Genomic DNA, 72,089 nt, shown 5'->3' on the forward strand with positions numbered 1-72,089 from the left:
TCAAAGTGCCAAACGGCTTCTCAGATTTTGCGAACTTGAATATAGAGTATATGTCTCATACTACACAACGTCTGGGAAAAGAGGCTTTGAAAAGCGAGTAAAAAATTGACTTTTAAACGCAATCTCGTGTATTGTGGTTTAATTTGTTGTATGAAAACAAGCATTTGCCGCCTTTCGGAGTTCGTACATGTAGTTTAACTTGGAGGTTCACCTTTTAAAGCATCAAGCGATCCTGAAATAAAAAGTGGAAGAGGATGAAAATTTAATTGTCATTCTCCTGGTGGGGAGGTGGCCTCTAGGAAGAGTAACTGCAAACGAAACCTGAAAGCGTTGGAAGGTAGGAGTGTCTTGTGCGAAGAGACACAGCTGCGAACAGCAGCCTAGCTTAATGCGGGGCTTTGATTAGAATGAATACGTACTCCAAAATCAGCTCTCCTTGGACATCTGTTTTTGGAAGCGACCAGCAGATCCCATAGGCACTCGCTTGTTGTCACATTGTTCTTGAGTAGCACAAAATTATGAATGAATACTCTCTTGTAACCACTCATCTATGCTCTCAAGTTAGCTCTATGGACATGCATAACAGTAGGATGAGAGACTAAAGCAAGGGGACTAGTCCTTTCCCTCACTGATGTAATGCATAATGCTGGAATGACTTATTAATGATTTGCTGTGAAATAATTTAAACTTCAAAAAACGTATCTTATAGGACTGAGCTTTTTGTTTGTACCTTTTTTTGGGATAACATCTTCACCCCTCCGTCCGAAGTTTAAGCCGGAATTTAGTAGCTTCAATATTGACATAACTCGGCAATGACGGTTAATAAAATCGAAGAAAATACGAAATATGATGAAATGTTTGCACCTCTCAACATTTATTACTGACAAAAGGAGTACTTCAACTTACAAGAAGCAGTGTATACGATACTGCTTCGTCATTACCGGCCAAAAAGTTCAAATTCCTAGTTTGGCGGAAATGTCTTTGCATGGGCTTAAGACAATCTATTTTTATTGAGAAGCGCAAAAAACAAAATGGATGTCACCGAACGTTGGTTGAGGTAGTTTTCGGACAACAGTGTCTTTGCATTAATCTGGGATCATGGTTCAAAAGAGCGCAACTCAAGGAGGAGATCTGAAGAATTGAGGCCTACCTACAGTCAACTCTCGCCTTGCGGACACCCCGCTATTACGGACACTCGCTATTACGGCCAAAATCCAGATCTCCGGCGAAAGCTATGGGGGTTTGACTGAAACTGATTCCTGCTATTACGGACTCGCGCTATCACGGACTTACGGACACTTTCGTGGTACAAACATAACACTTTTATTGTTTGACTCTTGATAAAGCAGACACCATGAACTTCGCATATAACATGAATTGCAGTCTGATGTTCGTCATTTGTCAAAACACACTTCAAAAAATTTTCGGTCCGAGCAATTTTTTTTCTCCCACTTCAAGATGACGGATGTTATAAATCACACACTAAGCTGCTTTTTTCTAGTTTTTAAAGATAGAAAAACAGATGACTCAAAGAAGACACAAACCTGGCTCGTCGGATTTCCAAGCGAGAACCTTACCACTAGACTAGCGACGAAAGGCTTCCAGAGTTTACAATTTTTTTTTCTCGATATCCTAACTTCAAATGAAAATGCTAACCGCAAGCTACCGAAGCTAAATTAGGCTAACTGTTAAGGACTTTTTTACCTCGTTCAGCCAAACTTTTTCGTTTTCTTAGAGGTTCGCTGCAGTGATTAACGGCAGTGAAAAGCAAAATGGTTGGTTGAATCTTGAACTTCATTTTGTGTTGAGTGTAAGGCGTCATATTCCTCTCGATGCAACTAGATCCAGCTCTTTATGTGGTTCCCGGCCATTTTTGGAATCGAGAAATGGCAGCAAAGCGAACCCAAACTTCACGTTTAAAATAACTGGCCTTTCCGTTAGAATTTCTGTGTAAAATTTGACGTGGTAAGTATATTTATCACATCTACTTTTAAAAGCTGATGAGAAAAGTGGAAGCAAAATTTTGATCATAGTTTCACTGTCAGACTCCGCATGTTATTGAAAGGCGCAGCAAAATCGAGACTTGTAGAAACATTGTTTTCAGGATTTTCCCGGAAAAATACGAGAACACAACGTGGCAATCCAGTTTGAAAATGTTGTGCAGGTTTCTTTTCACATCCGTCAGGTCTTGAAAGATTGTTAGTAGTAGTAAAAAAGGGTAGTATAGCGTGTAACCAATGATACTGCAAGGATGATACGACGTGATCAAAACAAACCAATCAGGATAAAGCAGATTACGTCTTCGTGACGTCACAGTTGTTATTTTTAGATATGACGTATTGACTTCATTGCTAATTATGCAAACGAGGTAGATTGTACTTTACCACGAGATCAAAACAAACCAATCAGGATTAAGCGGATTGCTAATCGTATAAAGGTAAGAGCTTTTATTTTTTTTGCTAACAAAACGTCTTTATTTTAGTAATAAATGTTTTTACCCTTATTTATAGCGGCCACTAAAAATTTAACACACATAGTGAGGCGTTGGCCTTAATTGCCATTTATTTACTGATCCTTCTTTTGTAAGCTCTGATTCCAACGATATATCAATATCGAATCCTTTCTATTGTTCTAGGTTACGTAGCTTGGTTGACAGGTGACGCGCACGCTTCTCTCACTTCGCACGCACGGCCCGATTCCCCTCTTGCCTTCCCCTTAATTTCTTACGCCTGTCACGCAAGGATACTACGGTTCTTGGTTGTTGTTTATTGACAGTGATAAAAATTACCTCGCAGACCCTTAAGTTTATGATTTCGGGGTGAGGAGCTGTGCGACTACAACAACAATAACTTTATTTCACATTTCCTTGCTAAAAATTTTCGAATTGTGATATGTCACAAACTTTACATATATAATATACAATTACTTTTTACACTAAATATATGTTATATGTGAGGAAATACCTAGGAGCTAGATAATCGCAAGGTTTTGGAGCTAGCCATGATCTAGTTACTTGCAAGTAGTTTTGGAAGTGCAGGACATCACAATGACTAGATACACGACAAAAGCAAATGAAACATACAGGGAACATACAGCATATCCACACTCCTTAAAAAGAGCAAACAAACACACACGAAAAGAAAAAAAAATCAAAAAACAGAAATCAGAAGAGAAATCAGACTGCTTTAAAGACATTTTGTCTCCGCTTAAGTTCGGTGAATCTTCGACGTTTTAAATAACAGGTTGTATTTATATGTGAAAAACAAGCCTCTAAGCGTGTTTGTATTCCAATAAAACTAAGTGATGTTCCTTTCGGGCCTTGTGCTAATTTCTAATAAGCGGCCACTTCTCATTTACCCGGGGATTGTGATTAATACGGGTTTGATTGTATTTTGATAAAGATGTGCTACGCCCTCGGGTGCGGCATGAGGTGAATATATCGCATATCTCGGAGGGGAAGGTAAATAACAAGGTTATTTTTTAAGGTGTTGAGGTTTTGTAAAGAAAACGACGTAGTAGTTGTGGCGGACATCGATCGGTAAACATGTTGTCCCGTCTGTTGCAAATTTGCATTTTTACACTTCGCTCCTTGTGATTCGTGGGAAGTCTAAGAGGCGAAAAATGTATAAAATATAGTTCGTGGTCTTCTTGTGGCTCAACGCAAAGAATGGAGTAGATAGCAGTGATTTTTAAAGAGAAACGGAAAACGACTTCAGGTTCAAAAGAGAAGAGAGAAGTAAAATGTTGTTAGACACATGGAATTTATGAAATCGAAAATTGAAAGTATGCCAGAATTCTATGGCATATTTAAAGTTTTGTCTCTTTTTGGTCATAGCCAAGTTAGTTCTACAGTATCGACGGTTAAATTTGTCTTATTTCCGTTAAGTATTTAAATAAAATGAAACAATAAGCATCGACTGGCCGCTTGCCATTATCAGGGGTCGGTGTTGGGTACTGGGGCGACGGAAATCTCTGATGTTGGGCGAATTTATTCCATCGTTTTGCTATTGTTATCAGCTATTGTTTCAGCCTCTCTCTGCATTGTTACAATCAAGGCCCCACCAGCTTTTCTGATTGTCAATATTGGTTTTTTTTTTGTTCATCAAAATAGAACAGAGAGGACCGTCGGAGCCAACTAAAAATAAGAGAATGATAAAGTGTATGTAACTAGTAAGCGTAAAGCACGTTAAAAATATTACAAAAATTGTCAAAAAGAAGAATATATTAAAATGGGATTAAAATATGATTAAGATATTCTAATTAACCAACCGTGAGTTTCGAGCTGATCAAGTCAGATTGTTTGTCGAGTCTCGACCTTATATATACTCTGGCATTGTCTCAAGTCTTTTCCTCTTATTTTCTGCCGATTTTTCAAGTAATTTGAAATCGTCGATCCCCTGTGATGGAAACTACCAGAAGGAGTGGCATGAGAGATGTTCGTAATAACACAAGAAATAGTCATCAGTATTTTAAACCCGACTATGTTTGATATGCCTGTCTCCTCCCTCCTCTTCCCAAACTCCCTCTGCCCCCAAGCCACCGCAAAAAAAAAAAAAAAAGCATATCGAAAACACGACCGGACAAAGCTTTTTCGTATTCGAGGTCACAGTTTCCCAGCTAAAACAATATCATTTATGCCTAACATTTATATAAAATGGAAGCAATATAGATTTCACCGTTCAGGCACCAAATCAAGCTGCGTTCCGTACTTCACCAGGGGGGAAAGGACTCTCCATGATTTCAGTCCCCACCCCTCCCCCTTTCTTGACTTACTCCACGCAACACAGTCTACCGAGACCTTGACTGTCTCGTAAGTTATCCGGATGTAAGTATCATAAACAAATAACCTTTTATCTCGAATTTTCGCGTTCATCAGTCAAATAAACCAAAGAGCGCTGAACTACACGTTGAATATTACCAGTTGACTTCTGAGGAGAGAGGATCAAAAATGTTTCGCTTGTTCTTCGTGTTGGCGTTAGGCGTTTTCTTGGCCGGTTCTTTCGGAACAACGCAGAAAAAGTCTGCAAATCAGGTAACGTCTGAGAAATGAGTTGCACATATGTAGTTAACAATTTCGGAAGTCCCGATGAAGTCGTTTCTCGTACCTTTTTGTATTGCTTTCGAAAACGGCTTTCATCGTGAATCGCTCACCGCCTCTAAATTTTGGCGCTGTCACACTTTAAACTAAAAGCGAAACTATTTCTAGAGAAATATATTCAATTCGAAAAAGTAAAACTTGGGAAAGAACCGATTAATCCAGAATTTAGGACGCCGAATTATAGCATGCTCTTAGCTTTCCAGTCTCCTGGGTAGGGTAGCACTTTGCGCCCTTCTCCTCACCACCTCCCCACAAAATGCGCTGCCCAGTCTTCCCTCATTGTAGAAACGCCTGGCGAAGAACTTGTACTGCGAAGAACGTTTGCTTATGAGGAATCCAAATATAATTCCAGCGGTTTTTAGCGACGATTAGGGGCTGCGTGGTCAAAGGGTGTTGGCTTATAATTCTACTCCAGAGCGGAATTTCTTGGGGCAAGTTAGGACTATACAGGACAATAACAATTTTTGTCTAAACCAGTGAGGAATTGATTATTTTTGCCCTAGTCGATTTGAAATTTCGTTATTTTTTAAGTGAGAGAATATTGCATTGCCTTACAATGCAACCAACTTCTTGAATTGCTAAACAAAGAAACTTAAGTTTAAAAGTAAGCTAATCATACATGTATATGACAGAATCTTATCCATCATTTGGGTGACATACGTGGCTACATGTAGTCTTTGAGAACTGTAATATTAATGAGAATGATGTATTATTAATGTTCTCATAAGTTATCACTTAATGTCAATGAGTATATAGTACTTATGGCATTTAATAAACTAAATAATTATTCACATAATCATACATAAAGTCATGTATATTTAATTATGTTTCTGAAATTATAGACTAATGTACCCACAAGCAAGTCAAAAAGCTGTGAAGCTGTTTCCCAAGCCTGTGGCTGCAAAGATGGTCAGTAAATTGAAAATCTTTATATTTTTATTGTGCTCAGTGTCACATCAATCCCCCCCCCCCCCCCCCGACACCCGGGACATAGTGGGGAGTTAAAAGCCCCGCATTCTCTTCATGATTGTCCATTTGATGCAAAAGTTGTGCCCCCAGTTTCCCTTGTCTTTTCATGTTAATTAGTCTTTCAAAAGTCATGTGGAACTCTTATTAATAATTAATTACATGTATGAGGCTAGCATGCACTCAACAAAAATGCCAAAAAAAAAAAAAAAGACGGAAAGAATGTTGAAACAATTACAGTCTAAACATACACGTACCTTTGTGGGAATTCTCCCTGTGGTTTGGTTGAAGACATTTGTTCATGATAGATTTTAAGAAATTATGTGGGGGTTTTATATCCTGTGAACTGTCTTTGAAACCATAATTCTCTCTTCTCTCTTTTCCTCACATATCATTTACAAATGACAAATTGTACATGTACTTGATATTTAACACTTTCTGAGACAGCTGAGGACTAGAGTTATGTTTTGGTCTTACTCTTGTAAAAGAAATCTATACATTGAGATGACTTTGTGAAAAAATCAATATTTGTGTTATCCACAAAATATGACTAAAGTTTTCTAAGAACTGGATTTTTAGACAGACTAATTTCACCCCCTCCGCCCTTCCTTTAGACTTTTCACATCCTTTATACCTGGGTTTTCACTGCTGATCTTGTTCCCTTTCCCCTTCCCAACTATTATGAGCCAATGCTGTTAATTAATTTTTCTTCCGTATTTTTTTTTGTCAAAAAGGTACATACTGTGTAGTTGATTGCTGCATGTTAGCAAGAATAGAAATTTTTATTTGGTAAAATAAATTATCTCGTGATGTCCATTATCACCTCTCGACCATGATCATGAATTGTCGCAAACATGCAGTTGGATGAACTGTGTCTGACTGGATTAAAATTGTAAGAACCATAAACTAGTACATCCCAAGTCTCGTAAGCTTTAATGCCCTTTGATATGACAGTGTTCTGTAGTTTTCACCTGTTGCATACTACATGAATAATGTTTCCTTTAATTTTTTTGTAGGGAAGGATGGAAAAGATGGGCAAAATGGTAATTGTGTTCACTTAAAAAAAAGTGTTGAACATAAATGCGATGATGTAGGCTACATTTACATCTGTATGTAACCTGTATGTAATTTTTCAGGAATCTTTTTGTTTAGTATAAGATTATATGGTACACACTGTCAGATGACTATTAAATAAATGGAAGCTTAAATTTCACAGTGGCAGTGTTTTAGGTTAAAATGTCATCCAGGTCAAAATGATTTCAACCTAGGTTGATTTGTATTTTCCTTTGTTTCAGATGTAAATTACCCAACCTTAACAAAGGAAAATACAAATCAACCTAAGTTGAAACCTACAACAGCAGTACGTTTTGCAATTTTCCTGACTTAAAATATTACAGCATCTTTTAAATTTGGTTGTATTTTTACTATAATAGTATCTGTGATGTTCACATTGTCACGCTAGGTACTATCATGGGAATTCATGCATCTCTGTGTAATTACTGTCATGGCCGTCCATTGCATGTCAGGTTATTTGCAAAACAAAAAAGTACATGACCTTATAAACTTGTTTTGATGAAAGCCATCCTGTCTAATGCTTTGGCATTGAAATCTCACAGTATCTTACCATTAGGCTTATTTATATTTTTGAGTTTTTATATGTTACTTAATATATGCTGAGTATGTAATTTTACTAATTCTTAACAAGTATATGTTTTTTATCTTGAGTAATTCACTCCAGGCTTTGGACTGCAAATATTGTAGCTTTTCAACATCAATACTTTATCAGCAACTATTAAAACAATGACCAGTGGTTGTCAATAAAATTTTGATTTTGTTTTACTTTCACAGGGAAAGATGGACGTGATGGAGTGAATGGTGATGTACTCAATTTTTTTCAAAAATTCAATAGATTTTTTCTCTTCAAGTACTTAATTAATTAATAATTTGTCATGGCCTAAATTTTCATTAATGTGTAGAATTTGTATGAATTCATATTTCGATTGTTGGGTGGCAGGGGCCCAGGGAGGATACCCAAGTATAAACGTGACGGGGTGGTCCGACGTATTTTTTTGGGTCTAAAATTTTTAACTCCTGTATTTTTTTGGGTTGAAGATTTACCCATGTATTTTTCTGCATGGGTCTGAAAAATCTGTGTGTATTTTTTTAGGTTCGAATTTCTGCCAGGCTAATAGTTCTTACGCAATTCAAGCCAAAGTTCCCGCAAGATCCGAAAGGCAGCAAGGCAGAACTTTAGGCACTATGTATACTGTTCTTAAGATTGCATTTTTAGGATATAAAAGTCATGTATATTTTTGGGTCTAAAATTTCCAGTCTTGTATTTTTTTGGGTGCAGAATATAAGGCCCATGTATTTTTTGGGGTGTAAAATATTAGACTCCGTCAGCCCCCCCTCCCCCCCCCCCCCCCGTGACGTTTATACTCGAGAAACCCACCAGGGGGCAGGGGCAGTATTACCTTACTATCCTTTGCACAAACTCTGTATATCCTTCCATCTTACCTTGTTTGTGTTACAAACATTCAGGTTTGTTAGATGTTCAGCAGTACCTCTAACTACAATTTAGTTTAAAATATTAATTTCCAAACAAATTATTTCATTAAATATTATTTATTAAATGGATGTGGTAATCATAAAATACGCTTTCATGCAGGATTGGCCCAAGCTATAATCCCAGGGGACAATTTTACAGTTAGTTACTTATATGTATTTAGCCACTTTTTAGTGTTGGTATACAAGATTGTCCTTGTAATTAAATCATTTTCATAAACACTGAGCCATTGTGATCCAATTTCCAGTAAATGCAAGTGTAAAAAAAGATACTTTCATTCAGCTCAGAGCAGACCAAAAGTTAAGTTAAACGCAGATTGTACTAAACTTTATAGTTCACACTAAGATAGCCTGAGTATCAGGCCTTCCTAAGGGGAGGGGGAAGGGGAGGGGGAGGGGGAGGGGAAGGGGGAGAAGAGGAAAGGAAGGCCTGACACAAAACCTTTCAGAAGTTTGTGTCGAACGTCCGAATTTTGGACATTGGCGCTGATTGGACGAAACACATCGCATCGCTGTCGCATGTTTTGTATTTTGATATCAAAGGTCATTTCTGTCATTTCTGGGTTACGAGTGCTGCGTTTATCGCCTGTTGAGCAACCGTATTTGTCTTTTGATTAGTTACGGCTGCGTTTTTGTCAAATCACTTCTTGCCATCCTAAACTGTGAGATTTGTATTTTCCTCCTGTAATGAAGCTGTATTTAGTCGCGAATTCTGCTCAGTGGTGCTCAACAGAAATTTATATTTTGTTTGGAGAGACTTTTGCAATGGAGCTGTCTGTGTAACTTCAATTCATATCTCTCACAGCGGTCATCACTGACATGACAGTTGCATGACCAGAAGTTATTTGGATTGGCTACTATTTACGGCGAAGCGTCATGCTCATCGAGGGGGCGGAATACTCATCTCAATGCTTTAGTGTCAGGCTTTTCTTCCCTTTTCCCCTTCCTCTCTTCCCCCTCTCCCCCCCCCCCCCCCCTCCCCGAAAAGCCTGATACTCAGGCTAACACTAAGATAACTCGTGGAAATGTAACAGAAAGGTGCAATGGGTGCTTCAAATGGCAACAATAATCAATTAATACTTACTGTGAATGCTTAAATATTCTTGACCTTGGAGTCTTAAACTTACAATTTATTATACAAATAACTCTTGTCTCAAGGTGTACTAATGTTGAAGCATTGAAGCAACAATTATCTTGATTTCAGCAAACTGTACCAGTCCCAAATTGTGCTTCTCTTGCTATTTTCAAGAATGTTTTTTTTTTCAACAAATTAAATAATAAATAAGACAATTAGTATAAGTAACTGTTGTTCTTAATTTCAGTATAATTAATATAAGAAGTGCATTTGAATTTATTGATAATTTGCTATTGACAAAATGTGATCATTAGTGTCATTATCATTATTATCAATACATGTAACTATAATATTCTAATTTTTTGTTATTAATTCCCCAACTCAGCTCCAACAAAATTAATAGAAAAGTAATTAAGCTAACAACATGATTATTCGTTTTTGGCAGATCGAAGTTTATTAAGAATTGCACACTACATGACTTGTTAAAAAAAAAACACTGACCATGACCAATTGTCTGAGAAACTTCTCTTCTAGCAACTTGAAAGACAATTCCCCAGAGTGGGTGCATGATTAGTGAGTAACTTGAACCTGCTCAGTACTCTAAGAATCTCATGGCAACCAGAAATGAAACACTTTAAACTTGCCTGGATAACTTGATACATACTATACCAAAGGACATATAAGTTGTGTAGTTATAAATCCCTTTGAGCTGTTACGTGCTTGCCCGAAGAAGGTAAAAACAAAGTTAGCATATATATGAAATCAATATGTAGTTTTCTGTGAAGTTAGTACATTAACATTATAAAACATATTAGAATCTGTTGTTCATCATCCGTAATATTATAGATAAAAGCAAAAACAAACAAAAAACTGGGCAAAATTCAGCCTGGCAGTCTTTGCATTGCTATGCCATCCTCACTGCAGTTGGCAACATCCTTTTGCTGACAGTAGTATAAAAAACATCTGTTAGAGATGAGCTGAGTTGCTAGTAAAAGTGTCTTGGAGCCAAAATGTTACTTAATATAATATTTAATGACTTGTGTGTTCATTTGACAAAATTAATTTTGAGACAAATTATTTGGGAAACCGAAAGACAAACAGTCATGACATTACATGTATGTGTGTGTACCTTTTAAGACAGGAACATTCAGCTCATACTTGTGTTTACATACTGATTGTTGATCCTAATTAATTATTTGTAACACAGGAAAAGATGGCCGTGATGGACAGGATGGCAGAGTTGGAGCAAAGGTTAATTTTTTTCTTCTTGCTTTTGCTGAAAATAATATTGGAATTTAATTCCCTTTTTTTCTCACTTGTCAGGGAGACAAAGGTGAAGTAGGGATGCGGGGACTGGATGGTAATTCCGGTGTTAAGGTATCCTTGTTTTCCATTTTATTACGTGTAATTATTTAGATGACTATTGTGAAATAGCGATCATATATCCTTGAAGCCTGTGCAATATAAATGCATAAATTATTATTATTATTATTATTATTATTATTATTATTATTATTAACTCATTGATATCCTGGATTGAGTGAAGTAAACACTTTAAACACAAGTCGTCATTTAAATATTTTAGGTTCTCAGATAATTTGAGTTAGTACTGTTCCACTTGTACATAATGGAACTCAGAAAAGATCAATATTAACAGAATGTTCTCAAAATCTTAACACAGTCATTCCCTTAATGCAGGTGCTGTTTGGGCTAGCCATGCAATCTCATAGAGGGGGGAGGGGGTTGCATGACAAACCCAAAGAGCATCTGTGTATTACACAGCTGAAAGATCTTTTATTAGTGTTATTACATGTAGTTATTCTAGTAAGTACTTAACTATGTCTAAATGGAGATGATTAATTAAAATAAATTAAATGACAACATTGTTTCTTAGTAAATATTTTTCTTTCCATTTTCCAGGGAGAGAAAGGTGAAGTGGGGATGCAAGGAAAGGATGGGAATGCTTCCATGAAGGTATTTTAAGGTTGCATTTCATTTTATAAGAAACATTTTTACTTTGATGAATCTTTATGTCTGTCTATAAAAAAATTTAGTATGAATTAAAGCATTCTCAGTTGGGTTTTGTATTTTCCCCTTATGGACAAGATAGATGTTATTAATGGGAAATTAAAAGAAATAAGCTGGGGTCAAAATGGAATATGTTTTCTAATAGACTTCAACTGACCTGCATTCATCTTTCACTAGGGGCATAAGGTAATCATAGCTAATGATTCATAATTTTATTACACCCATTTTGAAATCAATGGTTCACGATCCTTGCAACCTGATTGGCTCTCAACAGTGTGATTTATTCATGAATTGCACCATTTTTTGTTCTAAATTGCATCCTTTTTCAGCCCTTTAAAATGAATATGAAACTAACCAATCAAATATCATGGCTTACCAGCACTAGCCAATCATGAAAATTTTAGAGCAAAAAATGGGTGTAATAAACCTATTGAATACAATACATGTAGTACAGTTAAGTACACTAATGTTTTTAAATAATAAAAAGGATTTTAGCTCCTAAAACTGTATTAAAACAGTCAAGCAGTCTGGCACCTCTTGCAAAAAGAAATAACAAGATTTTAACAGTCTGGTTTTTATAACACTTACATGTAGGCCTTGTAAGTCGACCATACATGTAAGTCAGAAGAACCAGCCTTGCATTACTATGAGGTCATAATTATGGTTTTAAAGTTTCTTGAGGTACTTAAAAAAGATATTGTTAGACCGTTCTTGTAAACTGTGAATAGGCTTGAGTTGAAGAAGAGTTATTTTGAACACCAAGGAAGTAGAATTTTAGGTGATAAACGCTGTGCAAGTAATATTCGGTATTTTCTACGTATATTTCACATGTGAAAAAAGTGGTATGTCCAGTCAGCTTCTCGAATAGCTTTTCTCACACGTGCAAAATATAACCAATCAGTGTCTAGAGTACAGCCAATCAGAGCATAGCGATCAAATGGCTTCAGAGATGGTTGAGAAAACAGAGCCCACCAATCCAGTAACATAAGTCTGTGAGTTGAAAACATGGCTCTATATTATACTAGTTTACAAATTAAAAAGTAAGTAAGTAAGTAAAACCTTTATTTAGACACGATTAGTATTTAAGCTTAGGTATGCAACTTGTGGGGTAGTGTAAATAATATAAAAGATACATAAACAATAACTGTAATAAAATTGTAAAGTAAAATAAGACTTATGCCTTCTTATATGTATAAACATAACACTGAAATTTACTATTTACGATAAAAAAACTGGCTGTCAAAGAAGGTCTTGTCTAGTATGCAGTAAATCATAAAGTAACTGAAGGGGTTTTGATATCATGTGAACTTTTATGCCTTGAAATGAAAACTACGAGAACTTATAAAGCTTTTTTACTTTTTTTAAAATGAAAGAGACCTACACAAAAGAACTACAGAACGTTTAAGGATTTTAATCTCTTGTTTACTCGACGACGCTAATTTCTTGTTTATTTACTCAAGCATTGTGCTCAGAAGGGGGTTAAGCAAATATTGGGGTACTAAGTGCTTTATACAAATTTTTCTTACCACGATGTTCCTCTGCTTCATTTTGCTCTCTGTGGTTTATTTGTTATAAAGCTGTGCAGCAATATAATTTTTTATTTATTTTATTTATTTATTTATTTATTTAATTTTTTTTTTGCTGTTTACAAACTCCACTCCTCCAAAATATAAATGGTTGATGTTTAAGAAGTTCATTAAGTGCTAACCACAAAACTGGTTTATCCAGTTTAATGACTACCTCCTGATTTATAGCACTGGACTGAATAGTGCCATTGAACAACAAAGTAAACACTTAACCAAAGTAACCACTCTTGGAAGTCTTTTAAATGTAGAACTGAGCCTTTAAGCGAAGCTTTTTCCCTAGTACCATCCTAATGGCAAATGTAACATCTTTGAAAAGTTGATTGTTATTGTTAGTTTACGATTTGTTCTTAGGTTTAGTTTCATCTTACAGCCTTTTTGATCCATATTCTTGTAATTTTACAAGGGTTTACTATTTCTAATTATTCTGGATGTAATAGAATTCAGCCACTATTCTATTACATCCAACAGGGAAAATGAAAAAATCCTTTGGTGATAGATCTTTTAGTGTAGCTGCGCCTACACTGTGGAACGCGCTCCCAGCAAACCTGCGCAGTGTTGGTTCTATTTTAACTTTTAAGTCTTGTAACTTTTAGCCTTTGGCGCTTAAATTACCTTTTTATCGTCGCACCAAATGTGACCTAAGTGTCGTTTCGGATTTGAACACCTAGTTGTTCTAGGCAGCGGCGAAGAGGCTCCGATACTCCCTGTACGTAGGGTAAAACGGCGGTGGATTTAAACTCTGCCACGTGCTCTTTCCTGGGGGCTGTTCTTGCCTTGGTGATCCTCTGCACAAAGGAGGAGGGATATCCGTTAGAGACCAGTACAGATGACGGATGCTTCTTCTCCTCAGAGATGACTGATGGTTTGGTCACGAGACGTTTCGCCCTGTCGTACAGACACTTCACAATACCGCGTTTTACTAATTGTTAGTGGTGTGAATCATATTCTAAGTATTGATCAGTGTGACGCTGGTGGTAAGGCGGCCGTCTGGTTCTCTTGAGACTGACGTGTCGAGAAAGGCGATCTTGCTGTCGTTCTCAGTTTCCATGGTCGATTGTTGACTGTTGAGGTGTTGTCGAAAGCTGTCAACTCTGTCAAGTGGATTCTGTTTGATTTCTGATTGGTTAACAAAACGGCGCATTTTTTAGCCAATCTCATATCACAGTAAAGCACAGTAAAACTAAAGCAAGCGTCAAATTATACTTTTGACCAAGAAGTGGAAATACTATAAATTGTATCTAATTTCATTGATAATTATTTTTTCTGTTCACTGAGGGCGAGAAAGGATCTCCTGGAGACAAAGGATCACAAGGAGAAAAAGGACTACCAGGACAGAAAGGAATGCCGGGAACATGTGATGCAAAGGTGGTGAAATGTTTATTCTTCTTTGTTCATTCAGCGTTAACAAGTGTAAGGAAAATTTGGTTGGCCTTTACTGTAAATATCCAATCTTGAAATTGTTTTCTTGCTTTGCATATACTACTGTTCAATTAATTGAGTCTTTGCTATTTCATGCTGTTGATGATATGTACATGTAGTATAACAAGCTATTTTTCCTCCTTTGTGCATCTCAGGGTTCATCTTCCAGTAAATCAGCTTGCTGTTCAGCTGGTAAGAACATTTCTCTCTTACATTACATTTACAATCCTATTATAACTTTGAAAACGTTGGTGGCTCTCTCAGAACGTTTTACGCAGTTTTATTGTTCTTAAACATATCAAACAGTTGTGTTCACTTTGTTTTGTTTCTTGAAATATTCTAGAACTTCCCATGTTGAAGCTTTATTCTAGATTTACATGTAATCAACGCTTCTTTATGATATTTTGAGATTAGAGTTCAGGTCAATTCCATTTCCCACTTCAGATTTCTTTTAGTTAGCTTTGATTTATAAATTTGGGAAACTGATTCCTGCTGCGAGAACTCAGGTTTCTCTGTTCCGGGACTGCCTCTGACGGTCACTGACTCAATAATACGATATCCGCTGGGTTCGCATAGGTCACAAAAAACCTGGAAAGTTATGGTTTTTAATTGTTAGCCATGGAAAGTCATTATGGACAACAATAATTATTAAACAAAAAGGAAACAGGAAACAGATTTTTACTCAGTATATACATGTAGTTTTATTGGCCACAATCCTATAATGCCACTTTTTACAGCAAACTTCTGTACTCATTTTTTCTTACATTGTTACGCTGAACAAAGGAAATCTTCTCTGAATACATGTTCCTGAAACCAACAGAGGGAAGACAGGCGGCTTAATAAAGTGATGCAATTATTGCAATATAATGTAAAATCCCGGTTTTCACTAAAACTTAATGACACCAACTTTTCTTTCCTTTAAAGAATGCGCCGGCGGTTTCCACTTCTTTGAGAAAATTCAAGACCTACCAACCCAAGGAGCGGCAGATGTGGAACATTTCACCATTGATGGAAGTCTGTTTCTTGCTTTTTCCAACTACCATGGCGACATTAGAAAGCACAAGACAAGCTCCATGATCTACAAGATGGACAAATCAACTGAAAAATTTATTTTGTACCAGAGCCTGCAAACTAGAGGCGCGTATGGTCTTGAGTACTTTTCAATCGCTGGTAAACATTTCCTCGCTGTGGCCAATCATTACGATGGAACCCACCTACTGGACTCGGTTATTTACCAGTGGAATGGAAAGCTGTTTGTCGTCTTTCAAGGCATATCTACGAAAGGAGCAAGCCACTTCGCTTTTTTCAAGATAAATGGTGAAAAGTATCTCGCAGTAGCAAACTACTATGATGGAAGAACCTATTCCACAAAATCAGTCATCTACAAATGGAGCAGCGGCAAGTTTAACAAGTTTCAGGAAATACCAACTGAAGGTGCCTTGGAATGTACGGCGTTTGTAATAAACAATGACACTACTTTCATCGCTTTTGCAAACCATTGGAATTCCCAGCAGAAGTATTCTGTTCAGTCCACTGTGTTCAAGTGGTCAGGCGGACACTTTGTTAAACAGCAGTCTCTTCAAACGTATGGAGGGCGTGATGTGAAGTCCTTTAACATCAATGGGCACACATTCCTCGCCTTTGCGAATTATTACTCTGGAAGCAGCCACAACACCAACTCGTTCATTTACAAGTGGAATGGTAACAAGTTCGTTCTGTTTCAGTCCATTTCTACTCGTGGAGCCATCGCTTGGCATCCATTTGTGATCAGCGGTCAAACGTACCTGGGTGTGGCCAATCACTACGATTCCAGTCGGAAACACAACACACAGTCAGTTGTGTACCAGGCCTCTGGAGCGCAGTTCATTAAGTACCAAGAGATTCCAACACACGGAGCACATTATATGACGTCATTTGAGTACAAAGGCCATACTTACTTGGCAGTGGCAAATTATTACAGCAAGAAACACAACATAAACAGCGCCCTGTACAAGTGGGCTTAGAACCAAGAACGAAATATCTGGATCCAAGCCTAAAATAACTTATGATTAGCAGTGGAATGAAAACGTTTTGTTTGTTGACCTAAAATACACAACAGGGAACGATTTGTTAATTTTGCAGAGATTGAGTTTAAACTTGATTTACTGAATCGGTTTCAGAAATAGTTGTAAATGGAACTATAAAGTTAATACATAGCATTCTTAATAGACAATCGCATAAAGACCAAGGAATAGTGGAGACATAAAATCGGATTCAGTTCTGTGCTCGGCTAATTTTGATGCAGAATTTTTTTCTAGAATTAACAATAAATCTGTGCTTGGATCATAAAACACTTGTCTGCTGTTTATCACCTGAATTTTGCGCGGAAACTCTGTTCAAGAGTATGAGTCAAACGAAAACAAAAAAAACAACCTTAAGTAAAAACACTACCCTGACTTGCTTCCGGTGAGACGATACGAAACTTTGACCGGAAACCGGTAGTAGCTAGGGTAAAGAAACACAAGAAGGTGTCAAATATTTCATCGTTGTGCTTACGATTTGCTTCAGTGTTTGATTGGACTCTGTCATCGTTATGGGCCGTGTGTTGCCGAAAAAATAGCCTCGCTCGAGGACGAAATAAGGAGGGTTGCGGAAAAGGAGCACGGTTAGCGGAAAAATAGCGCAACTTTACGAATAATATGGCTGATGACGGGAAAAATATTCATAACACAGCTCCCCATTTCCAAAGCATGATGTCGTAAAACGTAAATGACTGTTTCTTGGTTTGCTGCGTAGATTAACGTTGCAGAGAATGTCCCACACTTTTGAAATTACACAGTGGTAAAGGGAACGAAAAAGGGAGAAACCGATATATAGTCTCAGAACAAAATTGGACCACGAAAATTCTTGCCTCTTGTATTCTTTACTATCACCTCTATCAAAGTTATTAGGCGGTCGGAACTGAATCCTGATAAATCGTCTGCACTTAGGCGAGGGTACGGTGGAAGGGGACGAATTTACGTGGCCATGCATTTTAAGGTTATGTAGTTGTCTAGCTGCCCGAGATTGACAAGATTGTAGTTTACTGACTACAGTAAAATCGTGAGTTGTTCCGAGGCTCTTTTTTTTTCTTGTAGATTCAGAGCGATTTAGAACCTGTTCACTTTGATTCTGACCTCCTTAAACTTAAACTTACGAAACAGAAGACGGCAAAATATCGCTGCTTGACTAACGTGACACCAACCTTTTCTTCTTAAGAACATAGCGAAGAGTAGCCAAGTTGAAACCAGGAATTAAGAAAATTCAGCTGTCACGCTAGCTAGTCACGCAAGAACAATTTGTCGTAACCGAAAGTCGTTCACCATTCATTACTACGGGTGGGGTTGGTTAGACGAGGTTCCCTGAGATCGAGTTTGCTCAGTATCGCGCTCCAGACAGATCAGTGTTCCCACACACGTACACGTTGAAATGCTTCGGTCAAGTTTTAAAATCTTTGTAAGGGGTTACTGTCCTTTTTAATCGTTAACTCTGCGGCTAAAATATTTATGAAAAGCTTGCGAAGATTTTAGTTATCTTCGTGTATCCGGATGCAGCGTAAGGACCCTTCTCTGAAAAACATCAGTTTTCTTGTTCATTTAAATTCACCAGAAAGTGTCTCAAACCTCTGCTATTATTTTCCAAATCACACGTTAGTAACTGGGTACGAGTAAGCTGGCGATGCCAGAAGGCGAAGAAGTTACTTCATTGAGAATGATGTGTGATTCTTTCAGCCAGTTACACAGGCATTCTCGGAAAATGAAATCCGAGTCCTACCAACTGGAGTCGAAACTATAACCTTCCGATTACTGGTTCGGATGCTCTACCACTTAGCTACGGGAGACTCGTGGGAACTAAGGCCATTAAACCAGGTTCATGGGACAAACATCCTGCATAGCTCTGATTTGAATAGAATGTCGATGTGTGGCATATATATGCACAATGGGATAAATGTGATGGTATATTTTAAGGCTGGTGAATACATGAGAATGATGTATGAGTGATTCAGTCAGTGACACAGGTATACTTAGGAAAAGAAAATCCAAGTTCTCCCAACAGGAGTCGAACCAATCACCTTTGGATTACTAGTTCGGAATTACTACTTTGTCCATTGTTTTAAACTTTGAATATTTTTAATAAGCTTTAAACAGTTAACAAACCCGTTGAACCGTAAACAATAATTTTATTTCCCTTCTGTTTTAATTAGCGTAAATCGTCTTTGGAACAACTGGCTCTGAAAGCGAGTAGCGTAGCCAATCAGAGAACGGCAATCGTGATAGAACGCTAGTAGATTTATACTAAAGTACAGTAGCCTGACTGGGGAGAACAAATATCCAGTCACGAGAATTTAGGAATGATTGATCTGTCCCCATCCCACTGTCTCACTCCCCATTCTACCAAAACGGAATATATATGCTACTCAGTGGACGAGGGCAACTGACTGGGCCGAAACACGCTCTTAAGATGGGTGATTATGTTATCGAGGAGGTGGTTTCTACAAGGTGTCCAGATAGACAACGCTCTTAAATGGGATCATCATGTATAGGAACTAGCGAAGTCGTTTACGCAGAAGTTGAACTTACTTAAGGTGGCCGAATACAGTTTTTTAGTGTACAGGTGTTAGAAGACGTTATTTGGATACTATGTACTTCTGGGCGCCCAAAATTGGTATGGTGAAAGACTAACTAAGAAAGAATGGATTTTTATACGTCTTGTCGAGCTAAGTTCCGTTTCCATGGCAACGCAGCGAACTATTAAACGTCCATATATTGTAGGTTTCCTTTATTTTTAGAAAATGTACTCATTAGATTTTTTCCATTTTTTGTATTCAGATAAACTCACAAAACACTGACACAGCTGCACTATTTTCGTGTAATTTTAACAGACAGATCTCCTGTAAATATTGATTTTGCATTTTAATGTTTTGTGAAGATACCCTCTGTTAGATTTAGGTTTCTCTTTGTAGGCGAGTTACGCTTTTAGAGAACTATTTTCATGCCAAATTTTACGAAATTCTAATGAGCGGTTCCTTAGAAAACAGTCCATTTCCACGAAAACAACCAGTCGCAATTTCTTGGTCAAATGCGCATGCGTGGCTTTAATTGGGTTTCATGGCAAAGTTGAAAAGCATGCAAAAGGTCTCGGTGAATGACTTTTTTGCTCGAAAAAAAAAGAAAAAGAGTCCAGAAACAAGAAACTTAGTTATTTAGGATCAAAACTTACCTTTATTATCCATTTCATGTGAAATTGAGGGATCACTTTGTCGACCGCCGTATTTACGTACCACAACCCTAGCGCGCGCTTAATAGCATCACTAACAGAATCTGTAAAGCGCGCGCAAACTGTGTTCGGCCACCTTAAATCACTGTACTTCTTGCCTATACAGGCGAGAATTGATTTCTATTTTGGGGTCAGTATTTTGCCCTCTGTTACGTATGGTATGTTGGTTTGGGGCTCTTGTGGTCAAGCGTTTTTCTCAAACCTGGAATTCATACATGTCAGAGCGGCAAATATAATATTTAACTTAGATTGGTGTACGCCAAGCAAGGAGGTTCTTGCCGTAGCAAAATGGAATACCTTGGAGACTATGTATGAGAAACGATTATTAATTTTAGCGCATCAGGCTTATATCATCTTTTACCATGTCCTATGAACTGTCTTTTTGTAAAGTATGTAAGTAGCTACGATTTCAGGAGGAAAATGACTTTCAAGTTACCCAGGCCTAGGACTGATATGATCAAGAAATCATGTTTATACAAGCCAATTATTCGGTGGAATGCTCTGGAAAACCAAATGAGATCAATTTGCGACATTGACGCTTTTAAAAGGTCACTCAAGAGTACTTTTCAGCCACATATATGGTAAATAAGTAGAATTCTTATACTGTATTAGTTTTATTGTGATTAGTTTAGGAAGTTTAATTTTATTGATTGTACTCGACCACATCAGCTTTGCTGAACTTTTTTATCGTGTTTAAATAAATGCTGTTATTATTATTATTAATTTGTTAACAGAATATTAAAATGATACACGTGATATGTTTCAATTTCTATCTTTAAAGGAAAACTTTTACCTAATTCTATTTGAAAAACATCCTGGAGTGAGCTTTGGACACATCACAAAAGAGCAAAAAATTTGCATGGATATCATTTTGTGATTCAGACGTCTTGCATGAGTGCCTCAAATATCAGTTTTTATTACACCCATTTTTAAATCACTGGTCATCCTTGCAATCTGATTGGTTCTCAACAGTGCGATTTATTCACGAATCGCACCATTTTCACCTCTAAATCGCATCCTTTTTTAGCCCTTGAAAATGAATATGAAATAATAACAACCAATCAAATTTCATGGCTTACCTGCTGTAGCTAATCAGAAGCAGAAAAATAAGGGGCAAAAAAAGTCATTTAGGGGGAAATTTTGCAATTTCTGTTCCCCAAATTTCCCCTTTTCCAAAAATTTATTAATATTGATAAAAAAAAACCCAGTATGATTTCAAAATAGGTGTAATAAGGTGGTAATTGAACTTTGTGTCGTGCAATTTTGGTCTGAAATCATACTTGTGATTTCAAATCGAACTCGCGCGCAGCGCTCGTTCGATTTTGAAATCACGGGCATGATTTCAGAGCAAATTGCACTCCACTCAGTTTGATTACCATTATAAACCATGACAAAATAACCGAGTGAAAATATCAGTTTCATAGGAAATAGATAGTTAAGGCGAAAATAGCCATTGTTTAGCCAAAGTACATCTGTTTCTTGCTCGTCAGAAGTGGCGCACAAATATGTCGTCAACACTTATCATATCAGACAATTTTGTTTTGACAGTGGTAAATAAGCATAGGAAAATGACTCAAACATCGTAAACAAAAGGTATTCCGTCTCGTATTTTCGTGTTCCAAATTAGTAATATGTTGAAAAAAAATAACGGTTAAGAGCAACTTTTTTTTTACAACTCTGAGTTACTGTATGAAAATGTTTCGCTCGTTCTTCTTGTTGGCTTTGGCCGTTGCATTCCCATACAAATCCTTATAATTCAACGGTTCTCTTATATTTAGCTTGGGCTGCCTGTGCTCTTGAGCGACACCAAAATTTCCTCAGTCAATTCACTATAGTTGGACGCTGTCGTAAGCGACCACCTCTCGTAGGCGACCGCGACCACCTTTAAAGATGACAGTTTGCAATTTTCGATGTTTCTTTTTCTGAACCAGTGTTTATTAGAGTTTATTATTTAGTGTAGATGAGTTTAAAATAGTAATAATTAAACTTTGTTTTGATACATAACACCACCAAATTATATTCGTTTCATCAACTAGTGATAGCTAGCTCATACATTTCTTGACATAATTTAATTAAAGAGTTATTGCATGTTCATTTGCACATAAAAAAATTGGGAGTTTCAAAGAAGTCATTCCTTCAAATGCCTGAATTTTTCAGAATCAAAATCACCGCTCAACAAACGAACAAACGTATCCACAGTTGGCTACCCATTGTAAAAAACTGCCATTTTATTTTTCGTAAGTAATAAAGGTTTGGTTAGTAGATAAACTGTGATCAGACACAATGTACTTGACTCACTTTTCAAGTTAGTCGATGCAGCGAAACTGAAAAATCAAATATAACTAACAAATCATTTTACTTTCACAACCAGTAGAAGCGCCAAGCAGTTAATGAATTCCACAGGTTTCAAGTGAATTTGTATAAATATTGGTTGCGCGTGATGCAACCAACTCATGAACTTCTATGGGTTCTTTTTTCGTAAGCAATCTCGTTCTTAGAGTGTGACGACCGACCGAGGCCCCGATTTTGATGTTAGCCAAAATTTTTCCCACCTCTGAAAATTTGATTGACAATATCTATGAAATTCTTTTCCTTACTTGCTCAGCTTCAGATAGTGAAATGGCAAAACAAGGCAGGGGAACCAGTTATCATCAATTTGTTCCTTTCCTGTTGTTTTGGCGCAGAACGTTTTTTTTAGAAAAAGCGTGGATATCAATAATCGCCACTGAAAAATATATTTTCCGCATTATAAACAATTAATCTAAAAAACAAATAATAATAATTTCCCATTTTCTATTTCCCATTTCAACTTCCCATTCCCCATTCCCCATTCCCCGTTCCCCGTTCCTCGTTCACTGTTTCCCGTTTTAGTAGCATTCGGTTAATTATCAATAAAATTTTCAGAGCTAATTAACAAACCTTTTTGAGCGGAACACTGTTTGTTTGTCGAGTTTGAACGTTATACTGATCTCTTATGAAGAAAAATTCCGAGTCATAAATTAAACAACAAAGTTTACTCTGGCATCGTCTCAAGATCTTGTCTTCCATTTTTTCTTAAGCTGATCAAGTCACTTTCTGTTTCAATCGTCGATTCCCTGTGATTGAAACTACCAGAAGGATCGGCACAATTAATGTTCGCATACTAAGAAGCGCAATAAATCAACAACACAAGAAATTATCAGTAGGTTTTTCCTGTCTGTTGAAATCGTTTTACCCACCAGAAAATTAAAACCAAGGCTCAGAGAAGCCTTGGGGTGAAGGTCTGTGAGCGATTTAGTTGCGCTGTTGATATTCCACTCAGTGGGAAAAAATCCACGACAAAATTAATTGAATAGTCAGGCAGCCTTTTTACCACATCTATATCATATCCCTTGAATTCTTCTTGAGTAATCGGTCTTGTGTCTTAACTTTGAATTCAACTTCATCATAATCCAGATAATCTACAATTATTTCACTTCGTTTTGTTGAAACATGGTTAATTTGACATGCTTGCTCCCTCCCCACCCCACCCCCTTTCCCGTACAAAAATAAAAAACGACACATCATCACACTGGACAAAGTGTTTTCGTATTGGAGGTCTCGGTTTCTAAGCTGAAATAATATAATTTATGGTTGACATTGATCAAAAGTAAAAGGGTTATGTATTTGGCCATTCAGGTGTAAAATACAAAGAATCAAAGAAGATTGCATTACTTACTTCACTATTGAAATCACTTAGAGTCACCCCCAGGTCACCCCCCTTCTCTCCACCCTCCCACTCCACCCACCCTCGTTAATTATTGATGTAAACATCATAAACAACAACTTGAATTTTCGCGTTCATCAGTCAAATGAACCAAAGAGCGGAAGTCTTTTTACTGAGCTACACGTTGAATATTACCAGTTGACTTAACTTAGGAGAGAGGATCAAAATGTTTCGCTTTTTCTTCATGTTGGCGCTAGGCCTTTTCTTGGCCGGTTCTTTCGGAAAAAAGCAGAGGAAGTCTGCAAATCAGGTAACGCCTGAGAAATAAGTTGCGTATATATAATCTATAAATTTTGGAAGCGGTCGGTCAAGTGGTTTCTCGCACTTTTTGTTTTCGAAAAAATCTATCATCGTGAATATCGTGAATTGATCACTCACCTCTAAATTTTGGCGCTGTCGCACTTTAAACTAAAAGTGGAACTATTTCTAGAAAGGTATATTCAGTTGCAAAATGCAAAACTTGGGAAAAAACTGATTTATCCAGAATTGAGGATGCCAACTCATACGCCGAATTTATAGCATACTTTTAGCTATCCAGTCCCCTGGGCAGGGTAGCACTTTGCGCCCTTCTCCTCTCCTCCTCCCTACAAAATGCGCTGCCCAGTCTCCTCTCATTGTAGTCGCCTGGCAAAGAATTTGTGCTGCAAAGGTTTTGAAGAATGTTTACAGTCGGTGTTCGATTTGTTTAATATGCAAAACGTGATAACAGAGGCGACAAGAGTAACTCTGTCATCATGCACTCTCATAGATCTTATTGTTACGACAAGAAAGGATTTAATAACCTCTTCTGGCGTCTTCCCCTTGGGTATTTCGGACCACAGTTTAATATATGCAACTATGAAGTTAAAGAACAAAAGACCACCGCCAAAACGTATCATCGTAAGGGATTACAAGAGACTTGATCTGGACAGCTTTAGACATGACCTGGCAACAGCGCCTTTTAACATTGCTTCAGTTTTCGATGAAGCAGATGATGTTTTGTGGGCCTGGCAGAACCTATTTAACGACATTTGCAACAATCATGCCCCTTGGAAGCAGGTTAAAATCAGAAGTACATCAGCACCGTGGATTAGTGACGAAATTCGATACAAAATGAATCGACGGTACAAACTCTTCAAAAAGGCGATCAACACAAAGTGTCCCTCATTGTGGCAAGAGTATAAAAGAGCGAGAAACGAAGTCACCTCTGCCTTAAGACTAGCCAAGGCCAGTTACTTTTCTAATATGTTTGACGAAGTAAAGAATACGACCGCGTATTGGAAGTTGCTAAATAAAGCAACCAATCCTACTCTTCGAAAAAGCATAGGTCCCTTGAAAAGAGAAGACGGGACTCTCGCGCAGTCTGACGAAGAGAAAGCTGCTTTGATGAACTCACATTTTTCCACGATAGGAGAGAGGTTAGCTGACGAGCTTCCACCACCGCCTCCAGTTACCGAGGGCCAGGAATCAGAAGCAATGCATAACCCGAGAGCCATACCGCATTCCCTTGAAAAAATTACAGTATCTCAGGGAACAGTTCGCAAAAAAGTCGAAATGCTCAAAACAAATAAGTCAACCGGTCCCGATAATATTCCGCCAAAACTTTTAAAACTCGCAGGAGCTGCAGTCGTTCCTGCTCTGGTCACTCTTTTTCGATATAGCATAGAACGCGGGGTAATTTTTTCGTCGTGGAAAACAGCTAGACTTGCACCGATCTTTAAAAAGGACGACGAGACGGACATGGGAAACTACCGTCCGATCTCCCTCCTCAGTGTCCCAGGCAAGATTATGGAGTCTGAAATCAATGACAACCTTGTACAACACATCTTCAAGAGTAACAACCTTGCGTCGGATAATCAGTGGGCATATCGCGCTGGGCATTCAACAGAACTCTTGCTGATCCACCTGACAGAGACGTGGAGAAGAGCTCTCGATTCTGGAAAGGCAGTCGCAGCAGCCTTTGTCGATTTCAAAAAAGCGTTTGATAGTGTGCCTCATGATATTCTGTTGACGAAACTGAACCGTGATTTTGGAGTTACTGGCTCTCTCCTTGACCTAATACGCAATTACCTCAGTGGCAGACAACAATTCACTGTACTAAACGGTGTAAAGTCGGAACTGTTACCCGTGCGTATGGGGATCCCACAAGGATCAGTCCTAGGACCAACGCTGTTCGTGTTATTTACGAACGATTTACCTTCTTCGGTACCTACCGGATCCGTCTACATGTACGCGGATGACACTACCGTATTTTGCATCGGTGAAACAGCTGATTTGGCGATTGCGAAACTAAATAAGGCCTTACGAGAGTTTTACAACTGGTGCCTAAACAACCGGTTGACACCTCACCCCAGCAAGAGCGAGGTCATTCTTTTCACAAAGGGGACACCGATGGGACCCATCGCCCCTGTGTACTTAGGAAATTCAGTGTTAAGTTTGGTTACGAAGACGAGATTATTAGGACTGACAGTGGACCAGAAACTCACCTGGGTAGCCAACGTGCTTGAGATAAAGAGAACCTTCGCTAAAAAACTTGATTTGCTTAAACGATCTCGTTTTTTACCTAGAGGCATTTTAAAAGACTTTTATTTTAAAGTGATCGTTCCAGCTGTTAAGTACGGTTTAGTTTTGTGGGGCTCGTGTTGTAAGTCCGACCTTCTTAATTCAATAGAGAGACTACACTGTAGAGCAGCACGTATAATCTACAATTTACCAAAGGATATGGCTTCTGATGAAGTCCTTAGGCGTGTTCAGTGGCCCACCTTTTTTCTTTACTATAAGCTAGACGTTCTCAGACTTTTTTATAAGGCTCATAGTGAATCTTTACCTGATACGCTGTCTGAGACTATTTGTCAAAACCGCGTTAACACTTATTTCACTCGAGAGCAGAACTGTCTCCTCGTACCAAGGTGCGAATCAAGATATATGAAAGATTCTCTCTCATATAGAGGCTCATCCTTATGGAATTTTGTTAATTACAACGACAAGGAGGCAGCGGCGTCCCCGAACTTTAACTACCTCAGAAAGCGGGTCAGCGCTGAGAACTTTTTTAAAGATTTTAAGTTTAACTGCACATCTGCATCAACCACACGATATAAACAACAGAATTTTGTCTACTATTAACTATTATCATACCTGACATATTCTAATGTAAAGTAGATTAGGTTAGTTTAGAAGTAAACACACGACCCCACAAGCTAACAGCTTTAATTATCATCGTGTTTAAATAAAGATTATGTATGTATGTATGTATGTATGATCTTCAGAATCCAAGTATAATTCGAGCGATTTTTAGCGAGGATTAGGGGCTGCATGGTGAAAGATTAATGGTTGATAATTATACTCAGAGCGGGATTTCTTGGGCCAAGTGAGGACCATGTAGGACTGTGCGAATTTTTGTCTACACCACTGAGGAATTGATTATTTTTGTTCTAGTCGTTTTGGAATTTCGTTATGTTTTGAGTGAGAAAATATTGCATTGCCTTACAATGCAATCAATCTCTTGATTATTGCCAAACAAAGTAAACTTATAATGATAATGACAGAATCTTATCCATCATTTGAGTGGCATACGTGAGTACATGTAGGCTTTTATCTTTCTAAAATTATAGACTAATGTACCCACAAGCAAGTCAAAAAGCTGTGAAGCTGTTTCTCAAGCCTGTGGCTGTAAAGATGGTAAGTAAATTGAAAATCTTTAAATTGTTATTAATTACTGAGTGACCAATCAATTCCTCTCAATCTGTTTTTTACAAGTCACTGCTGACCGTTAATTTGATCCCTATTAGGCCACCCCTTTTTTTCTCCATTTACCATCCACGTCTTCATGTAGGACCAATATTTTATTTTTGTGCCTCAGTCTTGTGGAAAACTCTCTCAGCTGCAATTAGTAACTGAACATTGTTGTGTATGAAAATGACAGAAACGATGTAAAGTATATGAAATAATTCATATATGAACTGCGGATATAGATGAAAGTGAGAAGTGATCATCGCAGTGAATTTTCCAATTTATGCAATTGGAAATTGGAAGCCTGAAAAAAATTCAGGCTTCAACAGGATTCGAACCCGTGACCTCCGCGTTACCGGTGCGATGCTCTACCAACTGAGCTATGAAGCCACACATTGGGAGCAAGGTCAATTGTAGGTTCCCATTTTCCCGTGAGAGGAGTGAAACGATGTAAAGCATATGAAATAATTCATATATGAACTGCGGATATAGATGAAAGTGAGAAGTGATCATCGCAGTGAATTTCAGGCTTTCAGGCTTCCAATTTCCAATTGCATAAATTGGAAAATTCACTGCGATGATCACTTCTCACTTTCATCTATATCCAGAATGGCAGAATGCAACCGCTGTTATCGTTGTCAGTCGCTCTAACTTAATGATTTCAAGTAGCAAAAGTTACAATAATAATCAGAATACATACAGAAGTACTGTATGAAGATATGCCAGGCTAAACAGGGAATGCATTTACAATACGCAAACTAAAAGTATATGTATAGGATTGCTTTGGAAAAGGCGATGATGAAAGGTTGTTGAGTGTTATTGAGGATTACAATAATTTTGTGTTACACAAAATTCAAATCACGGTGCGCAATGCATCAAGGGTGGAAATGGGCTTTTAACATACAGTGTAGCTTTGTTGGAATTAACCCTGCAGTTTGGCTGAATTAAGACATTTGCTCATGACAGAATTTAAGGATGTGATGGTTTTATATCCTGCATGTGAACTGTGTCTTTGACACCGTTCTTTTTATTTTCCTTCTCCTTACCTTCTTTACAAATGGCGCATGTTAATGATATTTACATGTAAGACTTTCTGATCATGAGACAGCAGAACTTACAATTCTGTTTTGTTCTCAGTCTTGTACATAAAAGAAATCTAGACTTTGAGATGGCTTTATGTTTTAGAGAGACTAATTTCACCTGCCCTTTCTAGACTTTCCACTCTCTCTATATCTTGCTGATCCCGTTCCCTTTCTCCCTCCCAACTATTATGAGCTCCAGTGTTTTAATGTTCTCTTTGTTTTTTTAGATTATTTTTGGTCAAAAAGGTACAATGTAGTTGCTTGCTGTATGTAAATACCAAGGATTTTAATTGAATTTGTTTTGTTTAAATACAGTAATATAAATTATCTTTTGATGTCCATTATCAGCCCATGAATTGTAACAGTTGAAAACAGTGGCATGAATTGTGTCTGTGGATTAAAATTGATTTCTAAGAACCAGCTTTACTTGACGTATATATCCTAAGTGTGACAGTGTTTTACCCTTTGATGTGTTCTGTAGTTTTCATCTGTCTTTTATTATGAATAATACATGTATTTCCTTTAATTTTTTGTAGGGAAGGATGGGAAAGATGGGCAAAATGGTGTGCATTCAATAACTTCAAAAAAAGTGTATATTAAACCTAATATACTTAATTTAGGCTGCATTTACAGCTGTATGTAACCTGAGCCTTATTAAATATTTCAGGAATTTTTTTGTTTAGAATAATATTGTGCTGCACAGCTAACTATTGGTTAAATAAGTGGCACCTTTAATTTTACAGTGGCAGTACCCTTTGTAACTCAAACCTCAACTAACTTGAACCAAAATCGATTTCCCCTGGATTTCCGTCTTACAGCTCATGTACATTGACTATAATTTTACCCTTGGTAGCTCAACCCCTCGATGACTTGAATCTTCCGCTTACTCAAAGCAATTTTCGTTGCCCTTCAGGTCATTTTCTTTAATATAACTTTACCCTCAATAACTTGAACCCTGCTTGCATTTCTTTGAAGTTTACCTGCAAAGTTTGCACTGCCTCAGGTCTTCTCCTGCTGCTAATTGACATTGTTTTGTTTCACATTACATTATTTTACATTCTGATTTATACCTGTAATTTAGCAATACGGTATTGTTCCATTTTCACTTTACTTTTCTAGGATTGAATTTGATTAGAATTCTCAACTCTTGATGTTAACTTATTATTATTATTGATGACTTGAATCTTTTTCAATTCTGTGAATGATTCAAATTATGAGTTGTTGACTGTATGAATATGTAATTTTATAAACTCTTTCATTGTTTTCTTTATCTCAAGTAACTCAGACCATGGACACATGCAAGCTGAGAAATTTTAATAAAATAATGATAAGAACTTGGAACTTTTCAACATTAATAGTTTTAAATAGTATAGCCAGCTATAAAACAATGCAAGTTTCTAATCAGCTTATGTGGGTGTCAATATCATTTTGATTTTTTTTTTTTTTACTTTCACAGGGAAAGATGGACGCGATGGAGTGAATGGTGAATTTTTTTTGTAGTCAAATTTTTTCCAGAATTCAATGTATTTTTTCTCTTCAAATACTACAGTACTTTAATAATGAGAGGCCCTAAACTTTCATTTTAATGTGTATTATATTTTATTGTTCTTATTTCAATCATTGTGGGATATTTAGCACATTATAACTGATCATTGTTGGCACAAACTCAATATAATATAATTATTTCCCTTCCATCTTACCTTGTGTGTTACAAGTATTCAGGTTGGCCAGATTTTCAGAGGCGTCTGTTACTGTGTACAATGAAGTTTAAAATACATGGGAGGGGGGGGGGGGGTATTTGCAAACAAGTTAATAAGAACTTTACATCACATGGCTAGTTCAGTGGATATGTTGAAAGGCTGTGCATAGTTGGCTGTTAACTTAACATAGATCTATTTAATATAACTAATCTTCGTAAACTCTCTTACTGTACATGTACAACCACTTTTTAGTGTTACATGTAAATAATAGAAATTAATAAATTAAAGTAAAAATTGAATGTTGATGGGGATGTTCAGTAATTTATAGATGAAAAAATCTGGCCAAAATTCAGGCCTCGCTACAATAATAATTATTATAGCGAGGCCTGAATTCTGGCCAGATTTTTTTCATCTACATTGGTAACATGTATCCATTTACTGGCTAATAGTGCCACTGCATGTGACCTGCAATCATTAAAAAAAAAAAAACAAATAAGTTTGTATCATTGTTTGGGTTCTGTGCCACTGGGACATCTGAAATAGTTTATAAGCGTGAATAACTTGTTTATTGTCAGAGATAAGCTGGAGTTGCTTAAAAGTCATTGAGCCAAAGTGTTATTAACTACATGTATTTAGACAATCTGGGAACTGACAGACAGACTGTCAGCAACCACATGCGTCCCAATATACATTTAAGTCACTCAATAACTATTATTTTAGGAGCTACTTCCATGAAAATCGAAAAATTTATTAAACAAGAATTTTGGGCTTCAGGTGGTATATTATTCATAACCTTAAACCGTGAGAAAAGATATTATTCTATCAACCTGACATAAGTATACCCTTAAATAGGCTACCCGAAAGTATATAAAATGTGTCCGCCATTACTCAAACAGCGAACTACTTAAGCAGAGAAATTTTGTGTAGTGGCTTCCCTCTCATGACGTCATCTTATCATCTTGGCGACATCCAAAAAGTGAGAAAAAGCAGATGAAATGCTCAAGTTCTTCCCTTACTGTAATCGAATATGGCTCTCATTTCAGTTCTAACGATCGAGAGTGGTAGTGTAGCCGCTGCTAATTACACTCAGCTCTACTTTAACACTTTATTTGATATCTTCACCATTGCAAACTCATCCCGACGGTAAACAAATCCGTACCAGAACGGTTCTTGAAATACAAAGATTAAATGAAAGATGTTAAAAATAATACTACAAGTAAACGACATGGAATAAGCAACTGAGAAACAATAGAAAACGAACGACTAACACAAGAACGTACCTTATCGGTGATTCTACAGAAAATTAACAAGACGGGAAGAACGGCGAGACACAACTATACAAAACTGAAAATGATGCGCACACTGAAAACTTATGCAAAGAAAACTGGCTTAAAAAGGGTAAAAGGAGTGACAGAAAGGCTATTTACATACATAATGATCTATAAAGGTGTGGGGGCGAAAGGTATGAAAGATGTAACACACACAAATAAAACAAAAGTAGGTAAAAAAATTAGCCGCGCAGAAAAAGCTATAACTCGCTGTAACACACCGGCCCCCGAAAGGCGCATATAAGAAAGCCTTTCCAAAAAAACTAAGGTGTTCATAATGTCTGAGTTCAGTTATTTAACATCACTGTCCAGGTTAGTCTCTTTCAAATAAAGCCCCTTCTAAAAGGCAAAGTTTCCGCACGTCGCGTCGTAGAACCGAGGAGGCCGTCCTGACCAAGACCTGTCTCACGAAACCGTGCTTGTCAGGAAATACTTCTTGAACAATACCCTTCGGCCAAAAACTGCGAGGCGAAGCTTCGTCAACGACTAGAACCAAGTCATCAACAGCCAAGCTTGGGCGTGGACGGAGCCATTTCTGTTTTAGCTGAAGAGCCGGTATGTATTTGCGTATCCAACGCTTCCAAAACACATCAGCTAAATAATGTGCTTGCTTCCAACGCTTAGACGCATAAGACACGACATCACTGGTTTCTGTTGGAGACTGACAGACATTTGGACGAAGCAATAGCAACTTGCTTGGGGTCAAGGGTTCGAGGTCCTGCGGGTCACTAGACGGTGGCGTGAGAGGGCGATCGTTAAGGATCTTCTCAACTTCTGCCATGAAAGTAAGGAGAGTCTCGTCATCGAACAGTTGAACGCCTAAGAGTGAGCGGAAAATCCTGCGTATGGAACGGATTATTCTTTCCCAGACTCCGCCAGCATGACTTGCTAACGGTGGATTGAAGTGCCAAGTAACGCCTCGTCTTCTGGGACAATTGTCGATTCGGTCGATGTTCCATTTCTCCAAGGCGGTCTTAATTTCTACTTCTGCTCCTCTGAAGTTGGTTCCATTGTCACTAAAGACTTCAACTGGTGAACCGCGTCTGCTGACGAATCTAGAGAACGTTTGTATAAAGGAATCGCTGGTAAGGTCGTGCGCAATCTCGATATGTACTGCTCGGACAGCTAAACACCTGAACAGACACCCGTATCTCTTCACATGACTTCGTTTTAACTTGACAAGAATTGGGCCGAAGTAATCCACTCCCACTGAAGAGAACGGAGGCGACTGTGGGGTTACCCTTGCTCTGGGAAGAGGTGCCATTACTTGCTGACATGGAGGAGCATTCCATTGACGACACTTCAAACACTTCCCAACAACACGACGAACAGCTGAATGTCCCTGAAGGATCCAAAATTTTCGTCTAATGCTGGAGAGGACTTGGTTTGCACCCACATGGCCTTCTGCTTCGTGATACTCTTTAACAATTAGGTCGGTGACGTAATTCTTGCCAGGCAGAATCATTGGGTGTTTGGCGTCGAAACTAATAGGTGCCCTTTCAAGACGTCCTCCGACGCATATGATACCATTATGGATGAACGGACTCAGCTTACGTAGAGGACTGAGGTAACCCACGCATGCGAATCTCTTTCTGGATGGACGTGAGAGGCTTGAATCTAGAGAACTTGCTGAACGCTCCTTGGACAGAATTTCTAACTCTTTCGGGAAAGATTGGGCTTGAATGGCTTGAACTATTTCTCTTGTCGCACGGGAGATTTCTCCAACCGTCAAATTGCCCACTCGTGGTGCTTTCTTGGACACACGTGACTGAAGGTATTCTCGGAAACGTAACAACCAGGCGACGGATGCCTGAAGCTTGTTAAAGGAGGAGTGTGTCCGAAGTAGGCGCTCGAGGATGTCTTCTCTTAATACTAAGTGGATTTGTGGCTTTTTCCTTTTCAATTCTGGATCCTCTTCACAACAATCAAGTATCTGGAAAGGGGATTGTGGCCATTCACTCTCATGTCTGCGGAGGAAGGCTGGACCATTAAGCCAACTTTCAAACTTCTCTGTCTCTAGAATTGACAAACCACGGGAAGCGTAGTCTGCAGGATTGGACTGCGAGTCCACGTACCGCCACTGACATGGTGAGGACGCATCGTGAATTATCGACAATCTGTTAGCCACAAACGTCTGGAACCTCCTTGCCTCGTTACGGATGTACTGAAGGACTATAGTAGAGTCTGTCCAGAACACAGTTTTGTGAACTTGAAGGTCAAGCTCGTCTTCGAGGAACTTATGCAATTTTACAGCTACGGTTGCAGCGGTCAGCTCCATTCGAGGAATTGTGATAGTTTTCAAGGGTGCTACCCGTGCCTTTCCAAGGAGTAATCCACTGTGAATATGACCTGAAACATCTACAAACCGGATATACGATGCTGCACCGTATCCTTTCTCCGATGCATCGCTGAAGTGGTGCAGTTGAACATTAAGGAGGTTGCCAAACCCTCGAGGCTTCATACAACGTGGCCAGCTAACAAGCTTCAGTTTTGGAAGATTATCAACCCAACCACGCCACTCCGTTAGCTTCTCATCAGGAATTTGATCGTCCCAGCCGAAGTCTTGCTTGCACAGTTCTTGAAGGATCATCTTGGCCGGCAATACAAGAGGGGCTGCAAATCCTAGCGGATCGTACACACCAGAAACCAAGGACAATATCCCCCTACTAGTATCAGCGACTTCTTTCTCGGAGACACGGAAGCTTAATGTGTCCTTCTCGACATTCCACTGGGTTCCCAAGGCTCGATCAATAGGCAAATCTTCAAAATCTAGAGTCATCACAGACGGTGCCCGCTCTGAAGCCGGTATAAACTCAAGAACTTCTCGGCAATTGCTTATCCACTTTGTAAGATGAAACCCGCCTTTGGAAAGCAAGTCCGTCAATTGGTGAACCAATCTTTTCGCATCAGGAACTGAGACCACCGACTTCAAGCAATCATCGACGTAGAAGTTGCGATAAATTGTGTCAACTGTCTGGACGTCAAATTCACTTTGATTATCACGTGCCGTTTTCCTGAGGGCGAAACTGGCACAACATGGCGATGATTTGGCGCCAAATAGATGTACTAACATCTGATGATCAACAAGGTTGTTTGAAGGATTGCCATCTTCCCACCAAAGAAACCGCAGGGCATGACAGTCGTCCGGTGCCACAAGTACCTGGTGGAACATCCGCTCTATGTCCGACATTAGTGCTATGGGTTCTTGCTGGAATCTGAGTAGAACACCTGCGAGATCCGGACCTTGGAGGAGTTGATCGTTCAAAGAAGTATCACGGAACCTTGCTGCGCAATCGAAAACAACTCTTACTTTCCCAGGTTTTTGGGGATGAAAAACTGGATGATGAGGCAAGTACCACAGTGGTTTGTCATCAACGTAGACTTGGTCTTCGGGAACTCTCCTGGCGTGGCCCCTTGAGATGTAGTCTTCAACAGTCGATCTGTACTTCTCAAAAAGGGGGGCGTCCTTTTGGAAACGTCTTTCTAGGAACCTCATTCTTCGTACAGCGACATCTCGGTTATTCGGTAGGCAAGGAGACTTGAAGCGCCATGGGAGAGGTAACTGATAGTGACCATTTCTAAGGCAGGCGGAACTCTCCAGAATGGCCAGGGCTCGTTGGTCTTCAATTGACATGGCTTGCTTCACACTAGATAAGGACTCATTGAAGTCTGCGTCATATAACCTCTTAAGCTGGCTTGAGATCATCTCTTGGCCGCCACTAATAAAGTTGACATGCACTTCTGAACTCTTGCTATGTTCTAAAGGACCAATGAGTGTCCATCCAAGTAGCGTACGGGCTGCATAAGGCTGCTTTCTTTTACCGCATCTTTGTTCAAATACCCAATGGGCTTCAGGGTTGTCATTACCGATCAGGATCTCCACCTTTTGGTCTTCAAGCTTTGGAAACTCAATGCCGTGTAAATGAGACCATCCTCGAACATCTTCATCGGTTGGTATGCTCCGTCTTGAAACCGGGAGATGGTCCACTGTCCACACTTTGTTCAAATGTATACTGTCATCTGACTTGAGAGCCTTGACGTTCAATTCCACCTTAAAACCGCTTCTGGATCGGTCTTTCTCGTTTACGGTTGTAAGAGAGAACGTCATAGGTTTCCCTGACAAGCCCAGGGTTTCTGCCAAACTATTGGAGCAGGGAGTGATATCCGAGCCATCATCTAGGAAAGCGTATGTCTCTACCTCGGGACCGCCATCCGCACCACTGACTCTCACGGGAACTATACGCAGGCTCACACGAGGTTTTCCGGTACCAATGGCTGCACACTGGCCTTCATCACTAGCTCTGTCAACGTTTACCTTCTCAGGGGTATCCACTGTGGCCCTGTCAGCGGGTTGGTTCGTTTCTTCAAGGACTCTGTCGCCAGGAGGATGCAGCAACGAGTGGTGACGTTTCCCACATCCACTGAAGAGGCAAGCCCTAAATTGCCTGCAGCGCCTCACAAAGTGGTTGCTTCTCAGGCAGTTGATGCATAATCTTTTGTCCAACACAAACTTTCTACGTTCTTCATAGGATTTGTCTCTAAATTTGAAGCATCTCTCGAGATCATGATTACCATTGCAGAACAAACACGTAGTCACAGGAGCTTGCTTGTTTGCATGCTGCTTCGAGCCAAGAGCTTTCTGTGGACTCGGGATAGACGAGGTACCATTTGAACCTTGAGTCGCGAGAGTTGTTACTTTCACCGCAGGGGCATCGTCTGATTTTCTTCTTGCTCTTTGTGTAATCCCTTTGTCTTCATTCGGTCTAGTACCAACCAATTTTCCGAAGGCAGTATTGGCTACAGCGGCTCTCTTTTCCACGAAATCTGTTAGGTGAGAGAACTCAGGTTCGATATCAGCTTCAATCAACTTGCTTGACACTTCTGCCCACTTCGCCTGGATGTGAGGTGGCAGGCGCATTACAACCTTTCTGAGAGTGTCCATCGAATTTATATCTGCTTTGTATCGCATATGCTCAGAGCTCATAACGCAATTTCTCATGTCTCTCGCTAGCTGCGACAGCTTCTCGGCGTCCAACGCTCGGATTTGAGGTCCCATAACAACTCTTTCAATAAACGCACGCACAATGATGTGTTTCTGACCGAAATTCTTCTGCAAGATATCTTTCGCTTCGCGGTAACCTTGCCCAGGAGGCAAGATAACACAGTTCTCGATGGCATCTTTTGCGACACCTGAGCAAAACTGGATCAGGTAGGACAGTCTTTCATCGTCCGCGTTAACTCTACGTTCCACATTGATTTCAAAGCTCTTTATAAATCGAGGATACTTCCTAGGATCGCCATCAAAGGAGATAACTTCTCTTTTCGGCATTTCGAGCCTTTCGAGGCCAGAGGATAAGTAGCGGACTGTTTTTTCCTGCTGTTGGCTCAAAAGGCGCTGAAGGTCTGAGGCTTCAATAACTGCTTCGTTTTTCTTATGATCTCTGGACTCTTTATTTGGTACAACTGCTGGTAGCTCGCGTGACTTAGGCAGAAAACCAGACGAGAATTCATGAGCTTGTCCAGGATCCCTTTCACAAGACTGAAGATATTTTCCAATGGCTTCATCAGACGTCTGTTTTGGCAATTGATTAAAGGACTCAAATACGCGCTCGGAATCACTGCAAAAATCCACCTCGATCTGTGCCTGGTCAGCCTCAAATCTGGCCTTAAACAGCTCCTTTTCCTTGTCTAGACGCTGCCTCTCGTGCTCTAACTGTTGCAGACGACTTAGGAGCCTTAGTTCCTCTTCACCTTTCTTCACTTGAAGTCTGGCCTTCGCAAGCTTTACCTTGGACGACTGCGAAGCTTTGCCAACTCTCGAGCTACAACGTGAATCCCCGGTGAAAGAACGGGTAAGCCAAACTGAATCGTCATCTGGAAACGTATCATGCGGAATATCGCGTGAACTCTGTGGTGCTGCATCTCGAGGGATCTCGAGAGAAGGGCGTGGGATACCCTCGCGTGGATATCCCTCGCGAGGACTCTCGCACGAAGAAGGGTGTGGCTGATTTCCCACAAACACACTGTCACGAGGAACCACGCGTGGGCCCTCGCGCGGAGCGGGATCCAATTCGGGACGTGAAGTTGCCGATTCGCACGACTTACTAAACCACCGAGCAAATTCCTCGTCAAAAAGGCCTTTCGTTTCTATTTCACGCACATGATCTTGCAACGCCCGTTCGTGTTCGTCTGAAACTGTCAATAACTTTAACAAATCTTTTGCCTTCGCGTTATACCTCATAAATAAACCGTCCAGCGTACATTTCTTGTCTAAAACTTCCACAAGACTTCCACTATTCGAAAACAACCACTCCAATTCTTTGTATGACCTCGTTAAGTGACCTCTGTGGGCTGATAACGATCGTCTAAGTTGATTAATCTGACCCTCATCCAACAACGCGCAACTCGACGTTCGCCGCGTAAATCCTGACCCGCCTTCTGCCATAATGGAACTTGATTCAGCAAGGAAGGGAAACTCCGCTAATAATCCGTCGTAACGATAAGAACCATGTAGCCGCTGCTAATTACACTCAGCTCTACTTTAACATTCATCCCGACGGTAAACAAATCCGTACCAGAACGGTTCTTGAAATACAAAGATTAAATAAAAGATGTTAAAAATAATACTACAAGTAAACGACATGGAATAAGCAACTGAGAAACAATAGAAAACGAACGACTAACACAAGAACGTACCTTATCGGTGATTCTACAGAAAATTAACCAAGACGGGAAGAACGGCGAGACACAACTATACAAAACTGAAAATGATGCGCACACTGAAAACTTATGCAAAGAAAACTGGCTTAAAAAGGGTAAAAGGAGTGACAGAAAGGCTATTTACATACATAATGATCTATAAAGGTGTGGGGGCGAAAGGTATGAAAGATGTAACACACACAAATAAAACAAAAGTAGGTAAAAAAATTAGCCGCGCAGAAAAAGCTATAACTCGCTGTAACAGGTAGTTTTCAAGACAATTAGGGATGATTCTCAGTGAAGTAAAAGGATACGATGACATCACAATTTTCTACTCAGCCCAACTCTCCTTGTAGTTCACGGACATTTTTGTATTGTGTGATGGAGGAAAACCGAATGTGGAAATTACGCTTGAAATAATTGAGCTTACCATTGGAATTACTTGTACTTAAAATTTGGCATGGGTATAGTACTTTCTTCCTTAATACTTTTGAATGCTGTTAGAAAAAAGGAAACTAGGTATAAAGATAAAATTTTGAATTACAGTCTGTAGCACTTTAATATTATATAATTATTAAACCTTTCAAGACTGAAACATTCAGCTCATACTTGTGTGTACAAATGATTGATGATTTTTTCATGACCCTTATTTATAACACAGGAAAAGATGGCCGTGATGGACAGGATGGCAGAGCTGGAGCAAAGGTTAATTGGTTTTTTTCTTCTTCTTGCTTTTGTTGATGTTAGTAGAATTTAGTTTTTACCTTTTTTCCTCATTTGTCAGGGAGACAAAGGTGAAGTAGGGATGCGGGGACTGGATGGTAATCCTGGTATTAAGGTACATGTACATGTACTCATTATTGTTTTGTATTTTATTGCACATGTAAAGATGACTATTGTCTATGATTACTATCCTGCATTGAGTGAAGAAATCACTTCTTTCCACAAGTCATCATTCGAATATTTTAGGTTCTCAATTAATTTGAGTTCTGTCTCAATTATGGACAAAGATCAAGAGAATGTTCCCAGGATTGTAATATGGTTAGTCCCCTGTGCAGATGCTCCTTGGGCTAGTCACGTAATATCACAGGGGATGATTGCAATAATTGACAAATCTGAAGACAATGTGCTATAACACAGTTGAAAGAGTTTAAATTAGGGTGCATTCAATTGACCCTACTCCAGAATAGGAATACATGCAATGATGGCAGTAACTCCCTCATAACAGGTTTTTTGAGTTACTGAGTACAAAATGGCTTTTAAATTAATTATCATACATCAGCGAAAGTTTGCCCAAATGTCCTCCCAAATTTACTCAATAAGAGAAATGTAACAGCTATCCACTTTAATTCTTATTCCAGAATACAGTCAATGGAACACAACCAGTTGTTCCAGGAGTAACTAGGAGAACATCTGTTCTTTTAATAGTTATAATTTAGTAATTACATGTATTTTTCTTTTCATTTTTCAGGGAGAGAAAGGTGAAGTGGGGTTGCAAGGAAGGGATGGGAGCGCCTCCATGAAGGTATTTTTATTTTGCCTTTAATATTTAAAAGAAAAATTTTAACTTCGATGAAATTCTTTATAATTTTACAGTAAGGTGTCTTTGTTGTCATCTTCTCCTTCCAGTTCCTTTGAAAGTAAAACAGAGGAAAATTAGCCCCGTTGGTTTTGAGCGTTGTGCATATGACTTCGCTTTCCAGGAGTTTCAGCTTGTCCACCCCTTTTCCTCACTCCTGGCCATTTGCGAATCGAATAATGGCAGTAAGCGAAAACCAAAAACTATTTTAAAATAATTCCCATGTGAATTTGAAAATAAAAATTGGCATCATGGTACCTATTTAGCACTTGCTTATTTCAAAATCTGAATAGAACAGGATATGCAAAATTTTTGTTGTTGTAGCACTTTAAATGTTATTGAAGCATTTTGAAAATACTGGTAGAGTATTCCACATAATTTAGTTAATGAAGAGGCTTGAGTTGAACTACAGTTCATACTGGCTGATTACAAATAACATACATGTAATAAAGTTGCACATTTAGCTTTTTTTGTCAAATAAAAAAGAACTTAGCTTATTATTTTCTTTAAAATGAAAGGGACGTACACAAAAGAGCCTGTACATATGGTTGAAGGATTTCTCATGTTTACTTGACCATGAAAAATAAAGCTAATGTCTTGTTTTATTTAACATTGGGCTCTCCAGGCAAAAGTAGGAGGGCCAGGCAAATTTTGGGGTACTAAATGTTTCATATGAATTTTTCATCGCCATGTAGCTTTCAGGGGTATATCTCTGGTTCATTTTGCTCTCTGTGGTTTAATTATTTTTCTGCGTCTTATAAAGCTATGCAGGAATACATGTAGTTTTTGCTGTTTACGAATACAACTCCTCCAAAATATACAATCATGGTCCATGTGTAAGAACTTCACAGTTCTAACAATGAAACCATCAGGCTTTAAAACCAGGTTTGTCCAGTTAAATGACTGCTACCTAGTTTTAATAGCACTGGCCTTCGCTCATATTTGCATATGCAATATGTGATATGCGATTAAATGAACTTACTTACTTACGGTAATTACTTACATGGACTTACATACTTACTTATAAACTTTAAGGTAAAAACGCTAATGACTCAATAGTGCCATTGATAGATTGGCTTTCCGTAAAGAAAGATGAACGATGAATGAACGCCAAAATAACCACTTTAACTGATCACAACATATTTAAAAATGTGCACAAAACAAAGAATAAAGTGATCAGAACTCAAAGCAAATTCACCTTAATAGGCCAAGTGCAGGGAAACACATGTGAGTGATTATCAAGTAGGTTCTTTTTGATTTCTAATTGGTTGACAAAGTGGCTCATTTTTTAACCAATCTCATATTACAGTAAAGTACAATAAAACTAATTAAAAGCAATTGTCAACTACTTTTGACATTCAACTGAAAATACTATAAATTGTAATTAATTTTATTGATTATTATTTTTTCTGTTTACTGAGGGCGAGAAAGGATCTCCTGGAGACAAAGGATCACAAGGAGAAAAAGGACAACCAGGGCAGAAAGGAATGCCGGGAACATGTGATGCAAAGGTGGTGAAATGTTTACCCTTCTTTGTTCATCATTCAGTATATAAACAAGTGTAAGGGAAATTTAGTTGGCCTTTACTGTAATAATGTTTTCTTGCTTTGAGTATACTACTCTTCAACTTAATTGAAGCTTTAGCTAATATGCTGTTCGGTATAACAAGCCATTTTTTCTGCTCAACTACATTAAAGCTTTAGCTATTTGCTGTTGATGATATGTAGTATAACAAGCCATTTTTTCTGCTCAACTACATTAAAGCTTTAGCTTTTTGCTGTTGATGATAATTATGTAGTATAACAACCAATTTTTTTTTTTCGTACTTTGTGCATCTCAGGGTTCATCTTCCAGTAAATCAGCTTGCTGTTCAGCTGGTAAGAACATTTATCTCATACATTACGTTAACAATCTTATTACAACTTTGAAAACGTTGGTGGCTCTCTCAGAACGTTTTACGCAGTTTCATTGTTCTTAAACATATCAAACAGTTGTTTTCACATTTGTTTTGTTTCTTGAAAAATTCTAGAACTTTATTCTGGATTTAATCAACGCTTCTTCTATGATATTTTGACATTGGAATTCAGGTCAATTCCATTTCCCACTTCGGATTTCTTTTAGTTAGCTTTAATTTATAAATTTGGGAAACTGACTTGTTTCTAATAGGTTCGATTCCTGCTGCGAGAACTCAGCTTTCTCTGTTCCGGGACTGCCTGTAACGGTCACTGACTCAATAATACGATATCCGCTGGGTTAACATAGGTCATGGAAAATCTGGAAAATCGTGGTTTTTAATTTTTGGCCATGGAAAGTCATTTTGGACAAAAATTAAACAAAAGGGAACCAGGAAACACATTTTCACTCAGTAGAAATACCTTATTATAGGAAATTAACGCGAAATTTTAAAAATTCGCGTTAATTTTCGCGTCTTTTATTAAGTGGTGCATTAATTTCCAAGAGCTTAATTTCCACTATTTTCGCACCAAATTCTCGATACACTTCAGAAAGGAAAAAGCACTGTTTTATCAAAGTGGACATCCCCGGTATGATGGACACTGTGAAGAAGGCTCGAAATGGTCAGATTCTGTGGATTAACCCCAACGTTTAGGAGCAATTCCACGAAACATTGTTTGCATTTCAGATCTTTACACTAAGTGTTAAAAGAAATTTGTTCCTATTGTCTCAACAAATTTCTGTTTTTTTTTTTTTTGTGGCAGTCGCGTTAATTTCCCTTATTTTGAAACATTATCTCCTCTTTCGCGTTAATTTCCTTTATTGGGAAGTAATTTTTCCTGCAATTCGCATTAATTTAAGTCGCGTTCATTTCCAATACCTTAATCAACACGAGCGTTAATTTCCTATAATAAGTTAAACACTGCCCTTTTTGACGCTGTAAAATTCAAACCCTTTATCATGGAAAACCTCAGTGCAAAGGTCATGGAAAGTCATGCGTTTTTAAAGCCCAAAAGAGTACGAATCCTAGATATCTTTCTCACGTATACCATCACATTAATTCCAGCATTACGCATACGTTTGACGCACTTCTGCAAATTTTATGCCTCGATATACAGGTAGTTTTATTGGCCACAATCATATAATGCCACATTTTTACATTGTTACACTGAACAAAGGAGTCTTTCTCTGAATACATGTTCCTGAAACTAACAGAGGGAAGACAGGCGGCTTAATGAAGTGATGCAATTATTGCAATATAATGTAAAATCCCGGTTTTCACTAAAACCTAATGACACCACCTTTTCTTTCCTTTTAAGAATGCTACACAGGTTTTCACTTCTTTGAAAAACTTAAGGACCTACCAACCCGAGGAGCTGCAGATGTGGAACATTTCACCATTGATGGAAGTCTGTTTCTTGCTTTTGCCAACTACCATGGCGACATTAGAAAGTACAAGACAAGCTCCATGATCTACAAGATGGACGAATCAGCAGGAAAATTTATTTTGTACCAGAGCCTGCAAACTAGAGGCGCGCAAGGTCTTGAGTACTTTTTGATCGCTGGTAAACATTTCCTCGCTGTGGCCAATCATTTCGATGGAACCCACCAACTGGACTCGGTTATTTACCAGTGGAATGGAAAGCTGTTTGTCGTCTTTCAGAGCTTATCTACAAAAGGAGCAAGCCACTTCACGTTTTTCAAGATAAATGGTGAAAAATACCTCGCAGTGGCAAACCACTATGATGGAAGAACCCACTCCACTAGATCAGTCATCTACAAATGGCGCAGCGGCAAGTTTAACAAGTTTCAGGAGATAGCAACTGAAGGTGCTTATGCATGTATGGTGTTTGTAATAAACAATGACACTTTCATCGCTTTTGCAAACTATTACAACTCCAAACAGAAGTATTCTGTTCAGTCCACTGTGTTCAAGTGGTCAGGAGGACGCTTTGTTAAACAGCAGTCTCTCCAGACTTATGGAGCATTGGATGTGAAGTCCTTTAATATCAATGGTCACACATTCCTCGCCTTTGCCAATCATTACTCTGGAAGCAGCTACAACACCAACTCGTTCATTTTCAAGTGGGATGGTAACAAGTTCGTTTTGTTTCAGTCCATTCCTACTCGTGGAGCCCTCGCTTGGCATCCATTTGTGATCAGCGGTCAAACGTACCTGGGTGTGGCCAATCACTACGATTCCAGCCAGAAACACAACACATAGTCAGTTGTGTACCAGGCCTCTGGAGCGCGGTTCATTAAGTACCAAGAGATTCCAACACACGGGGCGTACGATATGACGTCATTTGAGTACAAGGGTCATACTTACTTGGCAGTGGCAAATTATTACAGCCCGAAGTACAACATAAACAGCGCCCTGTACAAGTGGGTGTAGGGCCAAGAACGAAAGATATGAATCCAAGCTTAAAATAACTTATGATTAGCAGAAGAATGAAAGCTTTTTGTTTGCTGACTTATAATACACAACAGGGAACGATTTGTTAATTTTGCAGTGATGAATCAGTTTGGAAAAAGTTGTGAATGGAACAATAAAGTTAATACATAGTATTCTTGATAGACAATCGCATAAAGACAAAGGAATAGTTGAGGTATAAAATCAGATTCGGTTTAGTGCTCGCATAGTTTTGATGCAGAATTACTTGGTTGAATTAACAATAAAGCTGTGCTTGGATCATAAAACACTTGTCTGCAGTTTATCACCTGAATTTTGCGCGGAAACTTTGTTCAATAGTTTGAGTCAATTCAACCGAAAACCAAAAAAAAAAAAAATGTTAAGTAAAAACACTACCCTGACTTGCTTCAGGTGAGACGACAAGAGGCTTTGATCGGATCGGTAGTAGCTAGGGTAAAGAAACACAAGCAGATGTCAAATATTTCATCGTTGTGCTTACGATTTGCCTCAGTGTTTGATTGGACTCTGTCATCGTTATGGACTGTATGTTGCCGAAAAAATAGCCTCGCTCGCGGACGAGATAAGGAGGGTTGCGGAAAAGGAGAACAGTCAGCGGAAAAATAGCGCTACTTTAGGAATAATAGGGCAGATGACAGGAACATAACACAGCTCCCCATTTCCGAGGCATGATGTCGTAAAACGTAAATGACTGTTTCTTGGTTTATTGCATAGATTAAAATGTCCCACATTTTTGAAATTACACAGTGGTAAAGGAAACGAAAAAGTGAGAAACCGATATATAGTCTCAGGAAAAAATCGGACTGCGAAAATTTTTGCCTTATGAATTCTGTACTATCACCTCTATCAAAGTTATTAGGCGGTCGGAACTGAATCCTGGTGAACCGTTTGCACTTAGTGAGGGTACGGTGGAAGGGGACGCATTTACGTGGCCATTTCAGCTTTGTTTTCGTAAGGCGGTGCACGCATTTTAAGGCTTTGTAGTTGTCTAGCCGCCCGAGATTGACAAAATTGTAGTTTACTGAATTCAGTAAAATCGTAAGTCGTTTTGAGGATCTTTTTTTCTTGTAGATTTTGACACCAACCTTTTCTTCTTAAGAACATAGCGAAGAGTAGCCAAGTTGAAACCAGGAATGAAGAAAATTTAGCTGTCACGCTAGCTGGTCACGAAGAACAATTTGCGTAACAGAAAATCTTTCAACATTCATTATTAGGGGTGGGGTGGGGTGGGTTAGACGATGTTCCCTGGGATCGAGGTTGCTCAGTATCGCGCTCCAGACAGATCAGTGCTCCCACGCACGTACACGTTGAAATACTTCGGTCAAGTTTTAAAAGCTTTGTAAGAGGTTACTGTCCTTTTCAATCATCAACTCTCCAGTTAAAATATTTCCGGAAAACTTGCGAAGATTTTAGTCATTTTCGTGTATCCGGATGCAGCCGGTGAGGACCCTTCTCTGAAAAACATCAGCTTTCTTATTTATTTAGTTTCACCAAAAAATGTCTCAAACCTTTGCTATTATTTTCCAATCACACATTAGAGACTGGGTACGAGTAAGCTGGCGATGCCAGAAGGCGAAGAAGTTACTTCCTTAAGAATGATGTGTGATTCTCTCAGTTACACAGGCATTCTCGGAAAATGAAATCCGAGTCCTACCAACAAGAGTCGAACCTATAACCTTCCGATTACTAGTTTGGATGCTCTACCACTGAGCTACAGGAGACTCGTGGGAGCTAAGGCCATTAAACTAATTTCATGGGACAAACATCCTACATAGCTATGATTTGAATGTCGATGTGTGGCATATATATGCACAATGGGATAAATGTGATGGTATATTTTAAGGCTGGTAAATACATGCGAATGATGTATGGGTGATTCAGTCAGTGACACAGGTATACTTAGGAAAAGAAAATCCGAGTTCTGCCAACAGGAGTCGAACCAATCACCTTTGGATTACTAGTTCTGAATTACTACTTTGTCCATTGTTTTAAACTTTGAATATTTTTAATAAACTTTGAACAGTTAAAAATCCCATTGAACCAGAAAAAATTAATTTTATTTGGCTTCTGTTTTAATTAACGTAAATGGTCTTTGAAACAACTGAGTCTGAAAGTCTTCTATAGTACAGCAGCCTGACTAGAGAGAGCCGGCAAATATCCAGTCACGAGAATTTAGGAATGATTGCATGATCTGTCCCCAATTCGTTAACAGAACATTAAAATGATCCTTATCAAAATACACGTCGGTGATATGTTTCAATTTCTATCTTCAAACTTGAGGAAAACAGTGTTTCAGAGTTTTATCTACGGAGTGCTGCATAAGCGTTTAAGATACCGTTAGAATTATTATTAGAAAATTCTACTTGGAAAACATAATGGGGTGAGCTTTAGACGCATCACGAAAGAGCAAGGTAGTGGTTGCAGCGAAACTGAAAAATCAAAGATAATTAACAAATCATTTTACTTTCACAACCAGTAGAAGCAGCTGATTCCTGAGTGACTAATTTCTAATTTCTGATTTGTGAGTGACTTATTTATTTCTGAGTGGAATGCCTGTAAACTAGCTTTGGATAGCTATGTGCATTTCCACGATAAACAAATGTTATTTGTTGGCTTCACACTACAAGCTAAGTTAGTTTCAAGTGGGCACTTGATTTAAGCGCACTTGAAAATCTCAAGTCGCACTTTAGAAAACTTGACTTCACACCTGGTGACAAAGTATACACTTGAAGCACAAGCTGTCAATCATCTTTCGCAGTAAAATCAGAAATGCGATTGCTCGCCGGAAAATCATGGAGCCTTTGCAACGGAAAAACGTTTGATGTTGTTTACTCTTTTTTTGTCTTTAATTTTAACTCAGGGAGTTTTAACATCACAGGAAATGCATAGGTACGTCATTGTTAACGAGAACTTGGCGACAACACAGAAGAACAGGCGATATCTTCTGTGTTCAGTGGAGAATGGTTCAGCAACGTGGTTTTCGGCAACAAAATTGGTTTAGACTACTTTTAGCTAACTGCGACATGGGTCCGCTTTGGAAAATGCATTTCCGCGTGACTCGTCCAACGTTCAACGCTTTGTGTGATTTGGTACGCGGAGTCCTCAAACTGCGAGGCGTATCTCCAGCCATCCATTTTGATTTTTTTTTGATTGATTTTAGTTCACGGCAAAATGTTTATCTGTTCTGGCACCGCAGCACGTGGCTTTCAATTGGTTTCCCTTTTCCTATTGGTCAAGTACGTTCTCAAGTGTGGTGTTGGCCATACTTGGCGGCGTACTTCGGCTTCTTTGAACTACGAACGTTTCCATGGTCACTATTAAAGTAAAGTTCAAGTTGGTAGGTTTTACCCCTTCACACTCGAAGTAGGTTTCAAGTGCACTTAGATTATACTTACAAAGCCACCTATTATTTAAGCGCCAAGCAATTAATGAATTCCACAGGTTTCAAGTGAATTTGCATAAATATTGGTTGCACGTGATGCAGCCAACTCGTGACTGCATCCATTGGTTTTCCGCAAGTAATCTCGTCCTTAGAGTGTGACGCCCGACCGAGGCCCCGATTTTTTATGGTAACCAAAATTATTCCGAACCTCTGAATTTTGATTGACAATATCTATGAAATTATTTTCGTTACTGGCGCAGAACGTTTTAAAAAAAGCGTGGATATCGATTAAATCACCACTGAAAAATATCTTTTCCACATTATAAACAATTAATCCAGTAATAATAACAATAATAATAATAATAATAATAATAATAAGTGCACGAAGAGAAAAAGATGATTTGTTGAAGATGCAGTGTGAGCAGGTGAGGGAATCTTTGCCTAGCAAAACTGAACGCGCGGTGGAGCTAGCTACGGAGAAAGGAGCCTCGAATTGGTTGACAGTGATCCCGATAAAGGAGATGAATTTCAACTTGAACAAAAGAGAATTCAGAGATGCAATCAAACTAAGGTACGACTGGGAGATCGCTGACCTACCATTCATGTGCACATGTGGGGACTTATTTACCGTTGACCATGCTATGGTCTGCCGGCATGGGGGGCTGATTACTCAGAGGCACAATGAGATTAGGGACTTAGAAGCGGAAATGTTGCGCACAGTTTGCACCGACGTAGAGATAGAGCCAATCCTTCAGGGGATCACTGGGGAAGAGTTAAATAGAGGCGCAAACAAACCGCCTGATGCCCGACTAGATGTTCACGCTCGCGGGTTTTGGGACAGACAGCAATCTGCTTTTGTCGATGTTCGGGTGTGCCATCCAAATGCAGATTCGTATCGAGAACTGTCTCCGAAACAGATATTCCAACTACATGAAAATGAGAAGAAGAGGCAATACAGCAGGCGGGTTTTGGAAGTGGAGCAAGGGTCATTCACACCATTAGTTTTTACAAGCACAGGTGGAATGGCCGACGAATGCAAGAGATTCCATAGCCGCCTTGCAGAGCTACTTGCGTTAAAGAAAGGAGATGACTAGGCTACAACCATTTCTTGGATAAGAGCGAAGGTATCCTTTGCCATTCTACGATCAGCCTTGCTGTGTCTCAGAGGAACCAGGAGAAAGAGAAGAGTAGCCAATATGTCTGACATTGACATTGCATCAGAAACTGCAAAAAGCCAGAATTTAAATAATGACTTTTTTTGCCAGTCGTCTACTTCAGGATGGTTGAAAAGTTGCAAACTTGCGTTATCTGTGATTCGACTCTAAGAAATTTCCAACGCTTTTTGTGAACAAAAAGTAAGCATTTAGTTGCAAATAACCGATTTACGCTTGCTTTTCGGTATCATTTCAAAGAAAAAACTCAGTTTTACTTAGTAATCCTTTTCACAATTTTTTTATACTCTTATCTTGTAAATAAGCAATTTTCTTGAAACAAGTAAATAATAATAATAATAATAATAATAATAATAATAATAATAATAATAATAATAATAATTTTTATTTTCCCATCTCAATTTCCAATTTCCCATTCGCCATTCCCCATTCCCCCTTCCCCGTTCCCCATTCCTCGTTCCTCATTTTAGTAACATCCGGTTAATTATCAAAAATATTTTCAGAACTAATTAACAAACAATTTTGAGCGGAACCAGTCAGACTGTTTGTTTGTCGAGTTTGTTGAGTTTTTTATATTGATCTCTTATGAAGAACAGTTCCGAGTCATAAATTAAACAACAAAGTTTACCCTGGTATTGTCTCAAGATCTTGTCCTCTACTTTTTCTTACGCCGATTTTACAAGTCACTTTCAATCGTCGATCCCCTGTGATTGAAACTAAAAGAACGAGCGGCATAAGAAATGTTCGCAGTCTAAGAAGCTAGCGCAATAAATTAATAACGCAAGAAATTTTCAGCAGTTTTTCCCGGCTCTTGAAATTGTTTCAGCCGCCACAAAATTAAAACCAAGGCTCAGAGAAGCCAACTAAATTCTTGGGGTGAAGTTCTGTGAACGATTTAGTTGCGTTGTTGATATTGCACTCAGCAGGACAAAAATCCACGACTAAATTAATTTAATAGTCAGGCAGCCTTTTTGCCTCATCTGAGTAATCAGTCTTGTGTCTTAACTTTCACTTCAAGGAATTTTTGTTTACGATTCATCTTAATCTACAATTTTTTTACTTCGTTTTCCTGAAACATTGTTAATTTGACATGCCTGCTCCCTCCCCACCCCACCCCCTTCCCCGTACAAAGATGTAAAAAAAAATGACACATCATCACACTGGACAAAGTGTTTTCGCATTCAAGGTCACGGTTTCTAAGCTGAAATACTATAATTTATGGTTGACATTGATCAAAGGTAAAAGGGTTATGTATTTGGCCATTCAGGTGTAAAATACAAAGAATCAAAGAAGATTGCATTACTTACTTCACTATTGAAATCACTCAGAGTCACTCCCAGGTCGCCCCCCTTCTCTCCACCCTCCCACTCCACCCACCCTCCTTAATTGTTGGTGTAAACATCATAAACAACAACTTGATTTTTCGCGTTCATCAGTCAAACAAACCAAAGAGCGGAAGTCTTTTACTGAGCTACACGTTGAATATTACCAGTTGACTTCTGAGGAGAGAGGATCAAAATGTTTCGCTTTTTCTTCGTGTTGGCGTTAGGCGTTTTCTTGGCTGGTTCTTTCGGAAAAACGCAGAGAAAGTCTGCAAATCAGGTAACGCCTGAGAAATGAGTTGCACATATATAGCTAACAATTTTGGAAGCGGTCAGTGAAGTGGTTTCTCGCACTTTTTGTTTTCAAAAAAACTCTATCATCGTGGATTAAAAACTCGCCTCTAAATTTTGGCGCTGGAACTATTTCTAGAAGGGTATATTCAATTTGAAAAAGCAAAACTTGGGAGGAACTGATTTATCCAGAATTTAGGAAACCAACTCATACGCCGAATCAGAAGCATGTATGCTTCTGGCCGAATTATAGTATTCTTTTAACTTAATCCAGTCCCCTGGGCAGGGTAGCACTTTGCGCCCTTCCGCTCACCTCCTTCCCACAAAATGCGCTGCCCAGTCTCCACGCATTGTAGAAATGCCTGGCTATAAAGAATTTGTGCTGCAAAGGTTTTGAAGAAACTTACGTTAATGTTCGTAAGAGAAAAGAATTTGATCTTCAGAATACAAGTATAATTCCAGCGATTTTTAGCGAGGATTAGGGGCTGCATGGTGAAAGATTGTTGGTTGATAATTATACTCAGAGCGGGATTTCTTGGGCCAAGTAAGGACTATGTAGGACTGTGCGAATTTTTGTCTTCACCACTGTATGAGGAATTGATTATTTTTGTTCTAGTCGGTTTGGAATTTCGTTATGTTTTAAGTGAGAGAATACTGCATTGCCTTACAATGCAATCAATCTCTCGAATTGCCAAACAAAGTAAACTTGTAATCATAATGGCAGAATCTTATCCATCATTTGGGTGGCATACGTGTACATGCAGTCTTTTATGTTTCTAAATTATAGACTAATGTACCCACAAGCAAGTCAAAAAGCTGTGAAGCTGTTTCTCAAGCCTGTGGCTGTAAAGAAGGTAAGTAAATTGAAAATCTTTATATTGTTATTATGGTGAGTGACCAATCAATTCCCCTTGATCTGTTACAAGCAGGGCTTGAACAATCGATGAAACCGATGATCGGAAGATCAATCGATCAATCGATCAATCGATGACAATCGATGCCAATTAATCGATTGATATTGATAATCGATGAACAATCGATGCACGGGTTTTTTGTGATTATCGATTTCATCGATTATCAATTTTTATCGATTATCAACGCCAATTGATGAGTTAATTGACATCGATGGTCATCGATTGGTTCTCATTTTCGATGCGTTTTATTTTCAGTCAAGATTTACAAAAAGAATCTAAGTCCAAACTGTGGCCTATAGTTCTCTTGTGACCGGTGGTAACAGTGTTTCGGACGGAGGCTGTACATGTTGTGTTGTTGGGTTTTTCCCGCGCAGCTCTAAGTTTCTCGATATGGTCTCTCTCACCCATTTAAAAAGGAAGTATCACGAAAATTTGCTGTCATTTCAAAACCCAATAATCACGGTTTGACTGTCAGCAGAAACAACGAAATAATTGTCAAGTTTGTTAAAAATTATCACCCCAGTGCAATAAAACTGTCGATTAGTGCCTCTGGCCAGAGACAGGGTAGACTGGTTTGGATTGAAACTTGAAAAATATTAGGCTAATGTTTTTCAAGTTCTGGCATTTTTGTTTCCAAAATGCGCTAGAACAGATCAGAAGTAGTTTCTTTCAAGAATTGGGTTGATTTCGTTCCTCTCGTCATAATGACGAGAGTTTCTAGAATTATTTGGCAGGTGATTGAAGGTCTTATTTCATCATTTTTAACAAAAGATATCAAAAACCCCATGATACTTCCCCTTTAAGCCTGCATGCAGTAAACTTTATTCATTTTTTGCCATGTTTACTTTATGCACCTTTGTTGTGACAAAGAAGTAATAAAATGATTACCGAAGCCTATTCACGTTTATTCTGGTTTATTTTATTACAATTCAGTATAATTACATCACCCACCATTCAGAGCTCACTCGTCTCCAGTCGCATCTGCATACAAACAATCTGGTGAACGAATTCAAATCTGAAACATTTGTGCGTACTGCGAGCGCGTATACGTACATGCTGGAACGTGTGGAATACCGAATTTTTTTTTAACACCAATCGATGACAATCGATGAGTTGCGACCACTTTTGTGTGATTATCGATTGGTCATCGATTGGCCAATGCCAATCGATGCCAATTAACTAACAAGGCATCGATTGTCATTGATTGATCAATTGATTTTCCGATCATCGGTTTCATCGATTGTTCAAGCCCTGTACAAGTCACTGTTGACCGTTTGATCCCTATTAGGCCCCTTTTTTTCAATTTACCATACACGTCTTCATATCCATTGTAAGATATTTTACTTTAAATTTATGCCTCAGTTTTGTAGCAAACTCTCTCAGCTGCAAAGTTACTGAACATTAAAATGACAGAATGTGTTAATTTCTTAGGCAGTGACTAAGTTGTCAGTTATTTTAAGGGGGGTGGGGGGTGGGGAGACGCAATGTTGTAGTTGGTGTTTGATGAATTAAAAAAGTGTAAATTCAGCGAGGAAATTGGAGGGGCTAAAACATTTTAATGCATTGAACAATTATTAGTCTGACGTACCATGAAAGAACACTTCAGTTTGACAGCAAGATGCAATTAATTCAAAATTCAAATCATGGTGCGCAAAGCACAAAGAGTGGAATGGGTCTTTAACATAGCTTTGTTGGAATACTCTCTCCGTTTTGGCAGAATTAAGACATTTGCTCATGACAGAATATTTTAAGAATGTGATTGTTTTATATCCTGTGAACTGTGTCTTTGACACTGTTCCAAATAATGAATAATATTTCCTTTAATTTTTTGCAGGGAAGGATGGAAAAGATGGGCAAAATGGTGTGTATTTAATAACTTCAATAAAAAATGTTATTAAACATAAATACTTAAAGTACATGTAGACTGCATTTACAGCCTGCATCATGTAACCTCAACCTTGTTAAATGTTTCAAGAATCTTCCTGTTTAGAATTGTGCTACACAAATACTAGCTGTAACTATTGGGTAAATAAAGGCTGGTGTTCACTAGCGACGGAGTCTGAGTCAGAGTCGTAAGCGGAGTCGTAAGAGCGCTTATGACCTAGTGAAAATCAAAAATCAGAGTCGTAAGCGGAGTCATAAGCGCGACGGAATCTGAGTCAGAAGAATCAGAACGTTTTCATTTTCTTCCGACTCTGCTTACGCCTCCGTTGCTTACGTTCTGGAATCGGAACGCTGTTTTCACTAGATCAAACATGTAAGCTCCACGCTTCTGATTACGAAAACCAGCCTTCAATGGCAGCTTTAATTTTGCAGTGGCAGTACTTTTCGTAATTTTCCTGACTTACATTTGTTTGTATAGCAAACCAGCCATGAACTGCTACTAAAAATAGTTATAATAATAATAACAATGATATTTAAAAAGGGGGTGGCATGCAACTTGCCAAGGCAAGTTTCCAAACACGGAAAAAAATACAGGGAAATGTATGGAAAGTTCAAAACACCATTGGATGCTTTCTGTCACAGCTACATCCCTCCAATTTTCTTCTTAAAATCTTTTTCCTTTAAGTGCCAAAAGTTTCCAATTCATTAATTTTTCAGAAGCGATTTTTTTATGAATCAAAATTATTTGACATCGGATTTCCATACAAACGCTGTTATTTCAAGATGCGTTCGCCTACTCGTCGAAATGGCATCGAAAACATCTTGTCCCGCCTTGACTAGCTTTGTGGCTATTTGCAGGACAAGCCCTTTATATAATCTGTGAACTGTGTCTTTGACACTGTTCTTTCTATTTTCCTTCTCCTCACCTCCTTTACAAATGGCAAATAGTATTTAATATCTTTTACATGTAAGACTTTCTGAGACAGCAGAACTTAGAATTCTGTCTTGTGCTCAGTCTTGTACAGTCATGTAAAAGAAATCTAGACTTTGAGATGGCTTTGTGCAAACTTAAGATTGTGTTATCCACAAAATAAATTGATCACAATTTTGTTTAGAACTCCAGCCCTTTGTAGACTTTCCACCCTCTTTATACCTTTTAAGGTTTTCACTGCTGATCCTGTTCCCTTTCTCTCTCCTAGCTATTTTGAGCTCCAGTGTTTTAATTTTCCCTTTTTTAGATTAATTTTTTTGGTCAAAAAGGTTCAATGTAGTTTATACAATGTACTTGCTGCATGTAAAAATACACTGTACCATTAGGATTTAAATTTAGAAATTTTTGTTTATATATTAGTAAAATAAATTATCTTGTGATCTCCATTATCAAACAAACAAGCAAACAGTGGCAATTAAACTGTGTTTGTGGATTAAAATTCTAAGAACCAGCTTTACTTGACATATAGATCCCAAGTCTCACAGTGTTTTGCCCTCAATGATGTGTTCTGTAGTTTTCATCTGTCTTTTACTGTAAATAATATTTCCTTTAATTTTTTGCAGGGAAGGATGGAAAAGATGGGCAAAATGGTGTGTATTCAGTAACTTCAAAAAAAAAGTGTCAATTAAACATAAATACTTATTATGTACATGTACACGTACAGCTGTATGTAACCTGAGCCTTATTAAATGTTTCAGGAATCTTTTAATTAATTTAGAATTGTGCTGCACAGATTAAACTATTGGGCCATAAATAAATGGCGGCTTTAGTTTTACAGTGGCAGTACATTTACTTTTTGTAACTCAAACCAAAACCAAGTTCCCCTGGATTTCCGTCTTACAGTACATTGACTATAATTTTACCCATGGTAGCTCGACCCCTTGATAACTCGAATCTTCCGTTAACTCAAAGCATTTTCTATATAATTTTACCCTCAATAACTTGAACCGTGCTTGTCTTTTAAACCTGCAAAGTACTGTATGATCTAAAATGACCTAAAATGATCTAAAATTAATCTAAAATGACCTAAAATGATCTAAAATAATCTTAAATGATTTTATTTTTTTTTAATTTTATAACAAAGACTAGGAAGACTTCTTGTAGTTGTATACTTTTTGTTTATTTCCGACGCGTTTTGTCTGTATCGGAGACTTCTTCAGGGAAATTCCCGATAATTACTGTATCACAACTGCGGCTTTGATTGATGCAAAGTGTCTAGTTTTTCCCCAGCAACGTGGTTTTGATTGGTGCGAAGTTCCAAGTTTCGCTCAGCAACGCGGTTTTGATTGGTACGAAGCAAAGTTCTATGATTCGCCCAGCATTGCGGTTTTGATTGATGCAGCTATTTTACATGAATCTTAAATGATTTTATTTTTTTTTAATTTTATAACAAAGACTAGGAAGACTTCTTGTAGTTATATACTTTTTGTTTATTTCCGACGCGTTTTGTCTGTATCGGAGACTTCTTCAGGGAAATTCCCGATAATTACTGTATCACAACCGCGGCTTTGATTGATGCAAAGTGTCTAGTTTTTCCCCAGCAACGTGGTTTTGATTGGTGCGAAGTTCCAAGTTTCGCTCAGCAACGCGGTTTTGATTGGTACGAAGCAAAGTTCTATGATTCGCCCAGCATTGCGGTTTTGATTGATGCAGCTATTTTACATGGAACTGACACAGAGTTAACTTTTATTCATGTGCTACCCTTGACTTGTTAACTGCGTGTTACTGTATATGCCTTTAATTACATTGTTTACAAAAGCGTTAATTTATCAGTGTTTACACAAGAATTTAGCCTTGTCGTGTGGCTTTTAATGTGCGACCGGAAAACGAACCCAAAAAAAATTGGGCGGTGTCAATATTTTTGGGTCTTTTGGACTGACCAAAAAAAGAGATTCGCTCTAGTGCGGTTTGTTTACGCAACTTTGTCATTGAATCAGCTTACGTGCAACCATCTGCGCTTTTCAAGTCTTCTTCGGTATTTCCGGCAGTTCACAGCAGCTTCCTTGTATCCGCCTTTTTGGTTAAAGCACTCAGTTCTGTAATTCTGTAATTTTATCTTGGTTTCACTTCATTTAGATCATTTTAGAATATTTCGGATTTATTTTAGATCATTTTAGGTCATTTTAGATCATTTTAGGTTATTTTAGATCATTTTAGGTCATTTTAGGTCATTTTAGATCATTTTAAGTCATTTTAGGTCATTCCTTGTTTTAGTAACTACGTTTGCACTGCCTCAGGTCCTCCTGCTGCAGCTTCATGTATAAAACAATGCAAGTTTCTAATCAGCTTAAATGTGGGTGTCAATATCATTTTGATTTTCTACTTTCACCGGGAAAGATGGACGCGATGGAGTCAGTGGTGATGCAGTCAAATTTTTTCAAGAATTCAATATATTTTTCTCTTCAAGTACTTTAATGACTGTATAATAATGTTCTTATTTCAATCAAATTGTGGGATATTGAGCACATTATAACTTATTATTGTTGGCACAATTTCTGTATAATATATTTTCCTTTCATCTTACCTTGAGTGTTACAAGCATTCAGGTTGGTCAGATTTTCAGAGATGTCTCACATGTTACTGTGTACATTTATGAAGTTTAAAATATTTGCAAACAAATTAATTGAACTTTACATCACATATTGGCTAGTTCAGTGGATATGTTGAAAGGCCCAAGCTTAAACCCCAGGAGGTGCATATGTTGTAGGTTAAAATGAATCCCAGGTTAAAATGATTTTAACCTAGGTTGATTTGTATTTTCCTTAACCTTTGTTTCAGATATTAATTACCCAACCCTAACAAAGGAAAATACAAATCAATCTAGGTTGAAATCATTTTATCCTGTATTCATTTTAACCTACAACATTTGCTGTTATTTAAAATAGAGGTAACTCAACACTAATCTTGGTAAACTCTCTTACTGCACATGTACACACAACACACAACCACCTTCTAGTGTTAAAAAATAGAAATAAATGAAAGTAAAAATTGGAAACTAACTAAGGAAATTATGTTGATGGGGCTTAATATTAGAATCTTAATAAAAAAAATCTGGCCAAAATTCAGGCCTCACTGTAGTAATTGGTAACATGTACATGTATCTACATGTATATAACTTGTGTGGACAAATTTTTAGTCAGACAATCTGGGAACTGACAGACAAACTGTCATCAACCACAAGCTTCCCAATATACATTTTACGTCAGTAATTATTATTTTAAAGAGCTTATAGCTGCCACAAAAATCGAAAATTTATGAAACAAGAATTTTGTGCTTCGGCTGGTAATATTCATACAGTACCTTAAACTGCAAGAAAAGATATAATTCCACCAGCCTGACAAAAGTATACCCTTAATAGGCTACCCAAAAGTAAAGAAAAATGTGTCCACCATTACTCAATCAGCAACTAGTCTTGAGCAGCGAAATTTTGTGTAGCAACTTCCCTCTCATGACATCATCTTATCATCTTGGCGACACATACAAAAGTGAGAAAAAGTTCGTTCCTTACTTTAAAAGAATATTAAGGCTCTCATTTCAGTTCTAACGAGAGTGGCAGGTTTCAAGATAATGGTGATGAGTCTCAGTGAAGTGAAAGGATACGATGACATCACAATTTTCCACTCAGCCCATTGTACAGTACAGCTGTAGAGTTTACGGAGATTTTTGTATTGTGTGATGAAGGCAAACCAAATGTGGAAATTAAGCTTGAAATAGTTGAGCTTACTATTGAAATTACTTGTACTTAAAATTTGGTTTGGCTAGTACTTTCTTCCTTAATACTTGTGAATGCTGTAAGATAAAAGGAAACTAAGATAAAATTTTGAATTACAGTAGCACTTAATAAATATTATATATACGTAATTATTAAAAACTGAATCATTGTATAATGCAATTCGAGGGATTTGATTGGCTTAGCGGCCATGGTATATGAGCCAGTATACCATGGCCGAGAAATGGCGACGATTAAATTTTCTGCTGTTTATTCTTGCACAGCGAAATCAGTAAGATCTAGCAATTTTTCTTGATTGTGTTCAATAAAACAAATTATTATTCTACCCGTGCTTGTTGGATATGAGATGATTATAGCCAACTCGGCGCATCGCACCTCGTTGGCTATCTATCATCTCATATCTAATGCATGCTCGTAGAATAATTGTTAATTATTAACCTTTCAAGACTGAAACATTCAGCTCATACTTGTGTGTACAGACAAAAATTAATGATTGATGATTTTTTCATGACCATTATTTATAACACAGGAAAAGATGGACAGGATGGCAGAGCTGGAGCAAAGGTTAATAGTTTTTTTTTTTTCATCTTGCTTTTGTTGATGTTAGAAGAATTTAGTTTTTACCTTTTTTTCTCATTTATCAGGGAGACAAAGGTGAAGTAGGGATGCGGGGACTGGATGGTAATCCTGGTATTAAGGTACATGTACTCATTATTGTTTTGTATTTTATTGCACATGTAAAGATGACTATTGTCTATGATTACTATCCTGCATTGAGTGAAGTAATGACATTTTTCCAGATTCAAATATTTAAGGTTCTCAATTAATTTGAGCTCTGTCTCACTTATTGACTTAAAAACTAATGATCAAAACAGACTGTACAAGTCATGTATAAAAAGAATGTTCTCAAGATCATAATACAGTAAGTTTCCGTGCAGATGCTCTTTGGGCTAGTCATGCAATCTCATAGGGGAGGATTGCAATAATTGACAAACCTGAAGACAAGATGCTATAACACAGTTGAAAGAGTTTTAGGGTGCGTTTGATTGACCCTACTCCAGAATAGAAATACATGCAATGATCACAATAACTCCCTCATAATAGGTTTTTTGAGTTACTGGAGTACAAAATGGCTCTTTTAATTTAAAAATAAATAAAAGTACATCAGCAAAAGTTTGTCGAAATGTCATCCCAAATTTATTTAAAAAGAGAAATCTCACAGCTATTCCCCTTTAATTCTTATTCCAGAATACAGTCAATGGAACGTAACGTTTGAGTGTGTTTACATGTAGTTGTTCCAGGAGTAACTATGACAACATCCGTTCTTTTAATAGTTATAATTTAGTAATTACATGTACTTTTCTTTTCATTTTTTAGGGAGAGAAAGGTGAAGTGGGGATGCAAGGAAAGGATGGGAATGCTTCCATGAAGGTATTTTTATTTTGCCTTTAATATTTAAAGGAAAAGTTTTAACGTTGATGGAATTCTTTATAATTTTACAGTAAACTGCCGTTGTTGTGATCTTCTCCTTCCAGTTCCTCTGAAAGTAAAACAGAGGAAAAATATTAATTAGCCTTGTTGGTTTTGAGCATTGCGCATACATGTATGACTTCACTTCCCAGGGGTTTCAGCTTGTCCCACCCTTTTTCCTCGCTCCTGGCCATTTGCGAATCGAATAATGGCAGTAAGGGAAAACCAAAAACTATGAAAAAGTAATCTGACTTACAGCGTGAATATTGAGATAAAAATTGCAATCCTGGTAACTATTTAGTAATCTATTTTCAAAATCTGAAGAGAAAAGGATAATTATGCAATAATTTCATTGTAGTAGCACTTTAAAGTTTATTGAGGCATTTGAAAATTACTGGTAGACCTAATTCCACAGTAAGTAGTGAAGAGGATAAGAAGTTGAACAAGAGTTCACGTTTTTTTTGGGCAATTTATGGCAAATAAAGAAGAACTTAGCCTATTACTGTCTTTAAAATGAAAGGGACCTACACAAAAGAGCCTGTATAGATGGTTGAAGGATTTCTCATGTTTACTCAACCATGAAAAGTAAAGCTAATGTCTTGTTTTATTTAACATTGTGCTCACTCCAGGCAAAAGTGGGTGGGTCAGGCAAATTTGGGGGTACTAAATGTTTCATATGAATTTTTCATCGCCATGTTGCTTTCAGGGGTATTACTCTGGTTCATTTTGCTCTCTGTGGTTTAATTATTTTTCTGCGTCTTATAAAGCTATGCAGGAATAGTTTTTGCTGTTTACAAATACAACTCCTCCAAAATATACAATCATGGTCCATGTGTAAGAACTTCACAGTTCTAACGATGAAACCATCAGGCTTTAAAACCAGGTTTGTCCAGTCAAATCACTGCTACCTAGTTTTAATAGCACTGGCCTTCGCTCATATTTGCATATGCAATATGTGATATGCGATTAAATAAACTTACTTACTTACGGTAATTACTTACATGGACTTACATACTTACTTATAAACTTTAAAGTAAAAACCCTAATGACTCAATAGTGCCATTGATAGATTGGCTTTCCGTAAAGAAAGATGAATAAACGCAAAAATAACCACTTTAACTGATCACAACATATTAAATGTGCACAACACAAAGAATAAAGTGATCAGAATTCAAAGCAAATTCACCTTAATAGGCCAAGTGCAGGGAAACACATGTGAGCGAGTATCAAGTAGGTTCTTTTTTATTTCTAATTGGTTGACAAAGTGGCTCATTTTTTAACCAATCTCATTTTACAGTAAAGTACAATAAAACTAATTAAAAGCAATTGTCAACTACTTTTGACATTTAACTGAAAATACTATAAATTGTAATTAATTTCATTGATAATTATTTTTTCTGTTTACTGAGGGCGAGAAAGGATCTCCTGGAGACAAAGGATCACAAGGAGGAAAAGGACAACCAGGGCAGAAAGGAATGCCGGGAACATGTGATGCAAAGGTGGTGAAATGTTTACCCTTCTTTGTTCATCATTCAGTATATAAACAAGTGTAAGGGAAATTTAGTTGGCCTTTACTGTAATAATGTTTTCTTGCTTTGAGTATACTACTCTTCAACTTAATTGAAGCTTTAGGTTATATGCTGTTCGGTATAACAATCCATTTTTTCTGCTCAACTACATTAAAGCTTTAGCTGTTTGCTGTTAATGATATGTGGTATAACAAGCTATTTTTTTTCCTACTTTGTGCATCTCAGGGTTCATCCTCTAGTAAATCAGCTTGCTGTGCAGCTGGTAAGAACATTTATCTCATACATTACGTTTACAATCCTATTATCACTTTGAAAACGTTGGTGGCTCTCTCAGAACTTTTTACGCAGTTTCATTGTTCTTAAACATATCAAACAGTTGTTTTTACATTTGTTTTCTTTCTTGAAAAATTCTAGCACTTTACTTGTTGAAGCTTTATTCTGGATTTAATCAATGCTTCTTTATGATATTTTGACATTGGAATTCAGGTCAATTCCATTTCCCACTTCGGATTTCTTTTAGTTAGCTTTGATTTGTAAATTTGGGAAACTGACTTGTTTCTAATAGGTTCCGATTCCTGCTGCGAGAACTCAGGTCTCTCTGTTCCGGGACTGCCTGTGACGGTCACTGACTCAATAATACGATATCCACTGGGTTCGCATAGGTCATGGAAAATCTGGAAAGTCGTGGTTTTTAATTTTTGGCCATGGAAAGTCATTTTGGACAAAAATTAAACAAAAGGGAACCAGGAAACACATTTTCACTCAGTAGAAATACCTTATTATAGGAAATTAACGCGAAATTTTAAAAATTCGCGTTAATTTTGTTAACGTTAATTTTCGCGTCTTTTATTAAGTGGTGCATTAATTTCCAAGAGCTTAATTTCCACTATTTTCGCACCAAATTCTCGATACACTTCAGAAAGGAAAAAGCACTGTTGTATCAAAGTGGACATCCCCGGTATGATGGACACTGTGAAGAACGCTCGAAATGGTCAGATTCTGTGGATTAACCCCAACGTTTAGGAGCAATTCCACGAACATTGTTTGCATTTCAGATCTTTACACTTAGTGTTAAAAGAAATTTGTTCCTGTTGTCTCAACAAATTCTGTTTTTTTTGTGGCAGTTGCGTTAATTTCCCTTATTTTTAAACATTATCTCCTCTTTCGCGTTTATTTCCTTTATTGGGAAGTAATTTTTCCTGCAATTCGCATTAATTTAAGTCGCGTTCATTTCGAATACCTTAATCAACACGAGTGTTAATTTCCTATAATAAGTTAAACACTGCCCTTTTTGACGCTGTTAAATTCAAACCCTTTATCACGGAAAACCTCAGTGCAAACGTCATGGAAAGTCATGCGTTTTTAAAGCCCAAAAGAGTACGAATCCTAGATATCTCTCTCACGTATACCATCACATTAATTCCATCATTACGCATACGTTTGACGCACTCCTGCAAATTTTATGCCTCGATATACATGCAGTTTTATTGGCCACAATCATATAATGCCACATTTTTACATTGTTACACTGAACAAAGGAGTCTTTCTCTGAATACATGTTCCAATATACTGTAAAATGCCTGAAACTTAATGATACAACCTTTTCTTTCCTATTAAGAATGCTCCACAGGTTTTCACTTCTTTGAAAAACTTCAGGACCTACCAACCCGAGGAGCTGCAAATGTGGAACATTTCACCATTGATGGAAGTCTGTTTCTTGCTTTTGCCAACTACCATGGCGACATTAGAAAGTACAAGACAAGCTCCATGATCTACAAGATGGACGAATCAGCAGGAAAATTTATTTTGTACCAGAACCTGCAAACTACAGGCGCGCAAGGTCTTGAGTACTTTTTGATCGCTGGTAAACATTTCCTCGCTGTGGCCAATCATTACGATGGAACCCACCAACTGGGCTCGGTTATTTACCAGTGGAATGGAAAGCTGTTTGCCGTCTTTCAGAGCTTATCTACAAAAGGAGCAAGCCACTTCACGTTTTTCATGATAAATGGTGAAAAATACCTCGCAGTGGCAAACCACTATGATGGAAGAACCCACTCCACTAAATCAGTCATCTACAAATGGAGCAGCAGCAAGTTTAACAAGTTTCAGGAGATAGCAACTGAAGGTGCCTTTGGATGTACGGCGTTTGTGATAAACAATGACACTTTCATCGCTTTTGCAAACTATTACAACTCCAAACAGAAGTATTCTATTCAGTCCACTGTGTTCAAGTGGTCAGGAGGACGCTTTGTTAAACAGCAGTCTCTTCAGACTTATGGAGCATTGGATGTGAAGTCCTTTAATATCAATGGTCACACATTTCTCGCCTTTGCCAATCATTACTCTGGAAGCAGCTACAACACCAACTCGTTCATTTTCAGGTGGGATGGTAACAAGTTCGTTTTGTTTCAGTCCATTTCTACTCGTGGAGCCATCGCTTGGCATCCATTTGTGATCAGCGGTCAAACGTACCTGGGTGTGGCCAATCACTACGATTCCAGTCAGAAACACAACACACAGTCAGTTGTGTACCAGGCCTCTGGAGCACAGTTCGTCAAGTACCAAGAGATTGCAACACACGGGGCATACGATATGACGTCATTTGAGTACAAGGGTCATAGTTACTTGGCAGTGGCAAATCATTACAGCCCGAAATACAACATAAACAGCGCCCTGTACAAGTGGGTGTAGAGCCAAGAAGGAAAGATCTGGATCCAAGGTTAAAATAACTTATAATTAGCAGTAGAATGAAAGCTTTTTGATTGCTGACTAATAATACACAACAGGGAACGATTTGTAAATTTTTGTTTTACTGAATCAATTTCGGAAATAGTTGTGAATGGAACAATAAAGTTAATACATAGTATTCTTGATAGACAATCGCATAAAGACCAAGGAATTGTGGAGATACAAAATCAGATTCGGTTTAGTGCTCGCCTAGTGTTAATGCAGAATTACTTACTAGAATTAACAATAAAGCTTTGCTCGGATCATGAAACACTTGTCTGCTTTTTGTCCCCTGAATTTCCCGGAGAGAGCCTGCTCAAGAGTATGAGTCAAGCACAAAACAAAACATAACCAGGAGACTGTAAGGGATTTTGACCCGAACCAGAAGTCGCACAATTCACAAATGCTACCTGCGCACAGGGTAAAGAAAAACAAGAAAATGTCAAATATTTGATCTTTGAGCTTACGATTGGCCGCGTTTAGCACAAAAATAGCCTCGCTTCCGGACGAAATAAGGAGGGTCGCGGGAAAGGAGCGCGGTTAGCGGGGAAAATAGCACAACCCGTGGAATAATGGCGCAGATAACGGGAGAACTACACATGACACAGTGCCCTGTTTCCGAGGAAAGATGTCTTAAAATATAATTGACCGTTTTTGGTTTTAATAATAAAAATGGGACTGTACATAAAATCAATAATTAAAAAGTTGAAAAATAATGAATGCGAAAAAATGTAGAGTAAGAATGTTGGATGTGATAATTCATTTTACGTAAAGTCACATTTTTCTATCCCTTGAAGGCAACAGGACTATCTGCACAAAAAAGACCATTTCCCACGAAACTGATATTTTCACTCAGTTGTTTTACCATGGTTTAAACTGATATTTGAGGCGCTCATGCAAGATGTCCGAATCACAAAATGATTTTGAGCAAAGTTTTTGCTCTTTCGGGAGGTGTCCAAAGCTAACTCCAGGATGTGTTCCAAGAAGAATTTTGCCAAAGTTGTACCGATAAATTTAACTGCTTCTAAAACGCTTATGCAGCACTTCGTAGATGAAACTAACTGTTTTCCTGTGAAGGAAGAAATTAAAACATATCACGTGTATTTTGATAAAGGTAATATTGATGTTCTGTTAACGAATTGGGATGGGGACAGATCGTTCCTAAATTGTCATGACTGAATATTTGCTCTCTCTAGTCTACTGCCCTATTGTTTCAAAGAACAATTGGGCCACTTTATCAATGGGCATTGGTCGTTTGGAGTCACGTGAGAGAGGAGCGAACCTGGGAGATGAATTTTTGTGTGATCCTTAATAGGTCATCTTAGGTTTTTGGCGTACTGTACAAAATTAAAACGTTTCTTCATATTATTCGACTATGGACACGGATAAATAAATGGATCACTACCACAAGGAAGACGAACTTCTAAGAGACGACACGGACAAGACCAAAAATTCGAGCGACTCGCTCGCCGCCCTGAACAAGTAACAAAAGAAAAGAAACTGAGAAAATGGCATCTATATTTTCAATTCATTTGAAAGCCATGGCCAGTAGCTTTCACTGGTTGTTTTTGTTTGGCTTGTTAAATTTCAATCGTTCGTCTAAAAGGTCGAAACTCGAAATAACAGTTTCAGCGATTTTATTTGGGAAGAACATTTAATAACACAAATAAAATAATAGAATGCGTCCTGAAAACAAGCACACACCTGGCCATTGAAGCTTGCTGTGGAATATCAATTTTCGTGGGAGACTATCGGTAGAAGCACTCAATTTAATTTGGGTTAGCTGACACGACAAAGCAAGCCGGCAAACTCGTGTTAGCACAAATGATAAAAAAAATACCAGCTTCAGAAAGACCTTGTGAACGCTGCAGAACTTTGTGAACATGTGACAGATATTTTTACAAGAAATCATGAGTGCGAACGTTTATTCCCCTAAACTCGAATTTGAGGTGTGGGCGAGTTGTTTACTTTTAGCCAACCAAACAAAACGCTTTCTTCATATGACTCAATGTTCAACTGCATCAAATAGCGTCAGCAGACTCAAAGTGCCAAACGGCTTCTCAGATTTTGTGAACTTGAATATAGAGTATATATCTCATACTACACAAGGTATGGGAAAGAGACTTTGAAAACCCTTATAAAAAATTGACTTTTAAACACAATCTCGTGTGTATTGTTGTTTAATTTGTTGTCTTTGTTGTATGAAAACAAGCGCTTGCCACCTTTCGGAGTTCATAAATGTAGTTTAACTTGCAGGTTCACGTTTTATAAGCATCTAGCGATCCTGAAAAAGTGTTATTTAGCCTCCATTCCCTTTCCATTCAACTGTTTTGACGCGCGCCCGCCGACTACAAAAATAATGGCAATGAGGGAAGAGGATGAAAATTTAATTGCCATACTCCTGGTGGGGAGGTGGCCTCTAGCAAGAGAAACTGCAAACGAAACCTGAAAGCGTTGGAAGGTAGGAATGTCTTGTGCAAAAAGACAAGCTGCGAACAGCAGCCTAACTTAATGCGGGGCTTTAAATAGAATGAATAAGTACTCCAAAATGAGCTCCCTCTGGACATCTGTTTTTGGAAGCGACCAGCAGATCCCATAGGCACTCGCTTGTTGTGACATTGTTCTTGTATAGCACATCATGAATGGATACTCTCTTGTAACCGCTTATCTATGCTCTCAAGCTCTGTGGCAGTATAACATAACCGAGTAGGATGCAAGACCAAAGCAAGGAGACCAGTCCTTTCACTCGCTAATGTAATGCATAATGTAGGGATGACTTACTAATGATTTGCTGTGAAATAATTTAAACTTCAAAAAACGTATCTTATAGGACTGACAGCTTTTTGTTTGTACCTTTCTTTGAGATAACATCTTCACCCCTCCGTCCGAAGTTTAAGCCGGCATTTAGTAGCTTTAATATTGACATAACTTGGCAATGACGGTTAATAAAATCGAAGAAAATACCAAATATGATCCGGAAATGTTTTCAACTCTCAACATTTATTACTGACAAAAGGAGTACCTCAACTTACAAGGAGCAGTGTATACGATACTGCTTCTTCATTACTGGCTAAAAATTTCAAATTCATAGTTTGGCGAAGATGTCTTTGCATGGGCTTAAAACAATCTATTTTTATTGAGAAGCGCAAAAAACAAAATATGGATGTCACCGAACGTTGGTTGAGGTAGTTTTCGGACAACGGTGTCTTTGCATTAATCTGGGATCATGGTCCTAAAGAGCGTAACTCAAGGAGGAGATCTGAAGAATTAAGGCCTACCTACAGTCAACTCTCGCCTTGCGGACACCCCGGCCGCTATTACGGACACTCGCTATTACGGACAAAATTCAGATACCCGGCGAAAGCTATAGGGGTTTGACTGAAACTGACTCCTGCTATTATGGACTCGCGCTATCACGGAATTACGGACACTTTCGTGGTACAAACATAACAATTTTACTGTTTTGACTCTTGATAAAGCGGACACCATGAACATCTCCTATAACATGAATTGCAGTCTGATGTTCGTCATTTGTCAAAACACACTTCAAAAGATTTCTGGTCCGAGCAATTTTTTTTTCTCCCACTTGATGGCGGATGTTATAAATCACACACTAAGCTGCTTTTCTCTAGTTTTTAAAGATAGAAAAAGACATGACTCAAAGAAGACACAAAACTAGCTCGTCGGATTTCCAAGCGAGAACCTTACCACTAGACTACCAAAGAAAGGCTTCCAGAGTTTGCAATTTTTTTTTCAAGCTACCGAAGCTAAATTAGGCTAACTGTTGAGGACTTTTTGACCTCGTTCAGCCAAACTTTTTCGTTTCCTTAGAGGTCTGCTGCAGTGATTAACGGCAGTGAAAAGCGAAATGGTTGGTTGAATCTTGAACTTCATTTTGTGTTGAGTGTAAAACGTCATATTCCTCTCGATGCAACTAGATCCAGCTCTTTATGTGGATCCCGGCCATTTTTGGAATCGAGAAATGGCAGCAAAGCGAACCTGAACTTCACGTTTAAAATAACTGGTCTTTCCGTTAGAATTTCTCTGTAAAATTTGGCGTGGTAAGTATATTTATCACTTCTACTTTTAAAGCTGATGAGAAAAGTGGAAGCAAAATTTTGATCATAGTTTCACTGTCAGACTCCGCATGTTATTTAAAAAAGACGCAGCAAAATCGAGACTTGTAGAAACATTGTTTTCAGGATTTCCCGGAAAAATACGAGAACACAACGTGGCAATCCAGTTTGAAAATGCTGTGCAGGTTTCTTTTCACATCCGTCAGGTCTTGAAACTTTGTTAGTAGTTTAAAAGGGTATTATAGCGTGTAACCAATGATACTGCAAGGATGATACCATGTGATCAAAACGAAGCAATCAGGATAAAGCAGATTTTGTCTTCGTGACGTCACAGTTGCTATTTTTAGATATGACGTATTGACTTGATTGCTAAGTATGCAAACGAGGTAGATTGTACTTTACCACGTGATCAAAACAAACCATTCAGGATCAAGTGGATTGCTAATCGCATAAAGGTAAAAGCTTTTATTTCTTTTGCTAACAAAACGTCTTTATTTTAGTAACAAATGTTTTTACCCTTATTTATAGCGACCACCAAAAATTTAACACACGTAGTGAGGCGTTAGCCTTAATTGCCATTTATTTACTGATTCTTCTTTTGTAAGCTCTGATTCCAACGATATATAAATATCGAATTCTTTCTATTGTTCTAGGTTACATAGCTTGGGTGACAGGTGACGCGCGCGTTTCTCTCACTTCGGACGCACGGCCCGATTCCCCTCTTGCCTTTCCCTTAATTTCTTACGCCTGTCTCGCAAGGATACTACGGTTCTTGGTTGTTGTTTATTGACAGTGATAAAAATTACCTCGCAGACCCTTAAGTTTATGATTTCAGGGTGAGGAGCTGTGCGACTACAACAACAATAACTTTATTTCACATTTCCTTGCTAAAAATTTTCGAATTGTTATACCTTACTCGTACTAATTTTCGCGAGGCTTTAATTTCGCGATTTTCGCGATTTGTAAAAAATCGCGGAATTAAAGACTCGCTAAAATTAGGATACGCGAAAATTAAACACGCGAAATTTAATAATATACTTCCATAATTGCTTTAATCAATGATTAACTACGTTTATAGCTACATGGTAATTGTCATCAGTCTATTTATCTTCTACTTCAGCACTTTCTTCATTCGAATCACTCATTTCTTCTTGTACATGTAGCTCTTTCCTTGAATTTTTCGTGCAGTCATCGAACTGTGTGGCATAGGTGTTTAAAATCATATTTTTACAATTGACTTTTATTTTAAAGTACAATATTGCAGAAGCATTTGATTGATTTGTAGTATTTGCTTGATTTGTCTGTGATTATTAACGCTATCTCTATTACGTAATTGCAAATCATGATTGTAAATCAATCGTTATTTAAGTGATCATTCAATAAAAAACGGTTTTCTAAGTGTGTCTTTTGTCAATTTTCGCGAAATTAAATGCCCTAAATTTATCATTTTTTGCCAGATCGCGAAAATTAATGCTCGCGAAATATTCGTGTTCCAAATTCGCGAAATTAAGTGCCCGCGAAAATTAGTACGAATAAGGTATGTCACTAACTTAACATATATAATATACAATTACTTTTTACACTGAGTATATGTTATATATATGTGAGGAAATGCCTAGGAGCTAGAAAATCGCAAGGTTTTGGAAGTGCAGGACATCACAGTGACTAGATACACGACAAAATCACATGAAACATACAGCATATACAAACACCTTAAAAAGAGCACACAAACAGACACAAAAAAGTAACACAGATGGCGAGAAGAAAAAACCAGAAAACAGAAATCAGAAGAGAAATCAGACCGCTTTGAAGACATTTTATCTCCGCTTAAGTTCGGTGAATCTTCGACGTTTTAAATAACAGGTTGTATTTGTATGTGAATCACAAGCCTCTAAGCGTGTTTGTATTCCAATAAAGTGACGTTCCTTTCGGGCCTTATGCTAATTTCTAATAAGCGGCCACTTCTCATTTACCCGGGGATTGGGATTAATACGGGTTTGATTGTATTTTAAATTAAAGATGTGCTACGCCCTCGGGTGCGGCATGAGGTGAATATATCGCATATCTCGGAGGGGAAGGTAAATAACAAGGTTATTTTTAAGGTGATGAGGTTTTGTAAAGAAAACGTCGTAGTAGTTGTGGCGGACATCGATCGGTAAACATGTTGTCCTGTCTGTTGCAAATTTGCATTTTTACACTTTGCTCCTTGTGATTCGATCGTGGGAAGTCTAAGAGGCGAAAAATGTATGAAATATAGTTGGTGGTCTTCTTGTGGCTCAACGCAAAGAATGGAGTAGGCAGCAGTGATTTTTAAAGAGAAACGGAAAACGACTTCAGGTTCAAAAAAGAAGGGAGAAGTAAAATGTTGTTAGACACATGGAAATTATGAAATCAAAAAAGTATACCAGAATTCTATCGCATATTTAAAGTTTTTTCTCTTTTTGGTCATAGCCAAGTTAGTTCTACAGTAACAACGGTTAAATTTGTCTTATTTCGGTGAAGTATTTCAATAAAATGAAACAATTAGCATCTACTGTCCGCTTGCCATTATCAGGGGTCAGTGTTGGGGACTGGGGCGAGGGAAATCTCTGGTGTTGGGTGAATTTATTCTATTGTTTTGATATTGTTATCAGCTATTGTTTCAGCCTCTCTCTGCATTGTTACAATCAAGGCCCCACCAGCTTTTCTCATTGTCAATATTGATTTTTTTAATTCTTCAAATTAGAACAGAGAGGACCGTCGGAGCCAACTTAAAAATAAGAGAATGATAAAGTGTATGTAACTAGTAAGCGTAAACCACGTTAAAAATATTACAAAAATTGTCAAAAAGAAGAATATATTAAAATGGGATGAAAATATGATTAAGATATTCTAATTAACCAACAGTTTCGAGCTGATCAAGTCAGATTGTTTGTCGAGTCTCGACCTTATACATTCTCTGGCATTGTCTCAAGTCTTTTCCTCTTATTTTCTTAAGCCGATTTTTCAAGTGACAGTCCAATCGTCGATCCCCTGTGATTGAAACTAAAAGAAGGAGCGACATAAGAAATGTTGGCAAGAACACAAGAAACAGTCATCAGTATTTTAAACCCAACTATGTTTGATATGCCTGCCCACTCCCTTCTGTTCCCTAGCCCACTCCCTCCCCCCCCCCCCCCCCCCCACTAAGCCTCCACAAAAAAAAAAAAAGGCCTATCGAAAACACGACCGGACAAAGCCTTTTCGTATTCGAGGTCACGGTTTCCCAGCTAAAACAATGTCATTTATGCCTAACATTTATATAAAATGGAAGCAATATAGATTTCACTGTTCAGGTACCAAATCCGTACTTCACCACTGCAATCTTGGAGAGTCCTTTTCCCCCTCCCCACCCTCAGCCTTTCCTGACTCACTCCACGCTACACAGTCTACCGAGACCTTGACTGCCTCGTAAGTTATCCAGATGTAAGCATCATAAACAAATAACCTTTCATCTCGAATTTTCGCGTTCATCAGTCAAATAAACCAAAGAGCGGAAGTCTTTTTACTGAACTAAACGTTGAATATTACCAGTTGACTTCTGAGGAGAGAGGATCAAAAATGTTTCGCTTGTTCTTCGTGTTGGCGTTAGGCGTTTTCTTGGCCTGTTCTTTCGGAACAACGCAGAAAAAGTCTGCAAATCAGGTAACGCCTGAGAAATAAGTTGCATATATGTAGTTAACAATTTCGGAAGTCCCGGCACACCTGAAGTCGTTTCTCGTACCTTTTTATATTGCTTTCGAAAAAGGCTTACATCGTGAATCACTCACCGCCTCTAAATTTTGGCGCTGTCCCACTTTAAACTAAAAGCGGAACTATTTCTAGAAAAATATATTCAATTCGAAAAAGTAAAACTTGGGAAAGAACCGATTAATCCAAAATTTAGGAGGCCGAATTATAGCATGCTTTTAGCAATCCAGTCCCCTGGGTAGGGTAGCACTTTGCGCCCTTCTCCTCACCTCCTCCCCACAGAATGCGCTGCCCAGTCTTCCCTCATTGTAGAAACGCCTGGCGAAGAACTTGTACTGCGCAGATTTTGAATAAGGAATCCAAGTATAATTGCAGCGTTTTTTAGCGAGGATTAGCGGCTGCGTGGTCAAAGGTTGATGGCTTATAATTCTACTCCAGAGCGGGATTTCTTGGGGCAAGTTAGGACAATGCAGGACAATACCCACTTTTGTCTAAACCAGTGAGGAATTGATTATTTTTGTTCTAGTCGATTTGAAATGTCGCTATGTTTTACGTGAGAGAATATTGCCTTGCCCTACAATGCAACCAATCTCTCGAATTGCCAAACAAAGAAACTGAAGTTTAAAAGTAAAC

The 72,089-nt window shown here is 38.1% G+C and overlaps 4 protein-coding genes, 1 long non-coding RNA gene and 2 pseudogenes across 8 annotated transcripts in view; 6 read left to right on the forward strand and 1 right to left on the reverse strand.

The window, feature by feature from the left end:
• The first annotated feature begins 4,948 nt into the window (after nt 1-4,948).
• On the forward strand, nt 4,949-17,488 carry LOC146462319 (uncharacterized). Of its 2 annotated transcripts, XM_085085915.1 has the most exons (10): nt 4,949-5,032; nt 5,941-6,007; nt 7,081-7,107; nt 7,913-7,939; nt 10,912-10,955; nt 11,028-11,081; nt 11,625-11,678; nt 14,594-14,683; nt 14,893-14,929; nt 15,662-17,488. In XM_085085915.1, exons 1-10 carry the CDS (start codon nt 4,949-4,951, stop codon nt 16,738-16,740), a joined length of 1,563 nt encoding a protein of 520 aa, XP_084942041.1. In that variant the 3' UTR covers nt 16,741-17,488. The 2 variants fall into 2 exon arrangements, 1 of the variants encoding a protein (XP_084942041.1); XR_014857184.1 differs by lacking the exons at nt 4,949-5,032; nt 10,912-10,955; nt 11,028-11,081; ... (2 more) ...; nt 14,893-14,929; nt 15,662-17,488 and adding an exon at nt 5,422-5,574 and having other exon boundaries at nt 7,913-8,434.
• A 12,900-nt stretch (nt 17,489-30,388) lies between these two features.
• On the forward strand, nt 30,389-40,643 carry LOC146462320 (uncharacterized). The gene is made up of 4 exons (XR_014857183.1): nt 30,389-31,328; nt 38,560-38,999; nt 39,079-39,132; nt 39,766-40,643. It is a non-coding gene; the product is annotated as an uncharacterized LOC146462320 (long non-coding RNA).
• LOC146462321 (uncharacterized) lies at nt 31,909-37,377 on the reverse strand. Its single transcript, XM_085085811.1, has one exon. It carries the CDS (start codon nt 36,922-36,924, stop codon nt 31,909-31,911), a length of 5,016 nt encoding a protein of 1,671 aa, XP_084941937.1. The 5' UTR covers nt 36,925-37,377.
• Nucleotides 40,644-41,294: 651 nt separating the features above from the next.
• Nucleotides 41,295-44,523, forward strand: LOC146462322 (uncharacterized; annotated as a pseudogene). The gene is made up of 3 exons (XR_014857185.1): nt 41,295-41,384; nt 41,714-41,750; nt 43,146-44,523. The product of XR_014857185.1 is annotated as an uncharacterized LOC146462322 (transcript).
• Nucleotides 44,524-48,049: 3,526 nt separating this feature from the next.
• LOC146462323 (uncharacterized) lies at nt 48,050-48,964 on the forward strand (annotated as a pseudogene).
• Nucleotides 48,965-58,458: 9,494 nt separating this feature from the next.
• The window catches only part of LOC146462324 (uncharacterized), a 28,446-nt gene continuing 14,815 nt past the window's right edge, over nt 58,459-72,089 (forward strand). Inside the window, exons 1-6 of one of the 2 annotated variants that reach the window (XR_014857177.1) lie at nt 58,459-58,507; nt 58,588-58,641; nt 59,321-59,374; nt 60,823-60,912; nt 61,168-61,204; nt 62,561-63,869. Coding sequence is in view for 1 of the 2 variants with exons in the window: in XM_085085886.1 (XP_084942012.1) it covers nt 58,609-58,641; nt 59,321-59,374; nt 60,823-60,912; nt 61,168-61,204; nt 62,561-63,636 (1,290 nt within the window). In the remaining variant the exon portion in view is untranslated. Of the gene's footprint in view, nt 58,508-58,587; nt 58,642-59,320; nt 59,375-60,822; nt 60,913-61,167; nt 61,205-62,560; nt 63,944-72,089 lie in introns of those variants that run through there. The other variant, XM_085085886.1, reaches the window with a different exon arrangement.
• LOC146462325 (uncharacterized) overlaps nt 71,157-72,089 on the forward strand; it is a 15,872-nt gene continuing 14,939 nt past the window's right edge. Inside the window, exon 1 of the mRNA XM_085085913.1 lies at nt 71,157-71,411. Coding sequence (XP_084942039.1) covers nt 71,328-71,411 — 84 coding nt within the window. The 5' untranslated portion in view covers nt 71,157-71,327. The remainder of the gene's footprint in view (nt 71,412-72,089) is intronic.

The sequence above is a fragment of the Pavona decussata genome, unplaced genomic scaffold (genome assembly GCF_977016875.1).
Source record: "Pavona decussata unplaced genomic scaffold, jaPavDecu1.1 SCAFFOLD_190, whole genome shotgun sequence".
Lineage (NCBI taxonomy): Eukaryota > Metazoa > Cnidaria > Anthozoa > Scleractinia > Agariciidae > Pavona > Pavona decussata.

Bases quoted from the DNA above. Each gene is read 5' to 3' on its own strand.
- LOC146462321 (XM_085085811.1), bottom strand. From the start codon at position 36,924: ATGCCGAAAAGAGAAGTTATCTCCTTTGATGGCGATCCTAGGAAGTAT.
- LOC146462319 (XM_085085915.1), top strand. From the start codon at position 4,949: ATGTTTCGCTTGTTCTTCGTGTTGGCGTTAGGCGTTTTCTTGGCCGGT. The intron at 6,008-7,080 runs GTCAGTAAATTG...ATTTTTTTGTAG, and splicing joins AGCCTGTGGCTGCAAAGATG to GGAAGGATGGAAAAGATGGG. The intron at 14,684-14,892 runs GTGGTGAAATGT...TGTGCATCTCAG, and splicing joins CGGGAACATGTGATGCAAAG to GGTTCATCTTCCAGTAAATC.